Source organism: Phytophthora infestans, genomic scaffold (genome assembly GCF_000142945.1).
Source record: "Phytophthora infestans T30-4 supercont1.59 genomic scaffold, whole genome shotgun sequence".
In the NCBI taxonomy this organism is placed as follows: domain Eukaryota; phylum Oomycota; class Peronosporomycetes; order Peronosporales; family Peronosporaceae; genus Phytophthora; species Phytophthora infestans.
Genome location: NW_003303700.1, coordinates 301,476 through 372,791, shown reverse-complemented (window position 1 = coordinate 372,791; position 71,316 = coordinate 301,476). Strand labels below are relative to the sequence as shown.

Sequence of the window (71,316 nt, the reverse complement as noted above, 5' to 3'; positions counted from 1 at the left end):
CCTGGCGTGGGGCAAGCGCTTTGTGCGCCAGATACAGTTCGCCGAGCGTGCTAGTGGGTTCCAGTGGACCGAGGACGTCAAGGTTGACATCCTCGGTCACCATCTTAGCGGAATGGCCGAGAGGTACTACAACCAGCAGGTTGAAGGCTGGTGGGAAGAACAGCCGACGCTCGAGCATGCGATGCAGCGGATGCTGCACACCTTCGCCACGAAGATCACACCCGCGCAGAGCATGAAGATGTTCACGGCACCGAAGAGCTCTAAGAGAAGCTAGACAGAGCACTACCTATACCTCGTGGCAGTTAGCGAGGCGTGCGGCGATGCGGACAACCTGGTCCTAGACAACATCGTGCACTACGCGGATCCGAACATGCGAGTGTCGATGCTGACCAGGCTGAACTTGGCACGCACGGACTACCTGCGCCAAGAGGAAGAGCTGGCGCACTTCGCCCAGTCGACGGAGATCGAGCTGCGAGGCAAGCAACTGGGGCGAGACGTGGTCAACGATGTGCACGAGGACGAGAAGGACGGCCGCAAGTGCTACAAGTGTGGTAAATCTGGCCATTTGCGGGCGGCCTGTCCGAACAAGAAGAAGAGGTGGGGCGAAGGCACGGTCGCTGACTTCGTGCTCACGGTCGAGGAGTCGGCCACAGAGCCGGAGGACTGGATCCTGGACAGTGGATCCAGCCGTCATCTGGTGAATGATCCGGAGCTGCTGGAAGACGCGGAAGACTACGAAAGTCAATGCGTGGCAGCGGACGGAGGAGCGCTAAAAATAACTAAGCGCGGGAGCGTAATGCTCGTAACCACGGCGATGGGGAAGATGACCAAAGTGCGGCTGCTGAACGTGCAGTACGCGGAAAACTTGGAAAGGAACATCATATCGTACGGGTTGTTGGAGGCGAAGGGGTACGGACTCGCGTACCGAGGGAAGCACCGCGTGGTAGCCGGCATCAACGGCGGGCCGGCGGTGTTTGACGTCGAGAAGACAAACAACGTTCTCACCGTGCGTGCAATGGAGTCTAGAGTCATGGGGGCGGAAGGCCAACGTGTTAGTGTCGGTGTTGGCGGAAGTTGAGGCGGATGTCGGCAGGGACGTGCAGACCGGGCCGCTCATGCATTTCCACCGTAGGTTAGGGCATCTGAACTACGACACGATCATTAAGATGGCCAAGGACCCGGCATCCGGGATTGCACTCACGGACGAGGTGAGGGCGAACTGCTTGGCTTGTGCCCAGGGCAAACAGACCAAGAAGAAGCAGTCGCGCAAGGACACCGGGGCAAACTCGCCCATTGACGTGATCGGAGGAGTCATCTGCTCCGACCTGAAGGGGCCGATGACTCCGAGAGATCGACTAGGGAACCGTTACATGGTCAACTTTGTTGATCATCGCACCAACTACTGCAGGGTCTTCTTGGCGAAGACTAAGGACGTCGCGGCACAGAAGTTTAAGCATTTCATGGCGTACTTTGAGCGGCAGTTCAACTGCCGTATACACGTGTTGAGGACGGACGGTGGTGGGGAATACAAGACCCTGGATCTCTTCTACAAGGATACTGGAATCAGGCGGCAGATTAGCGAGCCGCGAAACCAGGCTAGTAACGACAAGGCGGAACGAATGCACCGCACCGTTATGAATATGGTGCGGAGCATGGTGTTCGCCTGTGGCCTTCCGCTTAGTTTCTGGGGGATTGCTGCGGAATATGCAGCCTATATCCTAAACAGGAGCCCGACGAAGGCTAACCCGGGATCGAAGTCGCCACTGCAGATGCTCACGAAGAACACACCGGATTTGAGTGACATCGTGGTTTTCGGGTCGCCCTGTACGGTGCACGTGGACGCAAAGAACAAGTCCCTGGGTGAAAGGGGCAAGGCGGGCATGATCGTGGGAAAGAACGACGAGATTAAAGGCTACCGGGTGTATCTCCCGAAGGATAAGGTAGTCGTAGTGACGCAGCATGTGAGCAACGTCGAGACGTTGTCAGACGTGCAGAACGAACAATTGAAGCGCGTGCATCTGGAGGACTCCGAGGAGTCGGAGGGCACGGGCGCTTTGGAGACAGACACTTCGAGGACAAAGACGAAGGAAAAGGCGAAGCGTCGCGGGAAGAAATCTCGCTGGACGCAGGATAGGCATCAGACGCGCTCGCTACGCGGAAGCCGCTGAGGCGGTGGCGAGTGGAGGCGAAGATGAGGATCGGGTGGAACAGACCGCGGACGTGGTGAACAGCGTGCGGGAGCCCGACCCGAAGGACTACCGACAGGCAAAGAGGAGCAAGCTCTGGAGGAAATGGCTGGTTGCAATCGCAGAGGAGCTCAGAGCGCTGGAGGCGAACGGCGTGTGGGTCGTGGTGGTGCCACCGATCGGCAGCCACGTACTGCACACTAAGTGGGTATTCAAGACCAAGACTGATGCAGACGGAGCCATAGAAAGGTTCAAGGCCAGGTCGTTGCGTCCGGCAACGAGCAGATCTTTGACGTGGACTTCGGGCTCACGTTCGCGGCGGTCATGGAACTGAGCACGGTGAGGGTCATCCTGGTTTTTGCTCGTCGCTGGGGCGTGCCGGCGAGGCACGGGGACATCCCCAACGCGTACGTGAAGGCCGACAAGGAGCAGCATCTCGAGATCTACCTGGAGATCCCACAGGGAATGGTGATCGGAGATGAGGTGATGCGCAGGCTCGGAGTGAGCGTCAAAGGTAAGCTGGCGCTGCGCTTGAGGAAGTCGCTGTACGGCCTACGCCAAGCAGGCAGGCTGTGGAGTCAACCCCTGCACGCGAAGCTGGAGGAGGCGGGGTTCACACGGTGCGTGACGGACATGTGCCTATACTACAAGCGAGAGGACGGCGAGATGACGCTCGTGGGCGTGGGCGTGGATGATCTCCTGGTCACCGCGTCCAAGCCGAGTCTGGTGGACGATTTCTTCTGCTCCATGAGCGTGTTGTCCGTGAAAGACTTGGGCGAGGTGAGAAAATTCTTGGGGATGCGCGTGGAGCTGGACAGCAGCTAGGGGTACTCGCTGGACCAGCAGGCGACGATCGAGGAGCTGCTGGAGCAGCATGGGCTGGCAAACGCGAACAGTGTGCGGGTTCCTGTTGGTGATGAGCACAACGAGGCGGAGGTAGACGAGCCGCAGCTGTTGACCAAGGTGGGTGCGCCGGGTGAGCCAACGATCCGCCGTTTCCAGTCGCTCGTGGGAAGTTTGTTTTGGATAGCACGGTGCACGAGACCCGACATTAGTTTCGCTGTGCATAAGGCCACGAGGAGGACGCACCAGCCGACCACGAGTGATTGGAAGCTGGCCAAGAGGGTCGCAAGGTACTTGAAGGGGACGAAGAGCGTCAAGCTGATCATGCAGGCGCCGACGAGGAAGGACGACGTGATGGCTTTGGAGAGCTGGAGCGACGCAGACTTCGCCGCCGACAAGAGCGACAGGAAGTCGATGACTGGAGGAGTCGTGACGATGGACGGGGCTGTGGTGCAGTGGATCTGCAAGAAGCAGACCGGCGTGTCGCTCTCCACGATGTAGGCCGAGCTCACATCAGCGTCGCAGGTGGGGCGCGAGCTGCTGGGACTTCGGGAGCTGGTGCGTGAGCTGGGTTTCCGGGTAGTGGAGCCAGTGCCCATGAGGATGGACAACCAGGCGGCGATTAAGCAGCTAGAATCCGAGGAGAGCATGGCGAGTGCGAAGCACGTGGACATACGCGTGAAGTTCATCTGTGATTTTGCAAGGAAAGGGATAGTGAAGCCCGAGTACGTGGAGTCACGCCTGATGATGGCGGATCTTCTCACGAAGGCGTTACCGGCGCCGAGGATTGCGGAACTGCGGGAGATCTTCAAGCTGAAGTGACGAGTTCTGCCGAGAGTGCGACGACCGAGGAGAAGTGTTGGATTTGAACCGTGCGGCTGGAGCAGCTGCGGTTCAAGCCGGTATGAAAGACCGGTTCGGCCGCCGATTATACGGACGCACAGGAGAGGTGGCACGGGTGGCTGCCACAGGAAGATGGTTAACAGAGCAAATATCACTTCTACATTCTCACAGTATAACCTCTGTCTAACAGACAGCTCCTGGGGGCTTTGCTGAGTGTCGACTCTGATCCGCGGCGGAGAATTAACTGTCAGAAGAATGAAGTCCCTTTATTGATCGACTTGCCGGTCATACGTAACTGAAAGTTCAGATCGAAGCCCCAAATATTAGGAAATCAGCTGACCATTTTGAAAAATCGGTCTATTTTTTTCGAGCACTGTTCGTGAAGAGATCTGCATAGTTTGAGCCTCAAAATCGGCAATTTGTGACGTCACTGCATTACTAGCGTTATTAAAAACGGTGTTGAAACTTGTAATAATTGTGAGTTCAACTCCAAATTTTTGCCATTTGAGTCCCCCGGCAAAAATGGACGGACCTCCACTTGTTAATATTTTCTATACGATACTACGGCTCGTTTAAAAGGCTCACACACTCGCGACGATCGAAGGCAGCACGGAGGAAAACGCGGCTAGTGCTAGAGCCGCTTCTACATCACAACAAGTGAGATATCAGTCTTCTAGCGCACGCCTACAATACCAGACATACAATCCTACGTATGTCTATGCAGTCGTACTGCATCCCGGCGTACCGGCCGGTAAAGCGCTTACGTGCGAGCTGCGTGCGGAAGATACCCAGATCTGTGTGAAGGACGACATTGGTGGCGGTTGCAGCTGCGTTGCAGGTGATGGTGATGGTAAAACACTTATCTTTGCTAAATACCGGCTTCCTCCGCTTTTTACTGACGATCACTTACTTCTGATATTCAATTATAGCCAATCGAATCACTTTATCGAAATCCTCCACTTGTTAATGACAGCACAAGTATGGGCTAGGCACCTGACATTTCCCAATCCACGGGATGCAACTAACACGCAGGCACACCGCCACCACAGCAGCGGAAAAGCTGGCGGTCCTGGATGCATGGAAACAGTGTGATGATATCTCTGCAGTTATAAAAGCATTCTATAGCGGCCTATATGAGCATGCGCACGAACAGCTGGATCGAGCGTGCGTGGGCGGAGTTAAGTGAGGAGACGGTAAAAGCGGGTTACAAAGAAACTGGACTTGCCATAGAAGAAGTAGACGTGGTAGCAGGTACCTAACTTTGCGTGGCGCGGATGTTCTTGTGCTTGGCAGCTCTCACTCACAGCTGCTTTTGCTGTGCTGTGCACACATCGAGTGAGAGGTAGCAAGCATCAGATTTCCATGGGCCTGTCGTGGTACTTTGCCCGGCGCTCACGTGTCATACACCTTACTCCTATTGCTATACGCCTACTGCCCTACAAATTTGCACCTATGGCACCTACGCTATGTAGTTTTGGCACTGTCAGTGTCTTGGGCTGTGGCAATGACGTCTGGCACTGGACACTGGCAGACTGTAGCAAGTATCATCTCACAGTAGCAGGATAGCATCTCAATGCGTGGAGAACCTGTAAAGTTGCTAGTACATGTATATGAGTACGGTGTCGCAATAGATAAAGTCATGATGTAGCACTTTGAGCGGAATCTGAGCCGTAATACGGTGGTTTGAAATTTAGTGCTTGACTGTGTGGATGCAGAGGGTGCTGATAATCGACAAACATGAGAAGATTGGGAAGCGATGGGAAGACGCATTAATGCAAAAAAAACCGTAGTCACAATACCCGCAAGGATTATCGAGTGATTTCTTCGTGGCATACGCCCACCCCATAATGTGATCGACCCATTGCAGCAAATGGAAACATACCGGATGTTGACTACGAAAAAATATGTACTTAGTATCAAAGACGGCGTAGCTAAATACGTGTATTCATTTTCTCTTACCCTGAATTCTAATTTATCTTCAGTGAGCTCTTCGTCAGTGTGTGCTTCATTATATAAATCGAGTCTCGTCTCTTTAGAAGCCTGAGAAACAGGATTAAAAAGACCTTGCGCCATCCATCAACAATGCTTATAGACACCAGTCATCTTAAATGACTCGAGCTGACTGAAGATCCGCACCACGAGCGGCACCTGATTACGACCACCATATTTATCATAGCTTCACTGGAAAGACCTCTTTGCATACGCAAACATGCATTGTATTGGGCTGAAAAATGGGCAGTAAATCGATGAGAAGATATGAAGGACATTAACGCTTCTCAGATAATGAACAATTCCAGGATGACGGTGAATTTCAGCTCCAACAAGAATTTAAACAGAGATAGAGCCTGGATACTGGCGAGCGTTTCTTTAGTAGAGTAGATAAAATCACTGCAATAACTCACAAAGTATAATCGATCGAAAGTACCATCGATGTCGTCGTTATCAACCATACTATGTACACCAATGAAGGCTAGGACACACAAGCAAGGCTTCCGTTGAACATCCATATGGATAGCGACTTTAATTGCTCGGAGAGAATTGCCTCGTTTTCGTATCATTCTCCAATTATCGAGCGCAACGTCAACTAGTAAAACCAAACTTGAATATTCCAGTCGATTCGACTCAGCTCATCCGCAAACCGAAAGAATGTTCATCTCTTTAATGTGCGTTGCCCTTCTTTCTATGACTTCCACGTCAATCCAAAGTCGTGGGATTGTTTTTACCAATGACTTTGATGTTGAGATGATGTGTGCCTTCTTAGAAGTATATTGTACTTCGTCAAGATATGAGAGGGGTTTCGACTGATAGTAGTCATAAAACCACGGCCTATGATCTTTTGTGAATTTCTTGTCTTTTTGTGTCTTAGCTCTCTGAAATGTATCCGTCTCTTCGTACACTTGAATCTAGTTTGCAATGGTTCTGCCGGCCTTGTTGTAAGATATGGCTAGCTCCTTCTTCGTGTATCCAAGATGATATTAACTATATAGGCAGTGAAATACAGTTGTCGGATGCGCATGCTGCTTTGGTACTGCGGCTGCCATGGCAGGTTGGTAGATCAGCCACTACTCTGATAAATTACTCCTGTATGCACTCCACCCATTCACTTACACTCATCGACACCGGGGTGAACAATTACATTGTTCTCATGTTGTTGGGCTCAAATACGATCGTGCTCAGGGTCAAAGCGACATAATCCACCTGTTGAGGCTGGAACCTTGTGCGAGCTGCAACAAAATGAGATCAGCTGCAATTTTCAACAGCAACACTCTCACGTACAAGTAGAAGCCTCTTACGTGATTCCACTAGGAGATGGGCTCGTGTAGAGCTGGAGCGAAGCGGCTGTGAATGCCTCACCCGGCCACGCGACACAGAACTTGCCGCTAGCACGCTAGCTAGATGATGGTAGGAATGCGAGTGTGACGGGATAGGATAAAGGCAAAACTTAGATCTAATTATGGCCAAAAGACGGGTAGTGCGGCGACTTCGCTAGAGACCCAGATTGGGTAAAACGGCACGGAATTGATAATAACGACGTTGAACTTTTGTAAGTATTGTGGGCTCTAGTCGAAGTTTTCGAGATGAGTTGATTGAATGAGCCGAGCCATATAGACCCAAAAACCGATCCAATCGTCTTAAACACTTGATCTCAATATTGCTCACATTAAGTACGACATCGGACTTAGATGGAGTATCCGAGTACCATCCAAAACTGTGTCTGTCGATTTCCAAATAGCTTAAAAATTTGTTTTGGGAGATTCAACCCAGGCCTGAGAATAGGCCAGCATCGGCAAATTTAACCGGAATTCACAATGCATCTATTAACAGGAGATCCCGCAAAGAAGAGGAAATGTTCACCTCTACCATACATAAAGGAAGTATAAATGTAGCCATGTCGCATAGCTTTGGCTCGGAAGCTAGTATAGGTCTCCGTAACTTTCGCCCAAAAATACGGAAAAAACTGTGATGCCCAGCTCTACAGCTGCGGAAAACTTTCCGCTCTGTACAGTACAGGCTGTATTGTGATACCGCTCGTACCGGTACCGGGGCAATGTACTACAATGTAATTTAAGTGTTGAACAAATGTTACGCTCACGCAAGTACCGTGGCGTTTATCCGGTGCCACCCCTCATTCTTCGGTATTCTCTAAACGGCTCCTAAAATGTCGTAACGTTACTGTTTTTGCCCTAAAAACAGCGCTAAGTACGAATAAGTTTAGGGCAAATAGAACATCAGAGCTCGTTTAGGACGTATTATTCGACATCCAATTTGCGTTATTCGTAGTCATCCCGCACGCCGTTTCGCGTAGTGTATTGTGACTGTGATCGATAGGCTACTACCTGCTGCTGAATACAAGCAGTGCGGACGAACTGACAGTACTCCTCCAAAGTTTTCAGAAGGTATTAGGTTTGAAAAATCTGACTCAGAGTATCCAGAACTTTCAATCTGGGCTAAAACGTCGAAGCAGTACACATTTCCAACGACCTTTTATAAGATGTTTGGTTTTCATCTCGGTCACCTACATCAACATGCACATATTACAATGCATAACAGACAGACAGTGTAACAGGGTAAAAGATACCGTCACTAGCTTACACTATAGTGTGCAGGAAGCTCGCAATAGTAAAACCAAGTCTTAGGTTTGTGTCAAATTCAACTCTGATTTATTTAGGACCAGGGCGGCTACCCCTGGCCTCATGTGAACCACCCAAACACATGTCTATACCTGATTGGTTAATAAGTTAGTCTGGCTCCTCACTATGAACCAATCAGATGATGACACCTTGGCACACGCTACCCGTGTGCCATTTTACCTACTTATGTAATAACTTACTATCTACTTATGTAGTTGGAGTTGGGCCCATTACAGGCAGTAAGTTTGGGGCAAACCAGTGAAGCTGTTATTAGCCTTGGCAATGAGAGCTCCGCTGAAGCACGCCATGAGGCGTGAGCCCCCCCTTAGCTACAGCGGATCCTCGGCCAGGAACGCGCTCTGGTACGCTCCTCGCCATACGTATAACCAGATACTCTGACGATTGACGGTCGTAGCGCGTGTGTCGCTGAAAAGTATCTGACCTCCATCGTCCGTGAAACATAACCGACGTGCAATCGACACCAGCAGACAGCAGCGCCGTTGTACAGCCGCTTCTCAAAGAGTGACACGCTTTATCGTCAAATTACTGCTCGTCGCAGTACCTTCGCCATCCTGTCTGCGGATAGGAGCTCACCGGCGGCCACTAGACGCAGCTGACGTTTGTTGGAAATTCCGATCACGGTCTGCGTGATGTAGCAGAGCTAGTCCAGCACGGACTGGACATATCATTTTGTAGCCGGGCCGCTTTTGTTTCGTGTCGTACTATTCCCACTTTAGTGGTTCTTGCTGCCCCTATAACAAATCTTAAGCGATGTCACCAGATGCGCAGTGCTTGTAATCTTCTTATGTTTGTCACAGATCTTGACGTCTCCCACTTGCAATGCGTACACACGTCTAGTACCTTTCACCTTTTGGTATTCAGCGATCCTTAGCAGAAAAAAGAAGCCCAGCAGCGCAGCAATGACGTGGCGGTGGACTTTTCTCGCATCAAGGCTTTCCAAATGCCATTGGGGTATTTTGAGTGTGACAGGCTCGCGGGTTCTGGAGAGCCCAGAGGCTCAGCGTGCCGGGCAGCACGGGGCCTTGGGAGCGCGTGATCTGTGGATCACAGTTGGCATAGAGGTGATGATACCAGCAGCTTGGATCGAATGTATCTTGTTAAATCTCTGCCGTTTGCGGCCCGCTGGACCAGCAGTGAACAGCGAAGAAAGCCAGTCAGAAGGACTGGACTTGAGGTCGGGCTGCTGATAACCAAACCAAGGCACGAAGCCGAATGCAGAATTTGCACCACTATCGCCATGGGATGAGGTACTACCATCGCGAGGAGTCCACGAGGGAGCAAGGCCATGAGCTGGAATAAATGTTTCGTAGTGAGGTGGTGGTGGTGGTGGGGGGGGGGGGGTATCTGCGACCATGAACAGGTTAGAGAGTTCCAGAGTGTTAGCGAATGACCATCCCATGGCCTCGAGCTCAAATCCGACATGACGCTGGGTGGACACTGAAACCCTCTACCGGTCTCAGTAGTGACCACCGCTACGTCAGCCCCGGAAGAGTCTAAGAGGAAAGGATGACGTCGACTACTTCACTGGCACGAATCACTCATCATCTTCATGCTGATCATTACTAGGAATATGCTAATATTGCTGAGATACAGGCGAAAATGCGCTTATGGCATTTACAAGATAGCGTAGCTGGCTGCGTTTTGATGTTATCGCTGGCGCTGTAACTCCTGCGCGCCCCACCGTATCCAAGTCATATTGACTGCCAGATTAAATCTATGGCTAGCGCATCCGCGAAGCGGTATGTCCAGCTTTGAAGCAATGGCTCTGTTGGTCGAGCATTTATCAGCGACGAGAAAGGGCGCCATCTTGATTTTTGTCGTTGTACACACCGAGAATGTTTCTCAGTAGTAGGATGTGAGCATCCGCGTCTTGTCTACCCTCCTCAAGTGGTGATTCGCCGAGTAGAAGGTTGCCGGCGCTTACCGTTCACTTCGTAGACAGCAAGAATCTCGAAATAGTGAAGAGAGGCATGTGGCCATCAGTCATACATCAGCCCAACCATCTGGCCATCTCCTTTTCCAGGGAGGCACCTTGATTGCTAGACACTCCATCAGCCTTTTCATTGTCTTGGAAGAGATTAACATCCAGTTTGACATTACATGCGTCAGCTCGTTGTCCACCTTCGTGACAGGTAGATTTCAGGCCGCGCTTCAACGCATCCACTGGAATCTAGCGCTGGTAGTGTCAGACACGAAACCATAGTCGCTCAGAGACTAGGAAACAGTTGCCAAGCTGTAGAGATCCCGACAGTCGTCGTTCCGCGCCATCAGATACCCAATCAGGTTGCTGTAGCCTAGATTTGGGACTCGCTTGCGCACCATGTCGCACAAATTACAGCAAAATAGCCCGTTACTAGGCTCTCGAAGAAGTAAGCAGCAATATTCTTGTTCATCGTAGAGCCGTGCGCGTGTGTGTAGAATTAGGTAGAGTAAAAAAATAAGAGACTCGGAATGAAAGTTAACTTGCGTGCCCGGTGCGTTACGGCCTTTCGATACTAGCATTAAGCGGTCATACCTATTCTAGGTCTATTTTAACCGGTTACTCCCGGCTTCCGGAATAACAATTTTGCAGTTACTGGTTGTATTTTGCACTGTATTGCTCTAAGAAAAAAAATGTATGTTTTACAGAAATTTCCCGCTGATTTGTTACGGATAATTTTTTTTCCGACCTCTGCTTGTAGTAGCTGGTCACTTTCTTTGCGTTGATCAGGGCGACCGACTCGCGGTTTCGATACAGCGTGTTGCACTTCACCGTCTTTTTCTAGAGACGTCGTTGCGCAGGCCGACAGCAAGGACGGCGGTCGGCGCTATTAAATGACATCTTTGGGCTGACCACCTTTTCTGAGTTGGTCAGGGCGGACGACGTTGCTAGCTTTGTGTCAATACAGTCGCGGCCAGGATGACGATGGCACAGCAAGACCGTGGCAGCGTCGTGTTTTGATTTTGCCACCACCGACTTGGGGGGGGGGGGGGTGTCAGCGCCTGAAGGAGAAAGAAATACTAGTAGCGACTACGGGAACGGCTATCAGGCTTCGACAACCGGATCCAGCTACCGAAATGAATGTCCGTCCGCCGGTCTGAAAGTGCGTCTGTTGGTCTGTCTGCCTGTCTGTCACTCTGTCTGTTTGTCTGTCCATGGCTTGAGAGATACTAAATTATATATTATCCTATTTCTAGAGGGCAAAATACTGACGCAGGCTAGTTATTTAAGAGAGCGCCGAGATTACGACACTATTTAGCCCCTGGCTGTGCTTCCAATACAGTATGTTTTCCAAGTAAACCGTATTGTAATGGCAATACAAAATAATATGACAACGAGTTTTGCTGGGCTCATGATAAGAGCCAAGGTTGGTCCAGAGTGAAAGGTGAGTTAAGAAAAACAACAGCTTCACCGCAGAAAATAAAATAAATATCGCAATTCATACAGGGAAGTCAAGACCTACAAATTTGTGCGAGTTGGCTGCGCTGTTTTACGGCGCAACCAGCTCGCTTGCATCATTATCTGGGCGTGTGTACCTCTTTTGTGTACTGTCTAGTGAAAACAAGATAATTGATTTGGATGTGCATTTTCACAAAGAAGTAGAAATTATAAAGTAACCTAAATCGAAAAACCAACTGTTCTATGTACAGCGCGCGTCGTAATTATAGCCGCACCTAAAAAATAGAGCTCTTGCGCCGCAAAATGAGACCTGCCTGCAATCGAAGGGCTCGGAGGCCGTCTTCAAGGGATAGAAGACTTGTGCAGCAAGCGAGGTTGAAAACGACTAAGTCGGCTTGGAGCCAGGAGGCAAAATCTGGTTTGAGGTCGGGTCAGAATTATAGCCGCACTTGGTAATTTAAAATTCAGTGAAATAATAAACAAAAATGATTGGCTTTTAAATGTAATAAATGAGACCTGTGGACAGCCTTGTGAAAGACCTTTTAGAACCTATTCTTAGATTCACAGGGAAGCCAGAAACGATGCCATGAGGCAAGCAGCTAACCGAGGAGGAGTGAATGATGATAAACGAGCACTTCAGAGGCGGGAAAAGCAACCGAGAGATCGACAGGCTCTTAGGACGCGACGAGAAGGCAATAAGGAGCTACTTGAAGCGCGGGAAGGCGTCCTCGCTGACGAAGAGGACAGGAAGAAAGCCAAAAATAGTTGGCCGGGAGGCCAGGCGCGTCATTCGACTGGCAATTGTTCGAAACCTGTCCGCCCAAGAGATCGCAGGACTGCTCCCATCGACACCAAGCAAGTCTACGGTACTCCGCGTACTACGTAGCAACCACTACGTCACGTACGCGAAGAGAAAACTTACCCCTGCCATCAAGCCGCATCATAAGAAGGCTAGGGTAGCATTTGCGGAGCGTTACGCCAGTAAAAAGGTCTTATGGAGACGCGTGCTGTTCACGGATGAGAAGAAGTTTAACCTAGATGGCCTTGATGGGTTTAGATTCTACTGACACGACCTGCGAGCAGCGCCCAAACTCATGTCGAAGCGGAGGAAGCGTCATGATTTGGGCGGGGGTGAGCTGGCATGGCAACACCGAGCTGGTCTTCCTCAAGGGGAAGCAGGACTCTGTCAAGTACACCGAGACGCTGACCTCCGGCATGCTTCCATGCCTAAGAGAACTGGGGTCAAAGTTGGGCAATTTGACCCCCATTTTCCAACATGATAACGCGTCCATACATGCCTCGAGGTTCACCAAGGGCTTCCTAGCCACCCATAACATCGAACCAATAGCGTGGCCTGCCAAAAGCCCCAATCTGAACATCATAGAGAACGTGTAGGGGCTTCTAGCTCGCCGGGTGTACGCCAACGGACGCCAATTTGACAAGCCTGCCGACTTGATCCGACAGATCAAGTTAAAGTGGTCTCGCATTGATCCTGAGTATGTTAAGAAGCTAGTGCGAAGCATCCCAAAGCGGCTGGAAGCGACGCGGCTGTTAAAAGGAACTAAGACGGGTTACTAGAGCCGTTTGCATGTAGAGCCTGCAAGTGCGGCTATAATTCTGACCTGACCTCAAACCAGATTTTGCGTCCTGGCTTCAAGCCGACGTCTCAGTTTCCGGCGCAAGAGCTCTATTTTTCAGGTGCGGCTATAATTACGACGCGCACTGTAAATACTAAGTAAGTACCTTTCCGTACTTAAACGTATTTATAAACAGAAACCTCTGTACAACTTTACACTTCTTCAGTTTATAAATCAATTTCAGAAGCATATCATTAATCAAATTATCTAGCTATTTTCAATTCACTGGTAAGGCCTTCGTTTAGCTTCCACAGCCGCAAAAGTTCCAGTAAGCTCACCTGTGGCGGCGCCCCGACCAAATACGGGCCATACGGTATAGCCGAGACTGTGAGCAAGCTGCTGTGGTTGAGTTCACCCGGAAGGTGTGCAGCGAATACTCTCAATCTTCATCGCGATTCGACCGCCTCAATAACAAGGTTAAGCGTCTGAGTCTGTGGTTCGCGGGTGTGCAGTGCGTTGCACCATGATACAGCCGCACTGCTATCAGTCCAAAAGCGAACATGGGAGAGGATAGATGCACTTGTCGACCCGCGACGCCCCCCCCCCAGTATAGCACGGCGAATATCGCCAAGAGCTGTTTCCGCGCGCTGATGGAGAGCTTGTTCGCCGCGATCATATAACGCTCAGCCTGGTCGAACTGGACGCGTAAAACCTCCTTGGCAGCCGGGTGGATGGTACCCAACCCGGGTTACTTGAATCCACGTAGATATGTACCTCGGGATCGTGTAGATGACCGAAATACGGTACCCCATGTACCAGAATGTGCTTGATTCATAAGACGCTAAGCAGTGCATCACCTGACAGTGTAGTCGTACCCTATTGAGGTGTGCGCCGATGAAAAGCAGCGAGGCGTTGGATAAAGGGCACCTATTCGAATGCGGCTGTAGACATGCCGGAGTGAGCCTAATAAGTAGCTAAAGCTCGTCCGTGATACCGATCTTGATGTTCGCAGGCCGCGAACGCGCAGTAGAGCTTTGGCGATATTGGCAGGAGGCATAGAAACGGTTCGGCGCGCTGTATCCCAGTCGAGGCCCAATGCCCGGCACGACGTTGCCCATGGCGTGAATTTGCTACCGTTGATTGATCTCGGTCCTAATATCGCGAGTATGGCAAGACGTAGCGCTACTTTGCAGAGCTTGAGGTGGTCAGTGCGGTCTTCCTCGACGATCACGTGGTCATCAACCCATGGGTAGCCAAAGAATTGGTCCTTATTTCGGTTACCGAATACACGCGTAGGTGGACTCTCGCGACGCACCAAGACAGTAATTGCTCCACCGAAGGCGCCGTAGTGGGCTAAGGATCATGTCCACCCAAACGGCAGCGCCAAGGCTATCTTTACTACTCCCTGTTTGCGAAGAGGGGCCAGGAATTCTTGGACATACCCGTGGATGACCGTGAAGGTGGCTAAAGTCGTTTTGACGTCGCCACGCTTCAGCTTCACGCCCGCTCGAGGTTTCTTGCTCTTGATCAATTCAATCCGACGTGCTGCTAGTGCTCCAACAGGATCGTACGTCAGCTGCGGGGGATCATCGGGGTTGGATGCGTCGCTCACGGATGGTCCGGAATGATAGGTCATGTATATATCGTACTTTAAGGCGAGGGTCCGTAATCGCTATCGGGACACAACCGAAGGAGCTAATGTGGAGCCCAGGCCACGCGTCGACGACATCGTCATCTAGTACAAGATAGGTGCCGTTGCCCTGCTCGTCCCGGATACTGCGCAATGGTGCGCTCTCCATTTCGAGAGCACGTTTATAGTTGTCTTTATCAACCCCACCTCCTTTAGGACAGACCGACCCGCTCCGATCCGTTCGAAATGTATGTTGAACCCCATAACGTATTGTCTCTAGCACCAGATTCTGGTGCTCGTAACCTGCGAGTAGCCTCTTGAGGTGTCCACCATTTAGCGCTTTGTTGGACTGGTTGTCCGCGTGCGTTTAGCCGCGCCACAGTCGAATAGATTTCGTCGCTGTAGGTGCCTAGTACGCTTACTGCTGCCTTCTGATCGGCATGAGAAGACGCCAGGGCAGCGGGGCAGCTCATTCCGACCGAATGTTTCCTTGAGCTGAGCTGGATTAAGCTGGCGAGGCTGATCTGGGTACTGCGGTCAACCCAACGGAAGTGGAGATCGGATAGCCCACAGATGCCAAAGGGAAAGGCGTACAGACGGATTGATATGGCCAGGTGCGGAGCAAATCTTGTGGCACGGGAGGCACGGGCGTGGTCAACAAATGATTCAGGGAGCTTACCTTGGTGATCGTCGGCACAGATGAGGTCGTGGGAATCCTGCTGCCGTGTCGAGGGCGAAAGGTGTGCTGACGGTCTGACCAGGCCGGTGTCTCGTCCCCCGCCAGTATGTCAGAGATACTTGAGTATCGGGTCCATTTGGCTTCCTGTCCCACCACGCTGATCCGGCGAGCGTACTGTTGAAGCAGGTCAGGCTGTTCTGATAGCGCAGCGCGTATACGCATTGACGCAGCTGTCGCGTCAGGTGTTAATTCGTCACGCTGGTGTGTCCACCGAGGCGCGCCACTGGTCCTTGTTGCATCCGATAGACGGGGCTCCGCCACAGAGCGACCCACTCCGACCTAAACGGCAGACGTATCTTCCAGCACATCCATGGAATTCACGAAGCGCGACCGATCGGTTAAGGCAGCCTCTGCTACCTCCGCGCCCCATCGAAACTCACGTCTTGCGAATCGGTGCTACCGACGATTGGTGGAGATGTCGGGGCTGGAATCGCGTCGGGCTGTAGATTCCGCCGCTCGGGCGACTTGGAATCTACATGGGAGATAGCCTGACTAGGATCCTCCCAAAACTGACTTCCCAGACCTACAGCTGGGAGCGCTGCGCGTATACCGTCCTTGTAGAAACCTAAATCTATGACATGACGCCGCCTTTCCACACACAGGTGCAAAACCACCATCTTCATAAAGCAGGTCCGAAACTGAATGAGACCCCAGCTTTTCACCACTGGTTCTACTACGTGAAGGAGTATTGGCTCACGACACCTACTGGGACGGCGGGATGCTTGCCTTGTTGTAACATATAATATCTGGTGATGACGTGGTAATGCTGCTGCACCTTGAAGGAACATATCGATAAGATGCAAACATTTCTGTTCTTGGAATCTCCCACAAGTCGCAAAACAATGACCAAGTTGTGGATGGAGCAATGTGAACCGCCCGAGGAAGTTTTCACCATTCTACGACTAGGTGTTGGGGTTAGGAAAGTATAATTTTTAAGCCTAGATTTAGCTGTATTTTGCAAAACAGATACTTGGGTGGATGGAGGGGGCACTATTGGAGGTATGGGGAATTATTAAAGGTCTATCACATTCGCCATACATAAATTAACAGGAGGTCCCGCGAGCAAATCACGGATTTGGTCAGTCGGTCAAGAAAAATTGAAAATTGCAGATGGCGCGGCGATTTACACTCTATTTCACGACAGAATGCCATTGAAAAGCACTTGATCTGAATAAGTACATACATGCAAGAAAAAAAGAGCGCGCAGCCGCTGCAAGTTTCTTTAGCCACAGTAACTAAAGTCGAGATGTAGAATCGAGTTTTTGTGAATGCGTATGGCACTGTACTTGGACTTGATTGCGGGCATGCCAGTCCAGGTGACTCAAAACATCGGCACCGCAAAGGGTGTTGCCAACGGCAAGCTAGGCATACTTGAGAGCGTGCACTTCCCGAGCGAACCGCCAACCACATTCCAAATCGTGCGAGACGGCACAACCGGCACAGTCGTGCAGTTACCAATCCACCCCCCTGACTTCCAGCTGCAGCAAAAAGAGGAAATATGTTCATAAAGCGGCGACACAGTACCAGGTTTTGTCAAGGTGAATGAAGTAAGGTCGTCTACGACATACACTGGGAATACAAATACAGTTTTGTTTAAAATTGGGCTTGTTTTCTTTTCGAGTTTTGATAGGTAACATTTAGTTTATAAAATGTATTTTCGGTGTCTCAATCAACTATCAATCGCCTCATCAATGATACAAGAGAAGCACTCTGAACAGCGAATGCCCGATTTTACTGGATAAATTTGTGAAGATAAGCATTATTTCTTCGAATACAATTTCTTATTGTGAAGTCCGACCAAATTTGCCATTTTGGTCCTGTTCAGTGAGTAACTCGAATATCAATTCCCTGTTACAAACATCGCTCTCTATTCCGGTACTGGTATAAATTAATACCCTGAGCAAAACGATGCAGCTGTTTTAAGGAGGGAGTTTCTGGCGGGAATCGCTCAGCTCCAGTCATTCTACAGAGCAGAACCGTGTTAATGTCCAGCAGTGCGTAATTTACGTCGGCCCATACCCATGGGAGCCTGGATGAAGATAAAACAGAAGCGCGATCTCATCCAGAAGGCGAGCGACTGCCCCAGCATGACGCAAGAAGAGCTGGCGGCATGGGAAAAAGCGACGTTCAAGCTGAAGCGAGCGCCGGCGCAAACTACTGTTTCCGATATCCTTAAAGACGCCTCCAAGATAATGAACAGCAGCTACGGTGATGGCGTGAGGCGGAAACCGCTACGTGTGACCTCGCCTGTTCTGGAGAAGCTCTTAATAGAGTGGATTTTAAAAGTAGAAGGTAGTGGTATATGTCTCTCACGAGACTTAATTAGGCTTAAAGCTCGTGAGATTCAGAAGAACCTACCTGACGCATGGGATATGAATTTTTCGGACGGATGGCTAACCGCGTTCGAGCGGAGGCATCGCTTGCGAAGCCGGAAGCTTCCTGGTGAAGCTGGTTCTGCTGATCCTGTTGAAGTTGCCCTTGGCCGACAGCGACTACAAGATGTAACCAATCTTTATGAACCTAAAGATATCTACAATATAGATGAAGCGGGACTCTGCTATGCTATGGCTCCGTCCCGCTCCATTTGCACAAGGAAAGCCCGTGGTGCCAAGAAAAATAAGACTCGGATCACACTCGCTCTCACGGCGAATGCGGATGGGACTGACGCGTTACCGGTGCTATTTCTGGGGAATGCAAAGAATCCCCGCTGCTTCAAGAAACGTACAGCTGATGAGCTGGGATTTTGCTATCGCTCTAATAAGAAAGCATGGATGACGGGCTTTATTTTTAAGGAATGGCTGCTTAATCTGGATAGAGATATGCGTGCGTGTGGACGCCATATTCTCTTGCTGCTTGACAACGCTTCTTCACACAAGCTGGGGGATCTTGTATGTACCCACATCCGTGTGGAGTTTCTCCCCCCCAACACTACTGCGTTCCTACAACCGATGGATGCTGGCATCATTGCATCATTTAAGCTGGAGTACCGAAAGAAGCAGTTGCGGTGGGTTTTCGACAAGATCAGGACGGTGTTGAGATTGAAAGGAAGGCATATGCTGTGGATCAGCTGCAGGCAATGCAATGGAGCAAGGAAATTTGGCAAGATTTACAAGGTAAGCGTACTATCGAGAACTGTTTTCGCCACACAGGCATAACTTTTAATGCCGTAAATGAGAGAAGTAAATCAACCGAGCAATCCAGCTACGGACCCGATGCAGACGTAGAAGCTGTCATTATCCTAGCCTCACAGTTGAGCTTGTAACTTTTTACTTTAATAGAATATATCAAATCCAAGGAGATGGTCGGACCACGATACCGGAAGTGAGAGCGATATTTGTATTTCGAAACGGCCCCATCGTACTTAAGTGGATTTCCTCTCAAGACAAGTCATTAACAGCTATTGCGTGTGCGTTCATTCAAAGAATAGCGACGGATATTTCGAGTAGGCCGCACAATAAATAAATTAATCTGGTCCAGAGAAGCTGTATCGACAGCACAAACGGGCTTCTTGCATTCCATTTTGCAACTGTTTCTTTTTTTCTTTTGTTGCCAAATTTGTTGAGAACACTTGCCTACTTGATGAAGAATGGTCGGACACAATTTGCACAATAGACCTCCGGAATTCTCGGTGACACTGGCCAATACTTAATATTAGAGATAAAGGCTTCAATACTACAACAGAAAGAAAGGCAACATTAAAAGAACCCTTTTCTCAGATAAGTTTTTTTGGCTGGTGTAGCAGCTGCATTCGACTGTTTGTTTCTTTTTCCTGCACAAATTAACGTTGCAGCGTACAATACGCGACTTTTTAAAATCTTTTTTCTGTGCAAATGCCCGAGGTGTAATGCTCCTCAGGGGCCTCTGAACAAGCCACCTGAAACGAACAAAACAACAGCAGAATCTTTTCGTCAAAACCTCACGAGCTCATTTATTCAGAATACGTTTCTGCAGTTAAAAAAATGTTGTTTTTGCCGGTGACACGAATCTTGACCAATACCTCGATCTACACAGTACTGTGGAATCAATCCGGTGTGAGCTGTCCATACCTCAATGACGCATTCCCAGTACAATCTACTATAATCCGGAATACCGGCTGGAGCGCTCAGTATATCTGATAGTACTGAGCTGCACGGGACAACAGTTATGACAGTGGCACTAATAAAATTTCGCAGAAGTCGCTGCAAATGTTGATTGCCGACTGATACGTTGGTCATACATTCCCAGGAATCACAACGGTGAGCAGACAACGTAGGTAAGATAACGTCTCCCTGTAGCTTTAGCAAAAAAAAAAACAGCTATATAACTATGTATCACTTCTATAAAAGAAGTGTGTACTAATTTGATTACATGTAAGATATAATTATATGGCTGCTGTTGGAGCTAGAACTTGCAGCTCGGTTTTACCACGCCATCCTGTGGCAATATAAATCGGCGGCATCATTGGTACAGTAGCGATTTAGATTGCGCAACAGGGTCTTTACAGGTAGGTAGAAGCAGTCAACTGTGCTACCACCCTTACTAGATCGCCTCCGACTTAGTTACGCAGAGAAAGCTACTATACGGTAAAAAGATGCCACAAAGCCGTGTTTCATGGAGAAGCGCTGGACTACACTAGGTAGTTGCTTTATTGGCTTGTCCATATTATAATGAACGTCAGTAGCAGGAGGAGCTTAAGTTAACACACATACTCAGAATGCCAGAAAATAGGTACTTGTCAATTTGGTCTGCTCAAACTTTATTATGATATTATTTCCCATGCGTTGTACTTTACAGCATACTATTACTGCAGTCCTAGTAAATACGCGATCACAAGAAGGATATGAGCGATGCGCTTAGGATAGCTGAGGTCTCATTCACGTGATTAAATTACTTCGGCTAGTCGTAATTTACAATGATGTTACGCTTGGCCAACTGTAGTAGGAGATGGCTAATGCAGAGCCAAATCTCGCTCACAGGAGTGTACAGGAGATCGAACACCAAGTACACTATCTGGCGGTTAGGAATCCAATAAGATAGCTCAGGGTTTAACTAGGAACGGGTTCTGGTTGAATGCGTTGAAACCCGATTGTGATGGACTACATTTGGCGAGATTAGCCTTGGGGGGGGACTGTAGTAGGAGATGGCTAATGCAGAGCCAAATCTCACTCACAGGAGTGTGCAGGAGATCGAACATTAAGTACACTAGCTGGCGGTTAGAAATTCAATAAGATAGTTCAGGGTTGAACAAGGAACGGGTTATGGTTGAATGCAATCAGGACATGTGTTAGTCTAGCAGAAAGGAAGTGCAACAACCATGGTGCTGTTCACTTTTCCATTTGCTCAACGGAGCTCATTAGGAATACAATCGGCGAACTAGTCTTTGGAAGTGCCAACTTCCCCATTTGGAGTGTTTTGTTATCGAAACCCACTACAAAGTCGACTTTAGCTGTCGGGAATCGACAGCTAACCATGACAAAGAACACGGAGCCAAGGACGAGGGCAGCAACTGCTGCAGCAGTAGCTGCTGAGAGTCAAGACTTCAACCTAGAAAAATTGCAATGCCAATATTCACTCCCGTCGATGCGCCTCGTCTCATAGGCACGTCGCATGCGGAACTAGTGAAATGGCTGAAAGACCGCCGGAACTACGAGGAGACGGTTCGGGAGCGCTGTGCGGCCCATGGCGAAGATGAAGCCAAGGTAATGAGAAGTGTTAAGAACGCGTTCGAGCCAACACTACTAGACGTTTGGTGTGATCTTAAGCTGAAGACGGACAAGGACACCGTCACGGACGAGATGCTAATGGAGGCGATCCAAGGAGTCGTAGCGACGGTAAAGAATGGCCTAATACCCAACATACCGGCGTTCTTCAAGAAGGAATTGAAGCTGGATCTGACCCAATCGGACGTGAGTGAGAGAATTCTCCAGTACTTTAGGCTGTTTCGACAACTATTCGAGAAAGAAGGTCTGGAGGGTTGTTTTATTAGGAATGAAGGGGCGAAAAAAATGCAAGCTTCTCGTCGCTTCGATTGAACCAGCCACCTTTCGAGACAACATCAAGTCTATCATTAAGTACCAGAATCGTGCTGCTGGGGAAAATGAAAGGGAGCTTTTCGATTTGGTAGTGAGAATGGCACTGGAGCAGGACAGGGGGTTCCGCAGTCGAAAGAATACTAACATTTCAGCGCGCCAAGTCGAACAAGACCACCGCAGCAAGTTTACCAGTGCTAAACATAGACGTAATGGACAGGACAAAGAGCAAGTGTCCAGGCCTGGTAAACTTCAGCGTACGAACGCATCTTCCGCTAGAGACTCCAAGTCTGGTGAAACCAAGGGCCCACGTGATGGCTGTCTGAAGTGTGGCGGAGCTCATTATCTCTCGAAGTGCCCAGACGCTAGCGAAGATGAGAAAAATAACCTACTTCTCTTGCACTGTGGAGAGCGAAAGAAAGACTCTGGAAGAGAAGTGAAAAGAGCCAAACGCATTAAGGATTGTATTGTGGAGGACGACAGGTGTATTCTCATTAATGGTAAACTGCGGATGCCGTATTGTGCTAACTCTGGCTCAGACAATAGTATGATCGGTAGATCCAAAGCGGAGGACTTGCCAAATTGGACAACCGTGTGATACTACAGCCACTGGAGCAGCCAGTACTGAGTAAAGCCGTTGACGATCGGATTATTACTGCAAGGAATGTGATTAAGGTGCGGATTCTTATTCACACTGCGGCCGGCCCTGTGACACCGACGCAGCGCTTCAGATGTCTTGTGATTGAAGATGAGGAGGAAGAATTTATCCTCGGTCAAGACATTTTGCGTACCCTCGGAAAAAACGTCAACCTGCAACTGGAACAACTCGCACGATCGTCACAGGGAAATGATGACCCTATCGAAATGGATGACGATGCGAGGACTCGAAAGTTCACGTGCGCGGAGGTAAAGGAGGCCGTCGAAAAATTAGCTCAACGAGCACTAATGAATGGTTTCCCACCCGAACTGGAGGACAGACTACGGGTAATTTGCTTCATGTATGACGTGTGGAGAATCAATTTGGGCCCGGATCCTCCTGCGAATGTTCCCCCACTTCAGATTAAGCTAACTGAAGGCGCAAAACCGTACCGGTGCAAGCCACGAAAGTAACCGCCACATCTAAGAAGATTTCTACAGGACTTCAACGAGGAACTTGTGAAACTTGGGTGGGTGTTCGAGAACCCCAATAGCCGATGGGCATGCCCGGCAGTACCAGTCAAGAATCCTGGCTCAGCGGAATACAGGCAGACGAACGACTATCGTCCCGGGAACGCGATGACAGAACCGCTGGCGGGTCTAATGCCCATTCTTCAGCTCATAACGGAACATGTGAGAGGTATGAAGCATTTTGGACTTTTTGATTTCATTCGTGGATTCTGGCAATTGCCACTGGAGGAGGCGTGTCGTGAAATTTTGTCATACATGACTGATAAAAAAATTTACACCCCCACACGAGTGCCTCAAGGATGCAGTGATGCAGCGCTGTATTTCCAGCGTACAAAGGAAGGTTGCTTTTGAAAGCTTTTGTACAAACAGCTTCTGGTGTGGGTGGACGATTTACTTCTGTTCGCAGCTGATACAGAAACTTATTTGGAGAAACTTCGAGAACTACTGGAACTGATGGATTTTTTCGGTCTGAAGTTTAGTGCAAAGAAGACAAGCCTCTAGCAAACTACGGTGAAGTGGTGCGGTAAACTGATCTCTGATGAGGGCGTGAGGCACGATCCGGAGCGCATCGAAGCACTGAGGCAGGTGCCAATTCCGACTACAGCAGGAGAACTTCAACAGTTCTTGTGTGCTACAGGATGGATGCGTGACAGCATTGTTGATTACGCAAGAACCGCGAGACCCCTCCAGCAGCTTCTTGATGCCGCGTTGGAGAGCAAGAGAAAGTCAAAGCGAATCGCTGCGGGGATCTCACTGGTGATGAGCGAGAAGGAGCTCCAGGCATTCAATGACTTGAAGGGTAGTTTGTGTAACGTAGCGATGCTGGCTCACCCCAACGACGAGGCAACCATTTGTCTATTCACAGACGCTTCAGACATTGGATGGGGAGCTATTGTAACCCAAGTGAGGGACTGGGATGAGGATAGCAGTATTTCGGATCAATCGCACGAGCTATTGACATGCATAGGTGGTACTTGCTCTGGTGCCCAGTTGAACTGGAGCGTCATTGAGAAAGAAGGATTTCCGATTGTGGTGGCTTGCGAGAAATTGGATTACCTACTGTTGAGACCTCAAGGTTTTAAACTTTTCTGTGATCACCACAATTTAATTCACATCTTCGCACCGTCCGTAGAGATGAAGAAGCACGTCAGAGGGAAACTGCTGAGATGGTCACTAAAGCTAATGGAGCACCGCTACGTCATCGAGCACATTGACGGTGAATTGAACGTATGGGCAGATTTAATATCGAGGTGGGGAGGTTCTCCACAGCCAACTAGCAAGATCTTCCGTGTGCAGACCCGTAGCGACCGGAACCAGCTGCAGATACGACCATTAGATGACGACCAACTACAGTGGCCTTCATTGGACGATGTTTTAGCTGCACAAAGGCAGCATGTGCGCTCACTACCTTCTGTTCAATTGGTCGAGGATGAACAAGGTCTACTGAGGACTAATGGTAGAGTGTGGATTCCATCTCGAGCTACTGAACTGTTCTGACGAGTGTTCATTGCGGCTCATTGTGGAGCACAGGGGCACCGCGGACGCCAATCTATGGAACTTCATTTCAACCGATACTGTTATGTGGACAATTTACGAGCTTCAGTGGATAAATTCCTTTCGCGCTGTCTACTCTGCCTACAGACGAAAGGGGGGAAGGTGATACCAAGGCCGTGGGGAGAAATATTTCGAGCCGAGAACAGAAATGAAGCTCTTCATTGGGATTTTTTGTACTTAAGTGATATCTTTGGGACCAGCAAGTACCTGCTGGTACTGAAAGACGACTGCACCCACTTCTCGGAGCTGGTCGTCTGTGATTCACCGACAAGTACTGTAGCAGATGAAGCACTGCTAGCTTGGCACAGCCGCTATGGAATATCCAAGACCTGGATCAGTGACAATGGGAGTCATTTCAGGAACAAAGTGATTGGAGATTTGTGTCGGTGGCTAAAGAGCTAGCAGGAGTTTACAGTGGCCTATTGTCCTTGGATCAACGGAACGATTGAGCGTCTGAACAGAGACATCTTGAAGGTGTTCAGGACGATGCTACTCGACTACAAGCTGGACATCAAGGATTGGACAGCGTTAATACCTCTTGTTCAGGCCAACCTGAATCACACGGCTGTACCTTCACTCGGCGGACGAGCGCCAGTAGAGATGTTCACAGGCTTGCCATGTCCATCACTGCTTGAAGTGATATTCGTGAACACTGAAAAAGGCCCAAAGAACATTCCGGTGGTGAACCCGAGTGTTATGCTTGAACATCAACTAGAGAGAGTGTTCAAGAGATGCACCACCAGATGAAAGACCAACGTGCAAAGCAGGCACTGCTGACCCAGAAACAAAGGCGTTGTGAGAGATTGGTCAACTTCTCGGTTGGTGAGTACGTTTTAAAGTCGCGAATCGATGAGAAGGTAGGCAACAAGCTGCTGGTAACATGGATTGGACCCTTCGTCATCGCACGCGCGGACTCACACTCATTCCGTGTAAAAAATCTCCTTAGGAAAGGAGAATGACGTACACGCATCCCGACTCAAATTCTACGCGGACAACGACCTGGACGTCAGCGAGGAACTCATGGAACACATTGCATCACAGGGCATCGTACTAAAGGTGGACAGCATCCGTGACCATCGTTGGAATGACCGGATCAAAGACTACGAACTGCTGATGCATTGGCATGATTTAGAGAAAATTGAAGATTCATGGGAGCCCATGCAGTCTATTCGCAAGGATGTAAGGCTCATGGTGGAAACTTACACAAAACAGACTCATGATAACAACTTCATGGCAGCAGTGGAATCGCCGTAGCTACTTCGTGACCGACGGGTGCTGGCGAACTACAAAACGAACACGGGCAATCCAGAACATCGATAGGTCGATGCTCCAAGGCCATTGAAGTGTTGAAACCCGATTGTGATGGACTACATTTGGCGAGATTAGCCTTGGGGGGGGACTGTAGTAGGAGATGGCTAATGCAGAGCCAAATCTCACTCACAGGAGTGTGCAGGAGATCGAACATTAAGTACACTAGCTGGCGGTTAGAAATTCAATAAGATAGTTCAGGGTTGAACAAGGAACGGGTTATGGTTGAATGCAATCAGGATATGTGACAGTCTAGCAGAAAGGAAGTGCAACAACCACGGTTTTGCTCACTTTTCCATTTGCTCAACGGAGCTCATTGGGAATACAATCGGCGAACTAGTCTTTGGAAGTGCTAGCTTCCCCATTTGGAGTGTGTTTGTTATTGAAACCCACTACACCAACACAAGCAACATTCACCTGGGTAGAATCACTGATACTGAGGATATTTAGTTATACAATACCATTTTTCTTGATTAAAGGAAGAGTTCTGCTTCTGATACAAGCTGAAATAACAGGTTAAGCACATTTAGAGAAATAACCCCACCATATTGGGTTTGACAATCCTATGTAGATCTTAATTAACAGGCGTATCAAGTGTTTCGGTATTTTTCTTAAAGTTTTGATTTGAAAAAGTTAGTTTGGGATCTGAGTTTAAAAAGTAAGAGAAGTTTTTACGAGTCAGAATGTCCCCCACTAAAATTTGGATATAAAATCCACATAACAGATTCAGTCTGGGTGTCAAAAAATTACCAATCATTTGTTTATATGAAAACCCAGCGTAACCAATTTCCAAGCAATTAGCGATAGAATGACTTGACGTGGTAAATTACTACTAGTAATCAGATCATTGATAGGGCACTCTCGCGTTGGCTCTCATCTGCTGGGGGGGGGCGCCCCTCTATCGCTTCGCTCGGGAGCTTTGCGTCCCCTTACGTCAAGTGGACAGGCGCGGTGCCTCAATTAGATTCTACGCGCCTTTTTGGTACAACTACTCCGGGCTACGCGCCGACCATTGCAGTCTTTAAGCCCTCTTTTGACATGGTTATTAATAAGCTTACGGGTCTGGTAGATGGCGCCGAGCTGAGCCTCGGCGCCACTCTGCGGACGCCGCCCTCGTGGCAGCGTCTAGCTTTCACGGGACTGTGCAGGAGTCTCCGTGGGCAAGGTGGTGCGGTGATGTACACTGTGGTCTCGGTCACGGTGCGCAGAAGGCTTCGCAGCGACTATGACCGGGCTCGCCGTAGCGGGCGGGCCATTAACGGCATGGACCAGGAAGATGAACTGGACGCGCATCGAGGCCAAGGCATAGGGCGGACGCCAGCGATGGACTTTGTACTCAGTGGACGGCGGGCGAAGGATTCGGTGAGGGAGCCAAAAGGAACCAGTACAGATACTACAAATCGAGCCCCTCGGCGTCGAGCCTGTTACCGTCCGGTGAGTGGGATACATCCAAGAAGAAGAATAGATACTACGATCATGGCACAAAAGCAGTTGGCACCGGTTGGAAACAGGACCTGGAACTGCCCGACAATGAAGAAGAGACCGGAGCAGGAGAGCGATACAGCAAGCATCATTTTCACCAAGGACAAGGGGGAGGGGGGGGGGAGAGGGGGGGGGCGTCACATTCCTGGTGTATGCGGAAAAGGTATACCGGTATTGTACCTAGTATGATATCGGTGGCTCTGCTTTTTATACCCCGCTGACTAGCAAATATAGAGTCTAGCACGGAGTATGTAGGCTACGCGATAACGTAATACACACTTGGGTCTTGTATTTTGATCCAGTGTTTCACAGCCGTTTGAGTTTGTCTTGTGTGTAACTAGCAAATGATTGACAACCCTGACACTATTGCTTGCCGTTTCCGATTATCAACAAGTGACTATGAAAATACAGAGCTCGTTTAGGATACATGCACTGATAGTTAAGCTGACGGTAGCAATGGTTTATTTGGACGAGATTACGAGACATGAGATTACGCGGCTGATTACGACTCCTAAACGCTGACAGGTTCTGGATACTTGTGTGATACAAGCAGGGGTTAATGGTAACTCCAAAATCGGTGAAGTTAATATTGTGAAAATATCACCTGTAGACCAGTTAATATAAAAAAATATCACCTAATATTTTCTTTTGAGACAATATGATATTATTAAATATCAACTTAATATTAGTTAATACGATATTATATTTTTCAATGATTGCGTAATCGGGCTACATTAACTAATCAGATGTCGTTAACGCTCGATTAGCTGAAGTATTACTAATCAACCGTGAGTACCGGGACAATTGTGAGTGACGGCAAGGTTGGCGTTGTGTGTTGGCACTGCTGAGCGCATTAATCTAGCGCCACAGGCAGCAGGTTTATTAGACGCACGATGTCGACGAGGAGATCGGAAGAGAACAAGAACAAATGTCTTGATTTCGCTCTATCAACGTTAAACAGCTGCAAGCGTTTGCAGTTTTCCATCTCGATCGCCTTTGTCTGTGTCACAGTGAAATACTAGAGCAAATACTCGTCAGTCTTAAAGCCTACTGCTTTTCTAGAACCTGATCGAAAAAGTTATTTGGCTCCGCTCGGTTCACAGAGGTAAGCTGGCAAGAAACGTACTTAAGTGGGAAAATATCATTAAATATCATGTAGTATCTAATATTTTTCAGTTCTCCGAGCTAATATAAAAATATTATGTTAGCTTTTGCAAAAATGAGTTACTATTAATATTTAATATCGAAAATAGTACTATTACTATCAAAAATATCATATGATATTTGGTTACCATTAGCCCCTGGATACAAGTGTCATTTCCAGAACTTGTACAATGTGTCGGATAGTTAAGCTGACGGGAGCTATGGTTTATTTGGACAAGATTACGTAGGCATGATATTACCGGTACCTTGCTGATCACGACACGCGATTGTGCGGTAACGTTATACGTAAAGACGGCTCCACGCTGGTGTACTGTAGGAGTACGAAAAAATGGATCCATGGCGGTCCTGAAATAGTTAAAGATCGGGAGGAGGTAGCCGAGGATGCCAGGAACGCTGCTCAAAAGAACCCAGACACTCGCGCTTTAGCTACCGACTTACAAACTCGACAACTCCAGTATTGGCTGGATACCAAGAAGACACCCACACATGTCTTCAAACTACTGGAGTTGGGTAAGGCCGGCGATAATTTGCTCGAGAATCCGCTTGTCATGACATGGCTAAAATATGCGGCTGATTTCAAGAAGAACGTCCCAGGAACGGCAGAAGATAGCATTCGGGTATTGACTAGACACTACGGCGATGAAGCACTGTCAAAGATTCTACTTGAGGCGAAGGTGACCCCAAGTACAGCAAGCGTCGCCAGTAAGCTACAAGGAGAGCAAATCCAACACTGGTTGGATATCCGGAAGTCCCCTAGGTTTGTCTTTAAGTTCTTAACACTCGACAAAGCAGGCGACAAACTGCTCGAAAATCCGCACTTTGCAACGTGGGTATCGAACGCGGACGATTTCAATTTGAAAAACCGGCCAATAGCGAGAATTTCGGTCATGGCGAGCAGCTATGGCGACGAGAAGTTGACAACAATTCTACTAGATGCAATGAAGACTTCAGGTACATCAAATCTGGCATCTAAACTTCACCAGGAGCAATTCGAGCATTGGCTGAGTATTCAAAAGTCCCCCGAAGAGATTTTCAAGTTCTTGTCGCTCGTCAAGACGGGCGATGACTTGTTCGATAACCCGTTCAAGACGTGGGTGAAATACGTGGACGATCTCAATAAGGCAAACCCCGACAAAAAGACGACCTTAATGTCGGTGCTGGCAACGCAATACGACAGCGAAAGGCTCGTAAAAGTACTGGAGTCGGCCAAGAATGTCCCCTCCTCAGCCAAACTAGTAAAGCGGCTGGAGCTAGAGCAGAAAGTGCTGTTGAAAGAAGCTCTAGACGACGTATTCAAGCGCCTTGGCCTTTACACAATCGAAAATGGCATGCTGAGCAGCCCGCAGCTCAAGACATTTTTAACTACGTGAAGGAGTTCAATGCGGCGAATCCCAAGTACCAGACGACACTTGTAGCAACAATGGCGGCAAATTATGGAGATGTAAAACTGGTCAATATGCTTAACGAGGCGATGAAGGTGACAGATACCGCCAAAGTGGCCAAGAAACTGCAGAGCGAGCTGTTCCAACGCTGGATGCAGAAAGGCTGGACTCCCGATCACGTCTTTGATAGGGTGTTCCAATCTTGATCAAGTAGGAGATTCACTATTTACGAATCCGCTGGTGATCACTTGGGGGAAATATTTGAGCGCATTTAACCGGGAAAACCACGGCAAGGAAACGACAATATGGCAGACGTTGGCAGCTACGGGCTACCATCCGGATGACATGAAGCGTATGGTTAAAACGCTCCCAGCAGATCTTTTTACCATGTTGCGACTCGCTAACCAGAGGAACGACCTACTGAAAAGCTCTCAATTCGCCAATTGGATTCAGTACCTCGATGACTTCTACGTGGCATTCCCCGAATTAAGAAGACCCGTGATGGAGACAATGAATAGACACTATGGCGACCGATCTCTGATTAATATGATCAAGTCAGCGATGACAGACAAAAGAACGGAGAGCATAGCGAAGCGCATGGAATCAGAGTTGTTTCAAAGCTGGTATGTCTCTCGTAGGACCCCTGACGACTTATTCATGAGCCTTCGCCTTCACCTTGACCAAACCAGGCCAAAGCTATTGGACGATCCTGCATTAGACACATGGGTCCGGTACACGACCTCTTATTACAAGCGGGGTCCCTCAGAGAAGACGAGCATGGTGGAAGCGATAAAAACGATTCGGAAGTTCTACAAAAAGGATACGCTACTCGAGATGATAGAAATTGCAAAAAAACAATCCGAATACCTTAATTCTAGCGTCGAGCATCGAGGATGCGTTGAAATAAACTACAGAATGTTTGGTTATTTCATTTCGAAAGCATTTGCAATTTCAGTCATGTCGTAAGAACATGTTATTTACACTTGAACAGTAGTATTTTTACAATAATATTCGTGGAGCCATTTATTCTGAATACAATAACAGACTTTAAATGGATAAGTAAGACTCAGAGATATTTGTTTTACTTGGAGCCTCTGTAAATGAACAAATTGATTAAACATTTCGTTTTTACTGTTAGCTTATACCGGTACCATATATATATATATATAGATATCTAATAAAAAAGCTGACTTCTAGTGATGAAGCTTCGGGCGAATCCAGCTATTGCGCGTAAAGTTGATTGCTGTGAATCGCTTGACCGTGGCAGTCTTCGTCCACCATGCCTTTCTCGATCGCGTCCAGGTTGCACAGCTCATCAATGGTGACTTCTACGCTCTAACAGAAGAGAAAACGACTGACCAAGCTTTAGTGGCTGCTCATTTGTGACCACTGCTGAATTTTCCACCGAGTTCTGTATTTAACTAAATGATATATCGATAATAAAGTATTTATATAATACTTTAAAACAATGGAACGGATCAGTTTTTAGCCGCAGCTTCACACCATAGATAATTCAGCTGTATCTTAGTGCGGCAAGCTTTAAGCGTCCAAGCTCTAAATACATTATAGATATCGGAGCCACAGCGATGTTTATTCTGAAACAAAAAGTGCCAACAAGTTTTAGCAATTTTCAAATATTGTCAATACGTGACCGCCTGAAATTGCATGGTTCTGTGAGTTGAAAGCGTAATACAAAATCTAACTCATGCCTGCGCTTGAGTTTCATGATGGGCTCGGCTTCGGACCTCATGACGCTTATTACAAGATACTGTAGTAACGCGAATTACACGTAGATGTAATGGAGTTTAAGACAATGTGTAGTCTCCTTGCAGAAAATTCAATGTTATACATTTCCTTGGGGTCGGAGTGCAGGTCTTTTGTCTGCGAGTTGACGACTTTACTGCTTATACAAACCCACTGGCGTAACATGGAACTTTAGTTAGGTTTTGTACGATGATGCAGGATGACAACCAATTAAGTTGGTTTTACACTTTAAAAAAATCCGAGTTATGTTATTGGATGACACTGTAAAAATGCTAAACCTTGCTGAGCTTAGCGTAAGGTTGCAGGACGACAAACCCTAGCCACAGTTCTTCGAACTGCGAATTGTTGAAGTGTCTTCACTTTATTCAGCAGCGACACTCCGCCCTTCCTCTCCGAAAAATAAAGAGTGTATGTCTCCCAAGTCTTGTAAATGGGCCCGTTCTTCGGCATGTACACAGCATTAGTGGGATAGGGAAGTGCCAGCATACGCGAAATAGTCTTCGGATCATCAAACTTCATGTGCAGCCATTTTTGGAACAGGTAAGTCTGCATGTTTTCAGCAAACAACTTCAGGCCAGGGACGTCCTTGAGTGATTGAAAAATTGTTGCAAATTCCCAGTCGGACCGCATAGGTTTTCTCTCCGCCAGGAAGCGCACTATTTATCCGCTGGAGAACACGTTCTTTTTTGTGTGGCTCCTGTACAAGTTGACGTAGCTGAACCACTGAATGAACATTGCGTTAATGTTCAAAGCGTCCAAATTGGTCTCTGCCAAGCGCAAAATCTTCCAAACTTCTTCGGGCGATACGTCGTATTTCAGCCACACGTCGTTCATCGTTTTTCGGCTGGTTTTAGACGATAAAAACATGAGCCGCTGCATCGCATCGCCATGGTTTTTCATGCCCGGGACGTTTTGAAGTAAATATAGCAGTGTTCTACGTCGTCTTCCTCGATGGTCTTTCGAAACAGGTCGAGCATTTCGCGGTCTCCGAACCAGTGATTCCGCTCCTGCGCCCGATACTTCTGCACGTAGGACAGCCACTGATGAAAGATTGGCGAATCACTTAATTTCGTGCCAGCCTCTTGAAGACGTAAGGTATCGTAAACGATTTTTGGGCTTGTTTCGTGTTTTAAGGTTTTTGACATCCAAGAACCAGATAGCGAGTTTTGCATACTTTTGCCAAGATCCTTCAAGCCTTCAGTCTTCAGGAAAGATTCGAAAAGTATTTTCAGTTCTTCGGCACTGTTTCTCTTCAGTAGCAAGTAGTAGAGATCCAGATCCGAAAACGCCTGGTTGCCATTCTTAGCTCTAAAAGCAGCAACGAGCTTAAACCAAAGGAGGAGATTCGGATCATTGTCCAGCTTCGTCGTACTCTTTCCAAGACGCAAGGTATCAAAAAGCGCTTGAGGGTGCACTCGAGACTGTATCCACGCCTCGATTTGCGCTTTCTCCGGATTGGATTTAAATACTTTGTGTATCAGATCGTCGAACTTCGACAGCGACGGCGTATTCCCTCTATCCTCGTGGTCTACATCATTATCACCACGAGCTGTATCTTGAATTTCTGCGTCGAGGAACCTTAAAAATCGGTTGGATGAAGTATCAATTGTGGTTTTTGACTGTGACGTGGTCTTCACGAGCACATCGGGATCAATCATCTTCGACCTGTCGGCTTGGCTAGGGGTTGTTTGTGCTGAAACCCAAGCAAAGAAGGCAGCCATAAGCAGCACAAGTATTCTCTGGTGGCTCATGGTCGGTCCTTGCTTTTGGTGATCGAATCGCAAAGTGTTTGAGGAACTGGTTCCTGCCCGGAATTTGGTAAACATTTACCTAGCCCTGATACTGTACGCTGAGTCGAGGTAACCAAATATCATATGATCTATTTTATAATAATAGTACTATTTTCAATATCAAATATCAATAGTAACTCAGTTTTTAAAAGTTAACTTAATATTATAATATGAACTCAGAAATTTGAACAATATAGATACTAGATGAAAAATAATTTCCCACTTGAGTACGTTTCTTGCCTCCTTACCCTCTGTGACTCTTTCGGTCAAACAGCAGTATTGATGGCAGGCTTTAAAATAGACGAGCATTTGCTCTAGTATTTCACTGGGACACAGACAAAGCCGATCGAGGTGGAAAACTGCAAACAATTGCAGCTGTTTGAGGTCGACAGAGCGAAGTCAAGATATTTGCTCTTGTTATCTGCCAATAGCCTCGTCCAGATCGTGCGTCTCATAAACCTGCAGCATATGACGCTAGATTAATGCGCTCAGCAGTGCCACCACACCACACCAACCTTGCCGTCCCTCTCACAATTGTCCCGGACACCATTTCCCTCACAATTGATTAGTAATACTTCAGCTGGTCGAGCTTTAACGGCAATAGTGGATTAATATCGATTACGCAATCTTAAAAAAATATATAATATCACATTAACTCGTATTAAGCTGATACCAGTATCTAATAATATCATTTGTCTAAGAAAATATATTAGGTGATATTTTTACTTAGCTGTCTACCAGGTGATATTTATCACTATATTAAGTTCACCGATTTTGGAGTTACCTGGTTCAGTCGACGATCCACGCTTGCCTTCCCACCTTCAAGCCGCTTCGGGATGGAAAATTAGAGACTTTCTGGGTTACTATTTCTGGCCAACGGGAACGCTGTTTATTTTCCCAGACCGCAGGCAGGATCTGCAGCCTTTTTAGGCCTTTTGATTCCTAGATGGTTGGGCCTTTTCTATGATTCTAAACTCTTTGGGTTGGAGGGTCGGGGAATCGCTCCAATAATATATTTAAAAAATTCGTCTTTGCAAATTCAAAACAAGCTCTTAAACTGTGTTGGATATGTTATGCGTATTTTTGATTGCGCGTCCGTCAATCACATAATCGAATATCATAATATTATGATACTACTATTTCAGATAGCGATAGTAGTAGTACTATCTCGAAATTAGACATAAAATTAATACAGTATGATAAGTGGCATTTGACAATTGATTTTATACTCCCTATAAAAGAGGTAAAATATCTGCAAAGCGTGATATTCCTTTTTGTAGCGTAGTCTTGGCACATTGTTTTTTCATAGGGCCACTTCACAGAAAAAAGGTAAGAACTAACCGATCGATTTTCCATTTTGGACAAGACTACTAATAAGTGCGTACTGTAGACCATGTGTACATCCGGACGTTTTGTTCATCCGGACACACCCTCTGACCAATCACAGCAATGTATCCATCACACTGAAGTGCATTTGCTCAACCGGACAGACTTATTTTTACCCAACCCATCGTAACGGATAGTGCGATTTTAGCACAGAAAAGCGTCTTGTCGGGCACTCACAGCGAGTTTTTCCAGCATGGCACGAGGGCGGAAGCGAGCACCTGGCAGCAGCGGACGCCGTGACAATGGTCATACACGTGACTGTGAAAGTTTTAGTAAAAAGCTCGACATAATAAACTACGTTCGAGATCACGGCATGCCTGCTACTCTAAATAAGTTCTATAGCCATCTCACCAAGCCCAAACGAGAGTCGAAGATGAAGAGAATTTACGACTGGATAAAGGATAGAGAGAAAATAGAGTCCAAGGCATCTTCCTCGGCTACAGCGCACCTCAAAGCTGACAGAAAGAAGGGCACTGCAACGACTCTATCGGCGATAGCGGAAGAAGGCCTAGTCGAGTGGGTTAATACTCTACGTGGTGAGGGCGTACCGATATCCCGGTGATGTTGCAGCTTCAGGCTGTAGATATCGCACACACTGAAGGTATTCCTGAGGGCGTATTTGAGGGTAGCTGGTGCTGGCAGCAAGGTTTTTTGTCGCGGCATGGATTATCTCTACGTGCTAAAACTCGCCAAGGACAGAAATCACCAGAAGCCATGGAAGAAGCTGCACGAGCATTTTGGTGTGAAGTTGAACGAACCAAGCTGGAACTTGGAGTTGACAAGATATACAATGCAGACCAAAGTGGGATCTGTTTTGAATATCTGCCCAAACAGACGATCAATAAAAAGGGGGCAAACACCGTATGGGTTCGCTGCGGAGGAAAGGACAAGGACCGTTTAACAGGAATGTTTCTGGCAGACTCAATAGGTAAGCAATATGATCCATTCTACGTTGTTAAAACAGACCCATCGAAAATCCCCGAGAGAGCTGCCTACAACTATGTAGCTCAACACGGTTTCGGTGATACATTATGGCGCCAAATGAAGAGTATCCAGACTGATCTTCAAGTTCAAATCTATGGTAACAGTTCCGCTTGGTGGAATTCGGATTTGTCTGTCGCATTTTTAGACTACCATTTTGCCGATAGAGACGAGGCATCTCCAGTTCTCCTGCTTTGGGACGATTTCTCAGCACACTGGACAAAGGAAGCAGCACAGCACGCTGAAATTTTGAACATTCACTTAGTGAAGGTGCCACCAGGCTTGACATCTGTGTGTCAACCGGCAGATATCTCTTGGTTTCGACCACTCAAGCAGCGTTTGAGAAAGCGTTGGGTGGATTACATTGCGCAGCAACTGCGTACGTATTCGTCAAGCGAGTCTAGCGCTAAGTTTGTGCTCTCACCTCCGTCTAGAAACGATGCTATTCATTGGGCTACGACAGCGTGGCGTGAGTTAGGTACACAGGTTATCAGAAGTGGATTTAAGCGTCAAATGGCTGAGCCAGCGGCTGACGTCCCTCAGAATATCGTAATTCAACAGCTAGAGCGCCTTCACGCGGTTGAAGAGACCGTCAGCGACGCGGATGATGTCGTTCAGCATTTTCTTGACGGGCAAGAGCAGTAATGAACCAAGCAGAAAGATTTGCACTTTGTATACGAGAAAAAAATCCTCTTTTTCTGACACGGTTTTTTGTTTGTATATAATTTTGGGGTGTCCGGATGTACACATGGTCTACAGTACTAGTCAGAGCTTCCTAATCTCCGTAATCTATATAGCTTCCCGTACAGCCAGATACCGCAGTCATTAAACTTACGTTCTGAAAGGAGAAGTCATTCTCTCGACGCTTCTCTTTCTGACGGCTCCCCGATTAATCAGGACGAAGTAGCACATTTGAACGCATTGGCGGGACCCCGGGATCCCCCAAACAAAACCGATGAAAATGGCAATTATTTATTTTTGGTGACTGAATTGAGGCAAGGATGTAATCTCAGTTTGGAAACCCACCGGTAAATATGGCTAGACGTGGTGAAGGCTCACGAACAACGATTCCACAACGCAAGCGGCACAAATGTCCAATTAGACAGGAAGCAGCATATTCGCGCGCAGTCAAGCTCCTAGGCGAACAAGCAGTAAAGAAAATTAGAGCAGACTGGGACTCGTGAAAAACGAGCTACGGAGGACGCGAGTGGGAGCAGTCGGAAGGCGTTCTCCTCCAGCTGTTACAGCAGGGACTATCCGAGAAAGTCGTTTGAGCTATCGTTTCTGTTGGAGGCAGCCGCATCGATCGTTTTAAGGCCTATTGCTCGACCTGGGTATTGGAAGATGGCTTCCCGTGCTCGCACCGACGACCCCGCCGGTACTTCACCGAGGCAAAGCTGACGTGGGGCATTGTGCATACAAGATACGTCGATGAGGTAGCGCGAGCACACCCTGGAGCACGCACGCTGAGCTACACGCGCTTTACGCAGTACAGAACTTACTACTACCCTGGGGTCCGTTTAACTCACACAAAACAAGACGTTTGTGACTGCTGTGTGCGCTTAGATATTCTGTTGCGGCAAAAAAGTGTGAGTGCTGACGACAAAGAAGCAATTTTTAAAAAAAAAAGAAGATGCACCTTACCGAGGCCATCGCTCAGCGCCGATTTATTTCATCCTGCATTAAGCATTATGCTGCCAAAAGCGCTCCCAATCAAAATTTGCCCAAGGAAGTCATTCCAGATACGTATGAATCTACAGACAGTGAAAAGGATTTTGAAAGTGAAGAAAGTGACGATTGCAATGAAGTATCAGCAGGAGAAATGGATGGTTGCGACCAGAGAAATATTTCGAGTGCTAAGGAACCTAACTGGCGCATTCAAATACAAGCTGAGGATTCCGTCGGGGGTCTCTCCATGTCTTATTATGGACACAGTCATCCTTTAGCAGATTATTTCAGCAGTAATTTGATAATTCAAAACTTTGTCGTCGCCGATATCTCGAACACGAAAAATAATGTGTACTTTTATGACGAGCGTGCCCAGGGCAAAAATACCGACGCATTGTGCAGCCCTCGTCTCATTTACCACACGAATACGCTGCAGTCTTATGCCCGAATTGGAGTCTAGCCTTCAAAATGTTAAGGATTGTTCTTTGTGTCGGTGCTTTAAGCAGTGCGAGCTCACGCTAAGCTTTTTCAGCAAGCTATATCTGAGTTATAGTGAAATCTTCGTCGCACCATTCACAGATGCATTTATTTTGCCCAAACATGAGGTTGCCGACTTGCTCGGGGCGCTTTCCCATCTTGTTGGGACTCGGTATTTGCCAGCTAAGTCCCTTTGAGAGCCATGGCAGGCGAAGATTCGTTGGTTTACAGTCATCCACTTTGAAGCTTAATCGTGCTGCTGTACTTAATATTAACGGTTTCCATGGGTAGTATTAGTTTGGTGAGGGATATCTGTGCATGTCATGTACCGGTACTTTAAACTGTGCAAAATGGGATCACATTAAAAACGAATGAATAGGGTGACTCCATATTATGGAGTCACACTTATTGGTTTGTTCTCACTACAGATGCCAGTTTCATAATCTACCACACAATTCCGTTGTCTTCCGCCCGTCGGCAACTGCTCTCACTTAATTCCTTGTTTTACTTGTCATTCGACTTTCGGTGGCGTCCGACAGGGCCTTCGACTCCGTTGTGTTATCGTTCTCAATAGATTTGGTGCTAGCAGTATCCGAGAACAACGTCGCATACTCCTTCTGACCATCATCAACACCTACATTGGATGTGGCAGACTCATAGCCAAAGTAGTCAGGGTATCCATAGCCGTATTTGGGGTAGCCGTAACCGTGGTCATAGCTAGGGTAGATGTGTCCATACGACAAGTAGGAGTCCGGGTAGTATCTCATAACCATTGTCAAATTCAGTTTTACCTTACGACGAGTAGTAGTCGGGATAGTATCCGTAATCAGATCCGTAGCCGTAGCCAAAGTCGTAGCCATTTTTACCGTAGATGAGAAGTAGTCGGGGTAGCAGCCGTATCTATAGCCCTTGCTGAGGCTGTAGTAGTCGCTACCGTGGCCATAGTAGTCGTCGCTGTAGTCATCGCAGTCACCACCGTAGTCCTTGTGAGCGTAGCCATTGCGCTTGCAGTCGTCATGGACGTAGCTCTTGTGCTGGTATTAGTCGTGCTTGTAGTCGTCGTCCTGTGTATGACCGCAGTCATCATCGCCATAGTCGCTTTTGCCGAAATCATAGTCCGAGGACCCGCGAATAGCACCACGACACCATGCAACGAAGCAATCAGCAATGTTGTGTGAGTGTCTAGGCAAGAGAAAACATAAAAAACACTTTCTTGTAAGAAAATACAATCGAAATCGAGATCAATATCTTACCACTAAAAAAGGCGATGGCTGCAAGCGTGCCTGTGTTGTTGTATTTTCCGTGGTGGATGAAGCGCTAGCCAATTGGGTACTACAGTGCCAGTCTAAATGGATCTCCCTCAATGGGGACATGGTCAAGACTGAGCTGGCGGAGATTCCGCCTGACCAGATTTTACAGCTTTCGGACGGTTAGTTACAATCATTTCAGAACCGACCAGAATCCAAACACCTCAAAATGAATGGCGAGAGTGGATCCGTCAACAATTAGGATATTTCTGCTCAGCGGCAAACCCTTAAAAAGCACCTCAACGGAGTCACTCTGGCGGGCATCTACAATATGGATGAAACGGGTATATTCTACTGCATACTGTAGCACCTGATAGAACCATTGTCCGGCGCCAGGTAGAAGGCTCCAAAACGTATAAAACTCGTATCACTGTAGCTTTCGCCTGCGATGCTGACGGCTCTGACAGGCATGAGCAATGTATCATTGGTCAGCTTGCTGCTTCAAGAAAAGGCTTGTGAGCAAATTGGGTTTTATTATCGCAGCAACAAAAACACCTGGATGACCTGTGTGCTTTTTCAAGATTGAGTGCGTGAACTTGATTACGATATGACAAGGCACCGACGTCGAATCGTTCTTCTTCTCGACAACGCTTCAGCACATATCGCTTCGAATCTGGAGCTCAAGAGCGTCACTGTTCTCTTTCTACCCCCGAATAATACGTCTCGACTGCAACCACTAGACGCAGGCATACTTGCCTCCTTCAAGCGACAATATCGCTACGGTCAGCTGGGCCATGCGCTGGATTATGAAGAACAAGGGACGCAAACGAAAAAGTTAAAAATTTGACCAGCTAACTGCAATGCGATGCATTAAGGCCCGTTGGAGGGAAGTATATACCGAGTGTATCCTAAACTGTTTTCGTCATACCAGTCTTGTAGTCGGTCGTACGACGTCACGCCGCGCATTTAACGAAAAAGAAGAGCAAGTCAAGGTTCTAAAGCTGCCCTGAGAGTACGAGATCCAATGGATATTGAAGACTTCGTGTACAATGCTGCAGAGCAAGAAACTGAAATGGAAGTTGCGTCGTCGAATGACTTACTGAGTTATTCTGTCAGCCACGCATTGCTGTAGGAAGACCCCGAAGAAATCTGTGAGTATGACATCGAAGAGGCCGAAGAGCTCGGACACTCAAGACATACTTCGCTCTTACAGATAAAGCTGACGCTATTCGATCGGTGGTATTCCTGCTAGCAGAATAATCTGCCGTGGAAGCTAGCGTTCTGAGTAGCCTACGTGTACTTCATAGCACAGTCCAAGACGATTTACAGGAAGAAAGAGACGCTGCCCGAAAGCAAACGTCGATCAGGGCTTTCTTTAGGAAAATGACTGAATAACACAAACAAGGGTTACATGGTGTGGAACACACAGGGGTACGAAGTACCCGGAGAGTTAACAAACTCTCAGTACATAAGTTGGAGAGTTAACAAGGTCTCTCAGTACGTTGGCCGAAAGCCACACGTTATGCATTTGATTAGGTTTAACTATGCTAGATAGTTAAACAGATACATTGACCCCTAGGCGGCTTGGCCGCAATAATAGTAAATAAAACACTTCTGTTTTTGAAGCATTAAAGTTAAGGTATTAACTTTGAGCCCTGGTCTTGGGCTGTAAGTTCCTTTGGATAAGGAACTTAGTATTAGTGACTCTTTAAGTCGAACGTCTTCCTCTGACGCTAAAGCTACGGCAGCCCCGCTGCACTTGGTAGCACTTGTAGTCAATCCCGCTCCTGAGTCGGTTGACTATATCCTCTGCGAGGATGGAACACCCCGTGTTCTCGAATTTGCCCCCGGCGCAGCAGGACGCGCTTACTAAGCTTATGTCCTTGCTTGACCCGGAGGGGGTGGCTCATCTTGGCATCGCAAGGTCCAGAGGCGTCACCGCCAAGCTGGAATCGTTCTCTGCTACGAGACGCGCTCTTGGAGCACGTCAAGAGAAGATGGGCGCGCAACGGCGGCGGCGTCGATGACGCGTGAAGAGTCTATGAGACTGAACCGCTCATGGTGAGCGTACTAACCTTCAAGGGGAAGGATGGAGAGAATCTCCTTCTCTGGACCCGTGAGGTCGAGATGGCCATGGGATCGGCCCTGCTCCAGTCTAAGCATCAGCGCGTGGCGATGGCTATCTCCAGGTTTGGAGGTCGCGCTCGCGAATGGGCACTAACGTGCGGCACGTCTGCTGACGCTGCATTTCCCACTTGGGATCAGCTGAAGCAACAGCTTTCGCGCGTGTTCGCGCCGCCTAATCAGGCGTACCGTATCCGGTCGAAGTTCCTTGCTACCCGCCAGGGTAAGAAAGAGTTATTGGATTATGTCCAAGAGTTGAGAACTCTTATCGCCGGAATGGCGTCGGACCCTCTTCCGGAACTGGTCAGCGTGACCGTGTTCATGGAGGGACTTCGTGTGAGCGCAGCTCGAACGGAAGTGTTCCGTGTACACCCTAACTCTTTCGAAGAGGCGGTGAATGTGGCATAAAATGCTGGGCACAACTTCAGGTCGGCTCGACCTGGTTGGAGCGCTAGTAACGCAAGCTCTTCGAACGGTCCAGAGCCGATGGACCTCAGCTATACTGAAGATGAAGAAGCGGAGCTTCTTGCTGCGGAGCAGCGTGCCGGCATCCGCCGATGCTTTGTGTGCAATAGCACTAAGCACTTGAGGGCATATTGCCCTCTGCGCAAGAGGCGCGGGGATCCGGCGAGCCAACCCTCCGGGTCATCGCCGGGAAACGGCAATTCCCAGTAGGCGCGGGGCGGCCTACTGGGGAAGAACTGAGTTCTGTTGTGCCTCGAAGAGGTAGAGGGCAACGGGGCTCAGCCCTGAAGAGAGCTGAGCTCTCTTACGAGAAGAGTGTGTGCAAGCCGGGCTTGCTGGTCGTTCAAGCGAACGTGAAGGGCTTTGCAAAGCCATGGAGAGTCTTGATTGACTCGGGAGCCTCGGGCAACTACGCCCGTCGCTCCACCCTAGAAGGGAGTCAGCTGTATGCTGAAGCACTGGAAGTGCCAACGAGAGATACGATCTCTGTCCGTCTCGCGACGGGGACACTGGTAACTGTGTCGAAGGTCTCTGTCGACCTTGGAGTGAAGTTTGAGAACTTCGATAGCTTGGAACGCTGTTTGGTCTTAGACCTGGATGCGAGGTATGACCTCATCCTTGGCATGGCATGGCTGGAACGCCATGAGCCATGGATCGACTGGAAGTCGAAAACGCAGGGTGCGTCGCACCCTGCTCCTAGTGGAGCTTTGGTGAGTCATGAACCCACCTCTGCTAGAAAGCAGAAGCGCTTTTGGCGCGAGCACGAAATTGTTAGCAACGAGGTTGCTGTTTGCCCTGAGGGCGTACGTGGTGCGGCACGTTATCCGCTGAGCGGTGCAGGTCAGGTCAATGACCACATGCTAGGTCCTGGTGAGGACGAGCGCGGAGTGGCGCGTAATTCACTGAGTGGTACGAATCTGGTCGATGACCTACCGCTGCGTGACCCGATGGTCGCGGTCGACTGCGCGTCGAGGCATCATGAGCGTGGCCCAGGAGATGCAGGTGAAGTGACACCTAGTTCACTGTGTGAAGCTCAAGGACCGCCTGGCTTTCAGCCGAGTGTCTTGCGAGACACTGTATCCCCTTCTAGGAGTGATGGTGCTGCTGCACCCGGTGGTCGTGACGGAGATGTCGCCACACCGCCCTCACCCGGCCGAACTCGGTCGCGGAGGGAGAGGAGACGAAGACGCAGGGCGTCTGTGACGTCTTCGACGTCGAACGATGTGTCCAACGTGACGAGCGGTGATGCTCCACGTGATTGCTGTGAACAGCTGTATACACTCGTGAACGGAGTGACGGGGGAGGTAGAAGGCGACATCAACCTTGACACTCTGCCCGCTGCAGATGCTCTGCTAGAGCTGGACGAGATGTCCATGGCCGAGGTTGGCGAAGCCTTAAAGGCAGGCGAACTAGCCGAGATGGTCCTACTGGGACCTGAAGAGGAGTTGAACTCCTCGTCCGTCGTGGACGACGCGGTCCTAGAGGACACCAAGAAGGCGCTGAGCGCAAGAAGTGGATCGGCGATCCTAAAAGATCCTTCGGATCCCTTCTACCCGGTGGTGAAGGAGTATGGAGACGTTGTCTCGAAAGACCCCCCGACGGGCCTACCTCCGGATCGAGGCGTGTGTCATGAGGTTGACCTGGTTCCTGGAAACAAATACTGCGTAACAAGGCAATGGCCTTTGCCGAGAGAGCAGTGTGACGTCATTGACGCATTTTTCCGTGCGAAGCACGAGGCAGGGATGGTGCGTGAGAGTAAGTCTCCGCACTCGACACCCACGTTCTGTGTCAGAAAGCCGAACGGCAAGTGGCGCATTGCTCATGCTTTTAACAAGCTAAATGCGGCCACTATCCCGGCGCAAACGCCGATTCCTCGCAAGGTTGTTCTGCAGAACAACATGGTAGGCTGTACGTTGTACAGCGCGCTCGACTTGGTCGATGGATACTACCAATTGCTCATGAGAGCGAGCGACATTCCGCTGACAGCGGTGAGTACTCCGAGCGGTATGCTCTGGGAGTGGCTGGTGATGCCCCAGGGGCTGTCGAACGCACCACCAATGTTCAATCGTCTTGTGACGCAGTTGTTTAGGCCCCACCGGGCGTACGCTCAAACGAACTTTGACGATATATTCGTCCATAGTCGTGCTGAGCACGGAAAGTCAGACGTGGAAACCACATTGACCACTTGCGAGCGGTGCTCGAGTGCATGCGCACTAATAAGTTGTATGCCAACTTGGATAAGTGCGTCTTTGGCGCGGAGGAAATACCTTTCCTCGGGTGCTTCATTGGGAAGCGAGGCTTAAGGGCAGATCCTGCCAAAGTCAAGGCCATCGTGGACTGGCCGGTTCCCAAGAACCAAAAGGACTTACACAAGTGGCTAGGCTTAGCCAATTACTTGCACAAGTACAGCGCGAACTACGCGGAGATGGCTCGGCCATTATCAGATCTCCTTAAGAAGAACGCACCATGGTGCTGGAACGTCGAGCACGACGGAGCCTTCGAGGCTGTGAAGGAGAGCCTCATCCAGGCTCCGATCCTTGCGCTACCGGACCCGGATAGTCCGTTTAGCGTCGTCTGTGACGCCTTCAATTTTGCAATCGGTTGTGCTTTACTACAAGCAGACGCCGAAGGGCGTGAACGCGTGATCGCGTTTGAGTCTCGCCAGCTCAAAGCTGCAGAGAAGAACTATCCAGTTCATGACAAAGAGCTACTTGCAATGAAGTATGCTCTAGTCAAATTCAGGGTACACCTGCTAGGCTCTAAGCCTTTTGTGATCTTTACTGATCATGCGTCGTTACGCACTGCGACACAGTCGCCTCATCTCTCTCAGAGAAGGGCAAGATGACTTTCCTTCTTTGCCGAGTATAACTTCGAGGTGAAGTACAAGCCGGGGCGGCTTAATGTAGTGGCCGATGCGCTCTCGCGCAGACCGGACTACGTGTTAGCTCACGTCACGACAGTAACGGCGTCAGTGCCTGACTTGATACGCGGAGCGTATGCACAAGACGACATGTGCGTAGCGCTGCTACGGGCTCTTGGGAGCGAAGAGTTTAAAGACTCTGACAAGGAATTGTCTGGGCGCTTACGCGCGAGGCTGCATCGATACTCACTCGATGGCGGCCTGCTGTACTACAGCACCGACTCTGCGGATAACCCTCGTATAGTCGTTCCTCATGATGAGGATCTAAAGTATCGAATCCTCTATGAGGTTTATGATACGCCCGTGGGCGGGTACTTAGGTCGGGAGAAGACCTATAGCTCGGTGAGCTCGATGTACTGGTGGCCCAAGATGTATAAGTGGGTCGGCACCTATGTACGCACGTGTGAGACGTGTCAACGGACAAAGTCCGCGCCGAGCACGGCAGCGCCATTGGCGAGTTTGCTGTCCCCAAGGGATGCTGGCAGTCCATGAGTATGGACTTTGTGCTTGGCCTTCCCAAGGATAAGGCGGGAAACACGGGTATAGTGGTCTTTGTAGACCGATTGAGCAAGATGGCTCATGTAGCGGCAGTGCCGGACACCATTGATGGTGAAGGTACAGCTTTGCTATTTTTAGACCGAGTCTTTCGTCAACATGGCTTGCCTGAGGCAATTGTCTCGGATCGGGACCCGCGCTTCACCGCGAAGTTCTGGACGTCCCTCTTCAGAGTGCTCGGCACTTGTTTGGACATGTCCACAGCGGACCATCCGCAGACCGATGGTCAAACCGAGCGCGTAAATCGCGTTGTGGAGGATACCCTCCGAAGCGTATGCGCTGAGGCGCCAAAACGCTGGAGCCAGATGCTCCCACTCGTTGAGTTCGCATTAAATAATGCCGTGCACGCCTCGACAGGCTACACTCCGTTCTATGTGAACGGCTTGGCTAACCCTCGCGTCACACTGACGCCGCCACGCAGTGGCTCAGGGCTTGATGGGGGAGGGATAGCCGAGCGGCTAGTTGATGTCAGCCCTGTTGCGGCTCGCAAGCAAGTCGATGACTTTGTCTCTTTGAGACTGAGCGTAATGCGTCAAGTACGCGACGCTATGGCTGAAAGCCAAGACACGCAGAAGGAACATGCAGATGCCAAGGGCAGAAGCAATGTTGAGAGGTTTGAGGTCGGAGACCAAGTTTTATTAAACGCTAAAAACCTACCTACTCATGCAGTGTATGTAGTCTTCAAAACGAAGTTAAGACCTCGGTTCATAGGACCGTTTAAGGTCGTGGCCAGGAAGGGCCTAGTGTATACGCTCAACCTTCCGAAGAAGATGCGCACGCATCCGGTCTTCTATGTTGGCTTGCTTAAGCCATATCAAGACCCTGCTCAGGTGAGCGCGGAGGCGTTGGCACCAATGGTGGCTGGGCCACATACAGCTGCAGGGCAGCAGGTGGTAGAGCCACGGAAGGCTGAGCGACAGAAAGTGGTGGATCCACAGATGGCTGATCAACAGCATGTGGCAGAGCCACAGGTCGCGGAGCGAAGTGCTCGAGATGCAGGAGCAAGCCAAGCTGAACGTTCAGCCGAGCGACTGGACGCTCAAGGTCCGAGACCTGGTTGTGAGTCAGCAGTGGTGGCTCTAGCTTATCCACAAGGTGGATCATCTCTTCGAGATCGACCGATGGGCGGTGAACGCGAACGTTCGCGTCGTGGACGCCGGCGTCGTATGGACGCAGACGCCGTTCCGGCAAGTGCTGACTCTCCCCGCGAGAGCCCAGCTGAGGCAAGGCCAACTCCAGCTCTGCTCGATGAGCATGGTAAGCTCCACTTTCACGTGGAACGCCTTGTGGCGTGGCGTAGACGCCAGGGTCGTATCCAGTACTTGGTGAAGTGGAGGGGTTACCCTCACTCACAGAACTCATGGGAGTTTGAGGCTATCCTCCGCCAAGATTGCCCTGACGTCGTTGACGCTTACGACAGGGCACATCATGTGCCGAAGCACCACCATGGCGTGCGACAGCGTCGCCAGGCGCTGGGCGCCTCCCACTAGAGTGGGGAGCGATCAGGTCAGTAGTTGAGCTCAGGCTCTGACCAGTGGCTGCAGCAGCCAGCTCGTACGTATGAGCGGTGCTCGCAGCGGGAGCAGGAGGTGGAGAGACCTCGTAGTGTTAGGGACATGGTCCCGAAGGAAGCAGGTGCTTCGTGTTGTGCTGAACAAGGTTCAGGCACAAGCGTCTCGATAGACGCATAATTGTTTTGAAACAACTTGCTCGATGAGCATGATCCAAATGTGGATGCGCTGTAACAGCGAAAGTGGTGTCCCGGACGGGGATCGAACCACTGGCCTTTGGCTTGGCAGGCCGGAGCTCTACCATTGAGCTATAAGGTCTATGCCCGTACGTCAGTCCGAGAACGGACTACTCATGGTATGAGAGGGCTGCGCCCGGGTGGATTTAAACCACCGACCTGTGGCTTCCAAAGCCAACGCTCGACCACTGAGCTGAAAGGGCGTTGCGCTTAAACTTGTCCTTTCAAGGACAACAGTTCATGGCCTGGTGGGTTCGAACCACCGACCTGTGGCTTCCAAAGCCAGCGCTCGACCACTGAGCTAAAAAGGGATTGCCTTAAGCTTGTCCAAGCGTGGACAATCGTTCATGGAACGAGAGGGCTGTGCCCTGGTGGGTTCGAACCACCGACCTGTGGCTCTCAAAGCCAACGCTCAACCATTGAGCTAAAGTGGTGTTGCCCTTAAGCTTGTCCAAGCGTGAACAATCGTTCATGGAACGAGAGGGCTGTGCCCTGGTGGGTTCGAACCACCGACCTATCGCTTGTGAAGCGAGTGCTCAACCGCTGAGCTGTTGTTGACGACTCGAATGAGTCAAGAGCATTGCTCTAAGCGGTTTGCAACTCTTGGAGGAGGCGCGGAGCGCGAGCGTAGGTCTGAGACCGCTTGAGAGTAAGATGCGCGCTGCGCTTAAAACATTGGGCCGTGGGCCGACGACAAGAAGTTGGGCATCAATGATGCGTAGGCGTTTGTGAGCTCACGGATCTGTACAACGCTGGTGTGAGGTGTAGTAACCTCCGCCGTCTTAACAAGACGTGACCTCGCTGAGGAGAGTTTCGAGAACGGAATGTTCTCATCTTAGTGGGGGAGAGTGTAACGGGGTTACATGGTGCGGAACACACAGGGGTACGAAGTACCCGGAGAGTTAACAAACTCTCAGTACATAAGTTGGAGAGTTAACAAGGTCTCTCAGTACGTTGGCCGAAAGCCACACGTTATGCATTTGATTAGGTTTAGCTATGCTAGATGGTTAAACAGATACATTGACCCCTAGGCGGCTTGGCCGCAATAATAGTAAATAAAACACTTCTGGTTTTGAAGCATAAAAGTTAGAGTATTAACTTTGAGCCCTGGTCTTGGGCTGTAAGATCCTTTGGATAAGGAACTTAGTATTAGTGACTCTAAGTCGAACGACGCTAAAGCTACGGCAGCCCCGCTGCAGATATCAAATTTGGCAGATATTAAGTATTACGCACATTAAGCAAGGGGACGAACTTAGTGGATACTTGGCGGTACTATTTTTGATAAATTATTAATTTTCTCAGGTGCTTCGAAATGATCGTTGAATTGCACTTTAGTGACGTCACAAATCATTCATACTTTAAAAGATTGATCAATTCTAAGCAAAAACACCTGTTTTGGACAGATCCCAGCATTTACTTTATTCTAATATGTGTTTTGAATAATGAACGCAGTTAAATTTCCAAAATTCTGTCTAAACACCAAAATTACTCATTATTAATTAGTCATGGTATGACTAATTAGAGTAAACAGTATCCCGATATTTATCTGATCTTAGTCTACGAGTCGTATTTACGGGACGTCGTATGTTTTAAGGTGATCACTCTCAGCGATCGCCACAAATCACCACGCCATCCTCCTGTGCAGCCAGTTTACTTCTTGTAGCCATGTCCCTCAACCTCGTGGAGGATTCCGAGGCCTTTGAGGCCGCGCTGCACTTTGTGGACGAGTTTGTGGCGAGCGACGAGCAGCCAAACGACGACGATGACGCTCTTACGCTCGCGCTTGATGGGCTCCCGTCGCCGACTGAGTTGGCTCTAGTCGAGACTCAAGCTGAAGTTCCCGCAACTGAAATTTCGGCTGAAAGGAAGGTCAAGAAGGCCTCAAAGTCGAAGAGACCTTTAAATTACAACCCCAACAGGGCGAGGGAGCAGCAACGCAAGGAGCTTCTGTATCTTCGCGAGAAGGTCGTGGAGATGGAGCAGGAGCTCAACGCGTTACAGAGCACACGTCGGCCAAAGCGATTCTCGGATGTTGAGGGAAATAACGAAATAGACGAGGGAGACGTCGCTGTCTCCAGAGGGTTCAAAGCTCCCGAAGTGTAGAAGGAGATGGCGAGTCATCAACTGGAACAGAGACTCAAGTCTGAACGCGAGAACCGCAGACTCAAAGCTGTGCTGGAAGGACAAATCAAGATCGGTAAGAGTCTGGCCAAACTCTTAGAAGCCACTTCGACCACGCAGGTTTGTGTCGCGATTTTATTTACTTTTTTTAAATTACTATTTTTCTGACTTTGCAATATTTTTAAAGCCGATGGAGTCGTGTGTGTATGGACCGCAACGTACACGTCGTATGCACGCTTCTGCGCCCGATCGTACGGGTCCAGGGATCTTTGCCGAGCTCATGGCAGGTGTCGATGATTCGTACCGTGAGCAGGGGCTAATGGTAACCAAATATCATATGATATTTTTGATAGTAATAGTACTATTTTCGATATTAAATATAAATAGTAACTCATTTTTGCAAAAGCTAACATAATATTTTTATATTAGCTCGGAGAACTGAAAAATATTAGATACTACATGATATTTTATGATATTTTCCCACTTAAGTACGTTTCTTGCCAGCTTACCTCTGTGAACCGAGCGGAGCCAAATAACTTTTTCGATCAGGTTCTAGAAAAGCAGTAGGCTTTAAGACTGACGAGTATTTGCTCTAGTATTTCACTGTGACACAGACAAAGGCGATCGAGATGGAAAACTGCAAACGCTTGCAGCTGTTTAACGTTGATAGAGCGAAATCAAGACATTTGTTCTTGTTCTCTTCCGATCTCCTCGTCGACATCGTGCGTCTAATAAACCTGCTGCCTGTGGCGCTAGATTAATGCGCTCAGCAGTGCCCACACACAACGCCAACCTTGCCGTCACTCACAATTGTCCCGGTACTCACGGTTGATTAGTAATACTTCAGCTAGTCGAGCGTTAACGACATTCTGATTAGTTAATGTAGCCCGATTACGCAATCATTGAAAAATATAATATCGTATTAACTAATATTAAGTTGATATTTAATAATATCATATTGTCTCAAAAGAAAATATTAGGTGATATTTTTTATATTAACTGGTCTACAGGTGATATTTTCACAATATTAACTTCACCGATTTTGGAGTTACCATTAACCCCTGACCGTGAGGGATGTCTTCCGAGCTAACGGATTGGGAGAAATGGAATCATCATTCAGTGACGCAAAAATGCGGCTGGGTCCTGATGGCGTCTACATGGAGATCTTTGCCAACAAGGTGCTGCCCTTCGATGTGGCGTCTACAGGAACTGCAGCGTGGCAATACTTTGCCAAGTCGATGGAGCACATGCCCTTCCGTTTCTTCTACCAGAAAGACCCACAGGTGCGAAGATTTACCGGAAAATATTGTGAATCCGGAATACTAACGTGATATTTGCTGTAAAATATAGAATTTGGAGACAACAGATGACACGATTGTCGAAAGTTTCGGTATGGAATTACACGCCAACGGCACCCAAGCCGATTTCCGCGTCAAGGAAGTTTTACGTCGCTACGTGGACGAAGATCGCGTGGTGATCGTGTGGCGGTCGTTCATTGACCCCGTCGAGTTCTCTGGCGCACCACTACGCGGAGCAGAATTCCGAGAGAAAGGGTATATTGTCATTCGTCGTCCACGTGGGATGGCCGAGAACTATGCTCTGCTTCAGACGTGCTATCTTATCCACCCAGAGGCCCCTGTGCACTCGCTGACCGATGATGGTGCGATCACTGGCGCGCTGACCGATTTCGTTCTCAGCGGAACGGCTGCAAACATTGCTGCCGGACACCAAATGATCGAGAACATCCTGTTCAACGAGGCCATGAAGACCCACAGTCGTGTCTAAGTGGTGAGTTTTAAGTTACGTAGGCGTAGGAAACATTTGCATTTTTGTGCACTTGTAATTACATTTTTTTATGGATCTTGGTTATCTTTGCTGGGGTTTTCTAATATTTTGTGCTCTGGTGAAGCAACTCGTGTTGCTATTGGTCAATTTGAAGTTCAACTGGTAAAAAGATGGTCGTCATTTCGTCAATTGACGATTTACCCAGCAAAGGAAGCATACAAATTTCAAGCTTAACTCACAAACACAGGGGAATGGCTCCAAAAAGTTGCAAGTCAAAAAGAACGCAAACAGGCAACGGAGACGATGACAATCGCACTTGAGGACGACTCCGACGCCTTTACAGCGGCGCTTTGCTTCGTCGACGAGTTTATGGGGGCAGGGACGGACGAGGCCGCGCTGTCCATTGCTTTGGAGGGGCTTCCAAGCTCGTTGACTCGGGCAAAACCTAAGATGGTGAAGCCGAGTCCCCAGAAGAAGCGGAAGGGGGACGAGCTGAGCTGCAACATAGCTGCGACCCCCTCCACCAAAGCCAGCAAGACGGCGCGCAGCAGCACGCGCAATCGAGTGCGCGACCAGGAGCGTCGGGAACTTTTGTATCTGAGGGAGAAAGTGGCGGACATGCAACAAAAGTTGCAAGCGCTGCAGAAAACGCGTATACCAGCGATCACAGCGGAGGCGAAGGGGCCTAGAACGTTAGTGAAACAGGAAGAAGAGGACGCGGAAGCCCCCGCTGTATGGAAGGAGATGGCCAGTCATCAACTGGAGCAGCGACTCAAGTCCGAGAGAGAAAATAGGCAACTGAAAATGGTTTTGGAAGGGCAAATCAAGATTGCCAAAAGTCTGGAAAAGTTGTTGCAAGCAAGAGCCACGACGAATGTAGGTTGGAGAATGATGGTCGCGGAAAAAATATTTTCTGATAAATTCTGTGTGTATTTGCAGGCAATTGAGCGCTGTTTGGGTGACGGCCAGAGGTTGAAACGCATGCACATACCCACTCCTGATCGATCGGACGCCAGTATCTTTACGGAACTGATGGAGGGCATCGACTTGGCGTATAGAGAAGTGGACGCCGTGTTCCGCGACAACGGATTAGACACAAAGGAGTCGTCGTTCAGTGACGCAGAGATGCACGAAGGAGCGGACGGAGTGTACATGAAGATTTTTGCCAGCAAAGTGTTGCCGTTTGACGTGGCTTCCACTGGGACAGCTGCGTGGCGGTATTTCTCAAGATCATTGGAACACATGCCGTTCCGATTTCTCTATCACAAAGACCTTCAGGTGCGTCTTGATGAAGGGTTAACCTCTTTTAGTATCTGTTATATCAGACTGATTTTTTTTTATCAGAATGTGGAGACAACAGAAAATACTATCATCGAGAGCTTCGGTATGGAGCTCCATGCCAAGGGCACGCAAGCGGATTATCGTGTTAAGCAGATCGTGCGTCGCTATGTGGAAGATAACCGCATCGTGGTCGTTTGGCGATCATACATTGACCCCGTGGAATTTGCAGGCAACCCGGTGCACGGCGCTCAGTTTCAGGAGAAAGGTTATCTCGTAGTGCGTCGTCCGAGAGCCATGTCTCCTCGATTCGCTTTGTTGCAAACTTGTTACTTGATCTCTCCAGCTCTTCCCATTCGTTCCTTGTCGGACGAGCGCTCAGTGACTGGAGAGCTCACAGACTTTGTGCTTAGTGGCACAGAAGCCAACGTTGCCTCCTGTCATCAAATGATTGAAAACATCCTGTTCAACGAGGCCATGAAGGCACACAGCAAGCACTAATGTTTTTTTTAATATATCTATTTACTTGGTTGGTTAAAGTCCCGATCGAAATAAAAATTGAAGTTGGCAACATCAGAATTAACCTTTTTTAATTTGCCAAGTTAACTAGCTTATTGTGCCATCTTGTCCACAAGACGGAGGTCGGAGAAGGCCGATCGAATGACTTCACGGTAACAATGCGGGTGGGTACGTTTGTAGGCTCCGTATAGCCACGCAGTCGCTTCGTCCGACTGTTTCTGGAGCGTTTGGCCGCTGTTCTCAGTGAGATACAAAGCTTCACTCGCGTGCTTGATACCCAACGTGCTAATCTCCCACAGACGCTCGTTTGCGACTTGAGCTCGACTCAGCAGCTCCAGCACCTTGTAGATGCCCTGAGCTGAGGTCTGTTCGCCCTTTGCAATGTCGATGGAGATGCTCTTGGCGCCGATGTGGAACTTGATCTCGCAGTCGCGATCCACGTGACCGGCACTCTCAAACTTTACGTGCTGGATGGTGCTGTCCTTGTAGTCATAGCGTTCTATGAGCTTGCGGGTAGTGGTAGCGTTCTCCCCTTCAAGTAGGATCAACGCCATGTTCGTGAACGTGAATTCTTCCTTTACAGAGACCATCGAGAAGGCGATCGTCTCGTTTGGTAGAAGATACTCGGACGCTAAACACTTGGAGAAGTCAGCGACGATCTTGCACACGTCTGCAGAGCCCGTGAGGTCGCCAGCTAGACCTTTGACTAGAGAAGCCATGATTAAAAGATATACTAGACTTGAGGAGGTACGACAGAGGAGGTGAATATCCAAATGAAGAACGAACCGGCGGCAAGTGCCTTTTTGGCCCTATGATTCCAATTGGACATGGCTACATCTTCTTCGGCTAAAAATCCAGCATTCGTGGCCAGTGTTGTACTGAGCTCGATGTTTGCCGGATATTTAAGCCCTACCATACCATTGACTTGTGGGTACTTTTTGCATGAAACAAAAAGTTTTTAACTTTGTTTTTGATTTTTCAACAAACACCAATCTCGCAATTGTAAGAATCGCAAACATCACTGACCATTACACCACCTTTCTCCTTCGCTACAAACGGACACGCGGCTTGGCCTAAATAAAAAAATGAATAGTGCGGCGTGTTGGTCGCTCTCGTTGGTCTAACGGTTCTGCTGTGGCGGAATAGCACGCAGTGTGTCATCATTAAAAATTCCCATCAGGTCCCTCTTGCATTTGGTAAACGCCGCATACACATCCGCGTCAAAACACACAATGGCAACTGTTGCGGTCCAATCCGTGGAACGAATATAGCGCTGGATCGCACATAATGCAAACCACGCGGCATTGTCAGCAGGCAACCCCATATTGCCCGTGGAGATGGACGCCATGGCAACGCAACTGAGACTTTCCTCCTGGATGCAGCGCAGGACACTTCTGTACGTTCGTTGCAGATCTCTCAGGCAGTTTGGATTAAATCCACTCGGACCCACACAGTGAATGAGTTTATCCACACCTGCATCGAATCCCGGGGTGGCAATTGCCTCTCCAAGATCCAGTTGGATGCCCAAGGTCGGGATATAATCCGTCAATCCTTGACCTGCACGTCGGAATATCACAGACGCTGCGCCAGTATGAGGGTTTCTAAGGAACGAAGACGTCGGGAAGGCCAGTCCGTCCACTCGCTTCTCTCCCACTGTCTGGATCTCTCCAATATCTCCTCTTATAATCTGAATCTGCGCATCAAACTGCACTAATTGCTCAGCAGAGCGCAAAAAATCTCTAAGATCCGGACAAGCCGCCTCCAATACCTTTTTACTCGGCAATCCGTCAATCCAGGCGACTGCAGGCGCTTGTATCGTATCGGTAACAGACGCTGTAGTATCCTCGGACCTCGCGAATGTCTGGTTGACACTGCGTGTTGCTCTGGGTCGTGGGATTATCTCCACGTCGGACGTGTCATCCTCATTTTCGATCTCTTCTTCGTCTCCTAGAAGAGAAATGTCGTCATCCATTTCTACGTCGACCTCCACGATCTCAATAAGATCTGGTTCGTCCTCGTTGTCTTCTTCTTCTCGTTCCTCGTCCTCATCTTCTTCGGAGGACTCTGGTATATCTTCATTATCGTTAAACTGCTCAGCCGGTGGCAAGTTCCCCCCAAAGTGAGTAGTAAGCATCTCCTTCCAAAACTGATCGTGGCTTAACACGCCTCGCCAGGAGGTGTCAGCTGCCAGAACCTCAAGAAGACTGGCCAAGGCAGACAGGTCTAGCATCGCTAACAGTCCTTGAAGCAGTGTTTCCACGTCGAACACGCGACTGATTGCGCGAGGAGACGATGCGATGTCTGGAAGACGCTGACGCTTAGTTGTGGACGCGTCTCGGGGCGATGGGGGGCCATGGTTCAGCTGCACATTCTCGTTGCGAGACGCCATTTTGACGTCTTTAGAAATGAGGAGAAGGATTGATTAGATTCAACGTGATTGGGTGGAATTGTGGAAGAAATGACCAAGAAAGAATATTCAAAATGACGTAAGAAATTATGTCTGTAAAATGATTGGATGAAAAATAAAAGCTGAGATTGGAGTTAGGCATTGATTTTTTGGGACTACATGTAATACTGTAGACTCGCTTCTCGGTTTTGCTCTTTTTTTAGTGTTAATCTTTATTTTGCATAAAAGCATGATTCTTCGCTCTCTAAAAAAAGTCACTGACTATTGAGGCAGCAACACTAAGTGAAATGGACAAAAGCATTGAAAAGCACAATACTACTACTCGTTGCACTACCAGGATAAACAAATTTTGGTGTTTATGGCTCATGATCTTGTGTTCAAAACACGAACAATCGAGGACGAAGATTGGCTCGACGCAACTGGCGTCCTTTTCATAAGAGACAGGACGGTTTTTACTGAGCGCCGAGAGCTCGTGCGACTCGATCCCGGGTCGGACGCCTTCTTCCGCGTGTTTGAGTATTGTAAGAACGCCATGGTCGAGCGTCGGAGGGTGGCGTGGGATGCAGCCGTCCATAAGATTTTCCGGTTCGACATGCAGTGCGCCAAAACAGGGTGGCGGTGGCCCGACTTGCCAAAGTGGGGCGAGAAAGGGCTAATGGACGAGAGAGGGCATCGCGCAGCTACACTAATCGACAGGTACGCTCGCCAGTAGCTTAGTGCTAGTGCTTAAGGACTAATGACGAATTACAAGTAATTTTTAATTCCCACCGTATCCATGTGTACGCTTGCTACGATAGCTACATTAACGACGTTATAGATGAGAAGGTAATCGGGCAGCAGATTTCTTTTTTTAAAGGTTGCCGCATCAACCAAGATGGTGAAGGGACCTTGGCTGTCCTCAGAGGAGGTCGACTCCATCGAGCTAATGGACAACCAAGGTAAGAACCCTCTTGAGATCTGCGGCAAAACCACGCGCTCTCTCTGCACAATCTACAAGTGTTGAAAAAAAAACTCGCTATAGGCCAGCAGAACAGCCTCCCTTCGCAGCCCAAAACGACAGAGTCTTCGCTCACAGGAAAACCACAATCGAAGTCGAACTCGCAACAAGGTGACCTTAGACACAGTAAACATTAACATTGAACTACCTTAATCTGTTACGTGGAACAGCCTTGAAACGACCCATTAATCCCGTCACCGTCGATGAGATCGCGGCATTGCTGGCGAAAGGTAAGAACCGAGGCGAGATAATGGAGCTGACTGGAATATCCAGATACTCCTATTACAAGGTAGTGAAGCGGCTCAAGCTGGAAGGTGCAACGACGAAGCCATCTGAGGATCCAGAGGTTGCTCAGAATACTGCAATCCCAGCTCCGCAACTCGCTCCGCTTCACCCGCAAAGTGCCCCGGTGCCACATCAGCAGCCACACCGTGCTCCGGCTCCCCAACAGCATGACATCACTCCAGGCCCGCGTCAACATCCCGCTTCAGCACTCCGGCACGATCCTCACGCTCCAGAGTTGCGGTACACTGCCGACGTTACAGCACGCCACCACAATAGTCACGCTTCGGCTCTCCAGCAGCAGTACGCTCCTCAGGCAACAATGCCCCAGTACTCGCTCCAGGACTTTTGGACGTCCTCCCAGCCATATAGTTCGCATCATGCAGCATGCTCCACCCCGTTCATGGCTTCGCCCTCTATTGCGACTTCAGCAATCCAACAGACTGATGGCGACTACATTCTCGCAGCTCTGAGCGCGGAGATCCAACGTCTCCGACGCTCGAAGCCTAGCGGGTTTGTAGGAGAGGAAATTAAGGCGTTAGCGCGATGTCACGATGTAGTAAGCCAGATCCGCCGCGCCAAGAAGACTGCAGCGGCGTACAGCGAGCATGGTTACTAACACAGCGACCACGCAGGACCCTCCCTTCTTTCTACGTGTGATATCCACTGTTCTTGCTACAGTTAAGTCCACCGTATCTTAATCATCAACTTCAATTTCTTTTTTATTCTTGTGTTCACTTTACAGGCCGTGGTGTAGCTGGCACAATAACAACTTCTCACAGCTCCACAATCATAGCAGCTCCACGAGCATATTCACTTATATCCTTACGTCCGAGCCGATGTTCTCTTTGCGAGTTGCTTCAGTGCTCGGTTCGGGTGAAGTTGCGACTTGGTCAGTGGCGCTCGCTTGCGCCAACGGGTCGAGTCAGCCGCTCACTTCGAGGTCATCGAGCGCTCGTACATGGACGTGTTGCCGTCTCGTCACGGGGTCGTGGAACATTTCCATCATTTGCGCCATTATTCACTCCGCGTCTCCGCGAATCACCGGCGCCTTGTCCTCCGTCGTGCTCTTGATTTTCTTCCCATTAGCCGCAACTCCACTGTCGCCCGTAACCAACCAGGTCTCGTAGACGCTCTGTCTCAACAGCCCCACCACCTTCATCTCCATCAAGATAGAGCATTTCAGGACCGCCGCAGACATGGGCGACACCCACCACAGAAGCTGCCAACGCCACCTTCTCTCGATCAAACGCTTGCTCTAGCCATTCCAGCGCCTCGTCGTACGATTGGTCCTTGTACGCGTCCTTCAAACCAGCCACGACAATGACAGCATGGGATCCACGTCCACCCGTAGCAGCACGGACCTGGTCGATCACGTCTCCATCGTTAATATCGATAAAGCTCTTGATGACGTACGACTCGATCAGCTTGCGCTTGTCGTAGCCAGAGTCGATGGCGACCACCTTGTAACCCATAGCACGCGCGTACTGACACGCCAAGTGACCTTGGCATACGACACATACGCACGGACACGTGCTAGTGCCGTCTCGCTGTCTTCCACGCTCGTGGCCGAGGACGCCCATGCGCACGTCACCGCTTCTTGGCAGCACACATAGCCGCTTGGAGGTCTTTGGACACTTGGTGGCGCATGAAGAAGAAGGGGTTCTCGGTAGACGCCAAGATCTCCATGACCCGGAGCTGCAGCTCTGAAGACGACGAGGCCATCTCAGCGAGGTAACTGGCGTTCTCTTCCTCGTTCCATGGGCGATTACTGCGCCGGAGTACGTAGATGTGGAAGTGTCTCTCCCGTCTCGCTTCTGCTTTTGCGTTGTCGTGTACCAAAGTGTAGGAGAGATCTTCTCTGTGCTCACATCCAGTAACGGAGCTCAGAAGCACGATCTCTGTCGATCAATCCAGACCTGAGCGACGCGCAGAGACGTTTCCTTCGCCCTGTTACCAACGGCATGCATGCTTTCCGGACCAGTAAAGTAAAGGTGACCCGAAGGCTAGCGATGACCGTCTTGTTCGGCATTATGTAGGACAGCTGAGCCCACGGGACCATTTAAATTGTTGCTATAATTGCGCATTACTGGGTCGGCGACCGGCTCCAGCGACCCCTTCTTGCCATGTTCCCGCTGGATGTAAGAAGCCTAGATACCGATGCGTACATCGCCCTCTTTCTAATGCGTTGGCGGTTTACAGCAAAACTGTCGGGATAATCCTATTTTTGGTCGTCGGCGATTGTAGCACCAATCACAGTATTGCATACAAACCAATCATGTCATTGGTCGGTTCTGCTCGCACCGATTTAACCTGGGAGGTACAAAGTATTTAGATGAACGCGAACAGCTGCTACAGCAAGTCTACAGCCTCATGCTGCAGAAACGCCAGCAAAATAATGCACACAACTCTTTAATATCACTCCCTTGCGCGAAGAAGCGCGCTGGTCAAGTGATAACGAGATACTTCAGCACTACAGAGCGATAAGGCCGACAGCGGATCGATTTGGGAATGCTGTCGAGGTCCTGGTGCCATCAACTACCGACCCCAGCCGTTGGTTGGCTCTTGACGCACTTTAAAAAGCTCGGCAGTGTGCGTGCAAGCGTTTGCACGCCGAGGCACGTTCATGAGCAAAGTAAGTCTCTTTTTCTAATAAAAAAGACGTACTTGTTTATAAACGTGTCATTTTGTTGTGACAGACTACTCAATTATGAGTGGTTACCCTAAACCAATTGCCAAAAATTGGGAATTGTACGGCTTCTAAAAATGGGTTTGTCGAGAACTGCGATGGAGGATACTGCCGGGCACTGAAACCGCCGCGCCCAAATGTTTCGAGTATCCACGAACACCGAGCACGACTGGGCACAAGCGCAATAATCGACAAGATAGGTACGCTGCCCAGATCATTCAGCAGCGCGAGCTCAAGATGCGGCGTGTGGAGCGAGCGCGTTTGGCCGCAGTGGTGCCACGGACACCGAACACACCTGTGAATGTGTCGCTTCTCGGAGAGCAAGATGGTGCTCACGCCGCAGCAATGCAGCATGCTTCGTCCACTTTGAGACGCTTGTGTTTCTTTGTGCCAACAAGGATAGTGGGGCGTCAGGAGGCTGGCCTAGATAAGACCATCTTTTTGCTAAAGAAGCTTAACCGCTCCAGTCCGGATGTTGTATTCTCCGACTTAGTGATTATCTTATGTTGTCTAATACGGCATAAGCTAAAGTTATTATGAAAGTTTGTAAGGTGCATGTACGAACTTTCATATAGACCAACAACGGCAAGAGACAAAACATTGGGCTTAAACCTATCCCCTGTGATGGACACCGCACCTAGGCAGCCTTTCTGACAGAGCCGTAATTTACCGTCGGGTATTTTTCGGACGGGTCCCTCTCGCTCTCACTAAGGAATTTTCTGGCGAAGATAGCAAGACGATGGAGGTAAAGGACGTAAATTGGAGGTCACTATGGCGTGAACTTACAAGCAACGGATGGAAGGTGCGCCCGCCGAGAGGCATCGAGCAGGAGCACCGCTATGTTCCCCCAGGTGGAAATGCGCGTGGTAAGGAAGGTGAGGACTACTTTCTCGGGACCACTGCAGTGATACAGAACTACCTCGATCGGTTGAGTGGGTCGCTGGACATCAGCGCACAAGAATCCGATGTGGCAGCCACCAGGGGCGACGTCGGCTTTGAGGAACACTAGGTGCTGGATATAGTGATGCCCGTGGACAACGGCGGCGGAGCTGACGCCATAGAGGACGACAACGAAGCTGATATGGCTTTGAACGACGCTGGCTGTGATCAAGAGGCACGAACCAAGTGTGGACGAGGAGACCAAGACGGAGGACTAAGATCAACCACCTCCTCGCACTCCGCCTCGTCCAGTCCGTAGAGTAGGTGCGCTTCCCGAGATTGGCATAGTTGGTGAGGATGACGACGGCGGTGACGGCGTCACCGATGAGCTCGTGCACTCTCTCAACCGGATGGGGCCTGACGACGACCCCGACGCGTATGAGGTCTTTGACTCTGGCAATGATTCTGACGCTGACGACTTCGACAAGCTGCAAGAGGTATGTTGCCACTAATGTTGGATGTTATGATGTCGCTTATGTTGTATTGTATGTACGCATGCTGACGATGCTCAGTTGATTGTCGTGGACGGCAGCGACGACGAGAGCGAAAACGAGGACGACCCAATCGGCGGAAATGGAGCTGGTGAGACACGATTCAACGAAGGGTTTCTTCGTGCACTCGGTGGCAGCACGGCGTTGGAGTCCGTCGCCCTCAATAGCGACGTATTGCGCGAGCTGGGGTTGTCCGGCTACGAGTCCCCTGCATCTGCTGACGCTCATCACATACTCGAGCAACCGTACGTTCCTGCCCAACGCGGTGGTGATTACCCTGGCCTCAAAGACTCGTACTACGGCCCCAGTCCGGCGATCAAGAAGGTGGGAGAGACGTCGCTAGCGCTATTCCTGTTCTTTATGCCGCCAGCCCTGTGGCGCGACATCACAGGGGAGTCAAACCTGTACCATCTCTCCCCAATCAACAAGCGCGCAGACGCAAAGTACACGAAGCATAAGCGCAAGAGCCCGTCGTCCGACAAGACGCGCGCTCAATTCAAGGCTGCTCTTCAGCAGATGCGGGCCATTCAAGCTGTTGAGCTTTTACATATGGTTGGTCTTCTACTCGCACGCGCCATTCAGCCCAACAGGGAGCGCATGAGCCATCACTGGAGCACGCATGACGAAGGTGTCATCTCGCGCGTGGCTCGTTTGGCAATTATTGATCGCCTTTTCCATATTATGCGAAACCTCCATTTTAGCGACAACAACGATTAAAGGAGTCGCGTCGACCGGATCTGAAAGATCCAGCCTGTCGTGGACGTTCTTCAGAAGATCTTCAGGAGCAGCTACGTTCCACCACCGCGGCTAGTCTTTGACGAGGGTATGCTTCCTTCGATCTCATCCTACAACAAGACGCGCGTCTATCTCAAAGCGAAGCCCCACAAATGGGAAACCAAGATGTTCTTGACGTGCTGTGCAGAGTCCGCGTACTGCACCCGGTACGCAATTTTGTTTTTGCTTCACGCTAAGTCCTTATGTTGTAGTAACCTACGTAGTGTACCGACCTTGCCGATGCTTATGTTGTACTGGCAAATTTGAAATCTACGCTGGAAAGAAGCAACTTGCCAGCGAGCTGCCAGGTGTCGAGCCTACTTCCACGCCTGAGGGACCCGCTGCTGTTGTTCGAAATATGCGTACGGTGCTAGGCCGCGGGCATCCCGAGCACTACCTGGTTGCTACAGACCGATTCTATACGTGCGCAGCCCTCGCAGTCTAGCTACTGGCAATGAACGTGTACACCCTGGGCACCGCACTCCCTACTCGGTATGCTGTTAGGTATATTGTGCGTTATGTTGATCCATATGCTGACTCTATGTTTCGCCTATGTTGGATATAGACTTGGATTTTGCAAAGCAATTGTCCCTCCCTCACGGCGAAAGCGCCGTCCCCGAGACATGACTCGTGGTACACATACGGTTGCCAACTGCAAGAGCGTACCGCAAATGAAGGCGTGCGTGTGGTGGGACAATAGGCCTGTGTTATTCCTGACTACTGGTGGTAGCACTGAGCTCGAGCGTATCGTTCGGCGTGAGGGTGCCCAGCAAGTCGAGGTGCCATGCCCTAAGTTTGTCAAGCCGTACCAGAGCCTGATGGGCGGTGTAGATCGCCACGACCAGCTGAGGCTTCAGCGGTACTCGCTGCAGCTGTCCTACCGGTGGCTTAAGTACTACAAGTCACTGTTCTTCGGGCTGGTCGATATGGCCGTCGTCATTGCCTATATCATCTACAGGGAGCTCCACCAGCGCCGCCAGCAGACACCACCACTTAATCACGCCCAGTTTCTCAAGGAGCTGCATCTGCAGCTCCTACAGCTCACCGAGGCAGACTTGGCACAACCCTCAGGCGTTGCCCTGATGTCACCCACGCTGACGCCGCCATCGCGCAGCCTGGCGGACTATGTAGCAGTCGAGGTAGACGAATGGCAGAAGCTGAAGAAGAGCGACGGTACGGAGCACTCGAAAAAGCGCCAGCGCTCCTCCAAAGTGTGCAGTCTGCTCCGCGGAGAGCGCGAGCGCGGTCACCAGACAACGTTTTACTGTGGCGGGTGCCGCGATGACCAGAAGCGTGTGTACCTCTATACACGCGCCAGGCGGAGCGTCAAAGGAGCGCCAGTGACCTGCTTCGACTTGTGGCACCACGACTGGCAGCGCGGGCGCAGTCTTCCTCAAGGCCCGACGCTCTCAATGATCCGCGCGCGTTCGCCTGCCACGAAGCCGCAGAAACGACGCCGACTGGACAGTAAGTTGGAGGGAACCATCGGTAGCGATAAGAGCAGAACAAGTAGTATGCGTTTCAATGGATTGCTTGGTTTTATTTCAGTAACTCAGTAATTTATTCACGATTCGTTCGTCGGAATCCTGTCGGTGGTCACGCCAACACTTGATTGCACTGTATGTCTTCGTCGAAGTGCTGCCAATGGCAGCACTTCGACAAGACCAAGCGCTTCCTTGCCATCATGGCCAACATTACCTGCACTATGTTGTAGTTCGGCCACCATCACCTCAAACCGTGGTACAACCTTTGTCATATGTTTCAATACAAATGTTAAGACGAAGTCCTTATGTTGTAGAATACATGTGACGGGGTCACACAGCACCTTGCGCAAGAGGAAGTTATCTTCCGAGAGTATACAAACTCTCAGTGAACGGCAGTTCACAGGTCCCTCTTTTATTAAAGAGAGCGAAGTGACCTAAATAAGGTAGATTGTAAACTGAGTATATTTATAGGTAGGTTAAGTTTGGGTTTAATACAAACTGTTAGTTACCTATAGAAATGCAATGTCATTTAACCAATGGTTGGCTTTGAACGACCTTGGTACCTTGTACCAAATATCTCGGAGTATGACGTGTCATACTCCTGAAGTGTGAAGTGTCACACTTCATGTAACCAGGGTACACTTAGGGCTACGTACCCCGTTACAATACAACATAGTGACGAAAAATTTGGCAGATTGATGCCGGACTGGAGGGGTTAATATACGTAATGCCAATAGCGGTTTCGTAATTACTATTGATACATGTTGTATTGTTGCTTTAACTATTTAGGTCGCGCGAAGGCAATGCCGTATCTTTCTTTAGGTGCCGTGATGGTTTAATTTTTGTGTCAGAGTCTCGTAGCATTTGATTTTTTTGTAAAAACGTTTACTACATGCATGCTACTGTTTCTTGGATCTCGAGAGCTCTACATTGCCTCACCGAAGGCCTTCAGTATGGCGATCTTTTCGTAAGCAATATATCCAACGACTCTCTTGTCATTGCGTTTGGAAATCGTCGCCCACCGCATACTAGACAGTGTTTTCGTAAATTCAAGCTAGCAGCATCACCACTCCACACTATTAATAGGGATTTTCACAGTAGTTAAGCCAGCTTTAAATCCGAGTGGCCACGGCAGAACCTGCGGGAAGCCACCCCGCTTCACTATTGATACCTTCAGTGATTTCTCGCTGACGAGCTGCTCCAGATCATGCCCAGCCCGTCGGAGCACCGCACTTTTGCAGCTCCAATCTGAGGATTCATTAGGTACGAGCTCGTTGAAAACCCATGGGTACCAGGTTATTCTGCCGGAAAATACTAATTTGAATTCCTTACCGGCAAGGTGAAAGTTTCACCTTGAAACATTCCATGTTTTTGGATAAAGCAAAACTACAAGACGAAATATGCCTCCTTTTAATTATGAACTCTTACTTTTGTGGATCCGATCAGCGCATTAAAAAAAATGGCACTTCGTCACTTACTATACAACTTTTAGTTTATGAAAAAAAAAATACTGACCGTCTTGAGTCTCAGTGTTGCGCCGGGTCGGCCACGTTGGCAACATCTCCTTCCAACCCCTGAGCACGGTGGTCAGCTGTGCCGTCGATACGAGCAGCCTCTTGCACAAAGTTCAACAGCCTCTGTTCGAGACCGGCAAATGGCAACTCAGTGATAGCCTTGACCGTGAAGGCGTTCTCATAATAAATATCCTTGCCGTAGCAGCGCTTAAACTGCGGGAAATACCGACCGCCGTTGGCGCCGCGTACGTCATACTCGTCCAAATCCACTTGGTCCATCCGGAATTCCTGGATATGCGCCCAGACTTTTTCTTGATTTTCACTTGACAGTTTTTCCTGGTTGCGATGCAAAAACACGATTCGTCGCTCTGGATCGTGTTGCACCATTGTGACACCGCAGAAAATGTTTTGATCCGGCAATTTAGCGCCCGCCGAGCCGGGAGGCGTCTCGATCATGTGGAAGGAACTACCTGTTTTAAGCCACGCAAAGCGGAACAAGTCCTTGTCCCCCCAAGCTAGACGAAGACGCTCGAAGATGCTAGGGTTAAATGCGTAATACATCAATACGTTGAGTGCCTTCTGGTGCATCCTCCGGTCAATAAGAACTTGACCGGATTCCTGTTCGAACATGTCGACAGGTTGCAAATCGAAGACTTCCCACACGAAACTCGTGGGCTGGATATTGAAAATGGTCTTTTTTGGACGCCAGAAATCGGGCCAGAAAATGGCGCCGTCGGTCTGGAATTGTGGCGTGTCGAAGAGATACGTGGGGTCGCGCACTGCGAAGTTATCGGCGTCAAGGAGAAGGATCTGGTCAAAGGCGCTGTAGAATACGGCGTACGTCTTGGTATAGAACTTGGATGCTCGTGGATCTCTGATTTCCCGCATATAAGCGCCATATCGTCCCGTCAATTCCCGTAAAAGTGGGTGCGAGGGGTTCGTCTCGGAGCGTTTGTACCACAATTCAACGGGTAAAGTGCAGCCCATACTACGTAGTGAGCGTACTGAGGCGTAGACACTTTGCAACATTTTCTCGTAGACCACAAAGACGATTCCTCGTTTGTACGAGGAAGGCGGAGTTGCAACAATCGGCAACTCGTTTCTTAGTTGCAGGATATCCCGCACTGGAGCAGTCGTGCGCGACAGCTCGACGCCTAGACGGATTTTATCCACCATGTTACCATCTGCAACTTTCGGCTTTTCGTTTGCTGCAGCTGCGGCAACTAGTTGGTCGTTTGTCAGTTGCTGACGGCAACTTTCCATCGAGAACGTCGTGTCATGCACATAGTTGGTGGCTTTCCGTCCGTAGCCCAACAAGGTGGAAAATTCTTGACATTTGAATGCAACGTCGGGACGCAACGAGTTGCAGTGCATTTTCATCACCTGATGCATTTCGCCTGTAACTTTATGCCGAATCTCACAGTATCCGCTCTCTCCGTTGTGTACTGTGGCGTTGCATGCTCGGTTGTTGGGCGGATCGGGCCCTCCGTCGGGCAAGCAATCGCGTTGAGCTCTCCAGCCAATGCACTCAAAGTTGCTGAGGTCATCCATTGCGTTATCGACCTCTGCAGGTTGTTGCATGAGTTCCATCTGACCTCGCACATTGGCGTCGTGCTCGTTGGTGCCGTGTAGACTGCGCACTGCGAGACGTTGCAATTGCAGGTCGCGCTGCTGGATGAGAGACGCCACGCAGATGAGGCCGAGTGCGCAACTCATTACAATGAGGAAGAAGAAGGCGAACATCTTGTTGTTTTGCATGCGACTGCCATTGCACATACCCTTGAGTTGCTTGGAGTCCGGCGCTGGGGCATGTTGCGACGATGAAACTGCCACTTTTTGCATGGATAATTGCTGTCTGAAATGGAATGACCAGGATAGACACAAGCGACTCGGATAGGCTTGAGACCTACTGGAATAAACGGCGAGTGACGGCAGGTGATCGCTTCGCGAGCCAGCGGAGTGAAATTCCACCTCTGCACTATCTCTGGCCTATTCGTTTCAGGTGGGTGAGGCTTAACGTGGTTTTGACCAATAGCTGCGATGTGTTTGTGATCTTTCGACCAATGGCGAAGTGGGCGCAGCTGGTGCTTCAGCTTTGGCACCAGCTGTTTTATGTTCTGGATGTGGTCCGAAATGAGGGCCGGTCTAGGGCATTTTTGGCGCTTGCAAGTTGTCATTGGCAATTCCCAGTGCGTTTTTAGCGGGTACTGTATGCCTGTCCCACGACCTCGCCATTGCTGCAGTTTTATTAGCAACAAAAGTGCTCCGCTCGCAAATGTTTACCTGCCAGGGTCCTGATGTTCTGGTCGCAGCCAAGTATTGGCGATAAGATAATGCTATCAATACCGGTACCAATTGGATCTACAGCAAAGGTACGTTGGTGCACTGCGCTTCACTGCCAGCTGGAGATTCGCGTCTCGTGGCGAGCGCTTCGGCTCATGTCATTTGTGGCCCGCCAGCCTGAAATCGAGGCTATTTCCAGCTAACACGCTGAGAGAGGGCTGGCCACCAGCGTGCAAATCGTTGCCGGGATTCGCCGTGGTGTCGTGCCGACTTCGATCGATTCGAAAGTCTTGCGTGAGTCACGATTTGTGAGCGGGGGTTCTTAATTTGCGACATCGGTAAGACGGGAGAAAAAGGAATGCGTGTCAATTGGTCCCCTATTTTCTCACAAAAAATGGCACCCCTCAACTCAATTCGACACGGAAGCTCAATCACGTGGCGTAAGCGATCGGGTAGGATTAAAGATTCCTTCAACTGGGTGCCCATTCGGCACCCAACTTCACAGAACTGCCAATATTTCCCATCGGTCGCAGATACAAATGCAAATCGACAAGCTTCAGACGCAAGAGCCATCGATACTCTATAGGCAACATGTAAGCCAAGTCAAGCCCTTTGAGGGCAGTTGACGATCAATGGCGCCAGACGTAAAATATCCAGGACCTGGTGGACCAACAACTCGACACGAATTATTTCGATTTTACAAGTACACGAATGCTGACAGGCCCCACGCTCGTCAACACTTTCGAACTTGCGTTCCCCTATTTGAGTAACTTTCGTTTCTGTACTCGCTGTAGATTGTTGTGTTTGGTCCCTAATAATCTTTTCATGCTCGACAGCAACACGCCATCCATGTCTTCCCTACACACGAGTAAGTTGTGCACTAAGGATTTCCTACTCGATGGTTCTTTTATGACTCGACCTTGTTGGCTTCTTCGGTCTGCTCCTCGCCCTTCTCTTCATACCCGGAAAGCCGAAGCACTTCAGCGCCCGCAGCAGCAAACCGCAACAGATCGTCCTCAAGATTCTCAAAAGGAAACGCGTTCATCGGCTTCAATGTAAAAAGTTTCTCATAGTGCACATCTTTACCGAAGCAACGTTTGAATTGCGGAAAGACTTTGCCTCCGTTGGCACCACGCACATAGTAGCCAGGCAGCGACGACGTGCGTTTGTACTGCTGGATGTGAGTCCACAGGATCCGATTATTAGAGTACGTGAGCTTCTCAGTGTTACGATGCAGGAAAATCACACGCCCGCTCGGGTCATGCTGGACCATGGTAACCCCGCAGAAGAGATCGTAGTCTGGGTGTTTCGTCCCAGCCGAGCCTGGGGGCCGCGGCGTCATGTGAAACGTGCTCTTGGACTTGAGCCACGCGAACCGGAAGAGATCTTTATCGCCCCATACGAGACGCAACTCCTCGTGCGCGCGGGGCAGAGAGAAGCCGTAGTACATGAGCACATTCAACGCCTTGTAGTGCATGCGTCGGTTGATCATGACCTGGCCGCTTTCCTGTTCGAACATGTCTACGTAATCCAGGCCGAAAAAGTCCCATACGTAGCTGTTCTTATGGATATTGAAAATCGTGTTGCCAGGTTTCCAAAAATCCGGCCAGAAGATCGCGCCCGTCTCTACAAACTCCTGCGTGTCGAATAAATAGTTGGGGTCGCGCACTGCAAAATTGTCGGCGTCCAATAGCAACACGTTGTCGAATGCGCTATAAAATATCGCATATAATTTCGTGTAAAAGTGAGTTGCCAAGGGGTCTTCGATCACGCGCAGATACACGCCAAACTCCTCCACCATAAGGCGCAGTAGCGGGTGTGTCACATTCGTCTCTGACGTCTTGTACCACATCTCAATAGGCAACGTGCATCCCAGCGCACGCAGCGAGCGCACACTCACATAGGCGCCGAGTAGCAGTTTCTCGTAGATGACAAACACGATGCCGCGGTCAAATGATAATTCCAACTGACCAACACTCTCGTTTTTCAACCCATCAGCACCCAGTGGGATGGGCGTGTTCGACAGCTTGTTCCTCACCCGAAACACATCTTGGTTGTGTGTGTACGAGAAGTTTGGGTCGTGTTCGTAGTCGGTGGACAAGATATTATAGCTCAGCAGACTCTGGAACATGTCGCACTTGAATTGCACGCCAGGACGCAAAGAATCGCAGTGCATCTCCAACACGCGATTCGCCTCGCCCGTGCGTGTGTTGCGTACTTCGCAGTAGCCGGAAACTCCGTTAGAGACTAATTCGGAGCAGTTCTTGTCGTTCTCAAACTCGCGATCGCCCGCCGGCGTGCAGTTGGTCGTTTGTCTCCAGCCGACGCACTCATAGTCGCCCAGATTGCTCAGCTCCTGTCTTGTCACGAGGTTCTTCACTTTGGTCTCGTCCACAGACGTAAACATGTGCGAAAGGCGCTTGAGTTTGGCCAAAACCTGGTTCTCCTTCCACACCGCAAAGAGTCCGCGTTTGTTGCCGTTCACTGCGTTGTTAGAAATGCTCCCGTCCTGCACCATGCGCCCTAGTGTCACGAGACACACCATGCAGATCACAAAGGCGATGATGAACAGCGCCCAAAGCACGTTCCATGTGCGTCGTTCGGTCATCGCTACGCCCTTCCGCTTGCCCGGTGACGTCTCCTTTTCGTCGCCACTGCGGTTGCGACTGCCGTGCTTCACGAACGGCTTCTTGCGTGGCGCATGACGGCCACTTGCGCCTCCCACGTAGATTGGCAACGGCGTGCCCTTGCGCCCGGCGCCGTGCTCCGGCATGACCTTGATGTGTTTACTGTGAGAGAAAGAGTTGGTTTTGGACGACGATTACGAGCGATTTACGCCTCCCTGGGATGTGATTCTTGCACGCGCAGATAGAGGAGAGAGTGTAGGAGAAATAGAGACTAGCAGCAGACGGAGGCGCGGTTTACGAGAGACGGTAAAGCCTGAGGTGGGCGGTGGACAATAGGAGATGGCCAAGATGACCGCTCTCGAAGGGGGTCGCTTGAGTCTGTTGGGTTGCACGAAGAGAACTTGAGTTGCGTTTAGCTAGCGGTCGTTTTAAGTTGCGTGTAAACGAATAGCTGGAGAGGTTTATGTTGCGCAGATGATTGAAACAAAGATTTTTTCCATCTTCCACTTTACTGTATTCTACGGCTCCGTCGTGTCCAATTAATTTGATTCTCAAAGAGTGGGATGGTGTTTGCTGTATGGTGAAAGTTGCTTTCTTTAGCGAGAGCCTTAAAGCTAAGAAAGAAGATGAATCGAATGTATGGGAAAATGCCAGTTTCGTGAGACCCTAACTGTTTGCCCCATATTTTAGGCAGCAGGTGTCCAATTAAGGTATAAGAGGCACGACTGCAATTCGCAAAAATAACCCTTTTTTAGGATGAGCTGGGCTGTAAAGCTGTGCTGTTCGCCATTTTTATTGACCTCTGCAGTACCAGTCTGGCCCACTTAAGAATCGACAGTTTGGTTTTCGAGTCATAATATTTTCCAGATTTTTTTTGTTTTGGACACATAATAATCCTGAGATTATCCTGTTTTGCGTGAATTAATTGGCTGCCAATAACAGCTGAAACTGTGAATGCGAAGGCTCAATTTGCTCGACAATTTTGGGTAGCTGTAGTTTTTTTTATGTCGCGGCACCATCTATTTTTAACGATACATATATTAATTGAAAAGGTAATCCATTTATTCCGGAGCCTTTTTGCTACATGCACATATACTACTAGTATTACATCATATATGTCTAGCAAAATTTGGGACTTCGTTAGACCGATCCGATCAAGGACAGTGTTTTTTTCGACTATTTTCGATGATACATGAAAAACCCAAAACTTTTGACCAATCATACGATATAGACAATGTTTTGTCTAATTTAATTGCCAGATGTTGACCTCATTAAAATGAGGTTGAATTAAAGCTGTAGATTCTTTAGTGGGCGAGAGTGCTATTTCTCAAGCTAGAGCTGTCGAACCAGTTTCGTGCACATTATTCATTTGCTCAAAAGTATATTCAGAAATCGATGCCTGGACTTGAGAGCTGAATTCCCAAGACTAATAGTCGAACAAATTATTGACGAAGTGTACAAAATTGAAGGGGAATCAGCTCTTAAAAGCCCTTACATGTAGATATATCTCAACAGGCCGTCGGGTATACTGTTACATTTTTCAGCCCCTTCTCGCAGAAATTTTGCTCAGGTGTAGCTGTTGTCACATCATGCTTACTGCTAGCGGCGGTTTTGTTTCTGCAGAGCCCACTCCTCTCGAGGTCGGGGGGGGGGGGCTGTAGGAGCTCAAACAAATGTCATTTGTATCACATGATAGATGTAATGGGCCTACTTTAAGCCCACTACTTCTGCTACACGCTAGAAAACGTAAGCTGTGTTTCACTTAGATTAGCTTTACTTTCGTCCACAAGTATAGATTCACTTAAATAGAAGAGCAAAGTCGGATTTCTGTAAAATCAAGAGCTGTCTATTTGTTTTGTTTGGGGTTTCCTCCTAATGTAGTATTCTAAATGATAGGTATTTAGCCAACGAATGGTTAGAGAATCCTACTATTCTAATTGGTTGAAGATAATGGAAATCAACCAATGAGTGCCTTAAACGCATGCAGACTAATAGTCTGTCAAATGTAATCATTGGTGTATCTAACACCAAATCTACTTTGGAACCAAGTGCCTAAATGTAGCCACTTGCGTGTAAACCTGTTACCCC

At 49.2% G+C, this 71,316-nt stretch overlaps 7 protein-coding genes and 1 pseudogene across 7 annotated transcripts; 1 reads left to right on the top strand and 7 right to left on the bottom strand.

Moving 5' to 3' along the window:
* Positions 1–13,597: 13,597 nt before the first annotated feature.
* On the bottom strand, positions 13,598–16,472 carry PITG_17672 (uncharacterized protein; the record flags this gene model as incomplete). The annotated part of the gene is made up of 5 exons (XM_002896478.1): positions 13,598–13,607; positions 14,255–14,407; positions 14,923–15,025; positions 15,334–15,863; positions 16,207–16,472. The coding sequence occupies 5 exons, from the start codon at positions 16,470–16,472 to the stop codon at positions 13,598–13,600; spliced, it is 1,062 nt and encodes a 353-aa protein (XP_002896524.1).
* A 16,102-nt stretch (positions 16,473–32,574) lies between these two features.
* PITG_17670 (secreted RxLR effector peptide protein, putative) lies at positions 32,575–33,429 on the bottom strand (the record flags this gene model as incomplete). The annotated part of the gene is made up of 1 exon (XM_002896477.1): positions 32,575–33,429. One exon carries the CDS (start codon positions 33,427–33,429, stop codon positions 32,575–32,577), a length of 855 nt encoding a protein of 284 aa, XP_002896523.1.
* A 5,058-nt stretch (positions 33,430–38,487) lies between these two features.
* Positions 38,488–39,162, bottom strand: PITG_23115 (annotated as a pseudogene; the record flags this gene model as incomplete).
* Positions 39,163–51,247: 12,085 nt separating this feature from the next.
* On the top strand, positions 51,248–52,723 carry PITG_17669 (M96 mating-specific protein family; the record flags this gene model as incomplete). Its single annotated transcript, XM_002896476.1, has 5 exons — positions 51,248–51,372; positions 51,478–51,596; positions 51,654–51,820; positions 51,884–52,222; positions 52,289–52,723. 5 exons carry the CDS (start codon positions 51,248–51,250, stop codon positions 52,721–52,723), a joined length of 1,185 nt encoding a protein of 394 aa, XP_002896522.1.
* A 72-nt stretch (positions 52,724–52,795) lies between these two features.
* Positions 52,796–53,505, bottom strand: PITG_17668 (uncharacterized protein; the record flags this gene model as incomplete). Its single annotated transcript, XM_002896475.1, has 1 exon — positions 52,796–53,505. One exon carries the CDS (start codon positions 53,458–53,460, stop codon positions 52,834–52,836), a length of 627 nt encoding a protein of 208 aa, XP_002896521.1.
* A 4,007-nt stretch (positions 53,506–57,512) lies between these two features.
* Positions 57,513–58,010, bottom strand: PITG_17667 (uncharacterized protein; the record flags this gene model as incomplete). The annotated part of the gene is made up of 1 exon (XM_002896474.1): positions 57,513–58,010. One exon carries the CDS (start codon positions 58,008–58,010, stop codon positions 57,513–57,515), a length of 498 nt encoding a protein of 165 aa, XP_002896520.1.
* A 6,320-nt stretch (positions 58,011–64,330) lies between these two features.
* On the bottom strand, positions 64,331–66,061 carry PITG_17664 (uncharacterized protein; the record flags this gene model as incomplete). Its single annotated transcript, XM_002896473.1, has 2 exons — positions 64,331–65,413; positions 65,543–66,061. The coding sequence occupies 2 exons, from the start codon at positions 66,059–66,061 to the stop codon at positions 64,331–64,333; spliced, it is 1,602 nt and encodes a 533-aa protein (XP_002896519.1).
* Positions 66,062–67,508: 1,447 nt separating this feature from the next.
* PITG_17663 (uncharacterized protein) lies at positions 67,509–69,374 on the bottom strand (the record flags this gene model as incomplete). Its single annotated transcript, XM_002896472.1, has 1 exon — positions 67,509–69,374. The coding sequence occupies one exon, from the start codon at positions 69,372–69,374 to the stop codon at positions 67,509–67,511; it is 1,866 nt and encodes a 621-aa protein (XP_002896518.1).
* Positions 69,375–71,316: the final 1,942 nt, after the last annotated feature.